Raw genomic sequence first — 72,089 nt, 5'->3', positions numbered from 1 at the left:
AGGTAACCTAGATCTCTTACCACCCCATAGGAATTTAGATAAGATTCCCTGCATTTTAACAAAATAAGCCTTTGGGATTGGGATCGGCAATGCTTGCAGATAGTAAAGAACAGTGGGTAGCAGTATTGTTTTAATCAGCGTTCTTCGTCCGAACCATGAAATAAATGGAATATCCCAAGAACCCAACAGATCCTCTAGACGTTTTGGCAGTGGCTGGAAGTTGTCCCGAAATAGGTTCGAGAAGTCCGGGGTCAAAGTTATCCCTAAGAATACTATAGATTCCTTAGTCCACTGAAAAGGGTTTTTTTTTTTGTAAAGAGGCCACAGTTTTCGCCCTCAGGGTCACATTTAGAACTGTGGATTTAGATAAGTTCACAGAAAAATTGGATAGTGAGTGGTAAGTCTGAAGAGTAGACATAATTGCTGGAAAGGCACGGATTGGGTTGATGATAAGTAGGAGTACATCATCAGCAAAGGCAGCTGATTGGTGGATAACTGACCCCATCTGGTAGTAGATTGGATGGCTGACAGTGCCTGCAGTTCCTTCACATTGACTCCCATCCAATCCCCTGCTGAAACCAGAGTTGGCACCTGCAGCCCATGGGCATCTGTCTTTCACCTCACTTCCTTGCAAATCAGCCAAGCAGTCTGAGCCCCAAGTCATGCAGCAGTCTCTTATGCTTTTTGATGACTCTGCTGTCGTTTGGATCGAGTCACTGTCAGCCAATTCACTTAAGGTTACGGTTATCGCCATCTCAGCAGAACTGTAAGTTCAGAGATCACATTGTAATGCTTAGACTGGAGAGGCAGAACAGGGGGACTGTTTCTGCAGGAAAGTATTGGGGAGCACAGTGGACACAGTATTGGGGGTGAGCAGGATGGGGTGTTGAGAAAGTGGGAGGATGATGGAAAAGTAGGAAAATAAGACGTATGTTTGTTAAACTCTGCAGAGAGGAGGCGCGGCTGAAAGAAGTCACCATGGTGGTCTGGTCTAATAGGAGAAGAAGAGGAAAGATTTGTCAGGGTTTCCGTGGACCATCCACCTAGCTATGCCTTAGAAGGGGAAGAGATTGAGTGCACTGATGCCCAACCACTTATGTTTCAGGATGTGGACATGAGAAGACCACCGCAGAGAGTCTCTGATGATGATGAAAAACAGGTGCCAACTGCTGCGGCTTTCTGCTGTGTGCAGACCGGCAAGGAGGGCAGGGGTGAAGAATGGGTGGAAGATGATGTGGAGGATGATGAAGTCCTAGACCCCACATGGAATCAAGGTCAGGCGAGTGACATGTGCAGTTCGGAGGAAGAGGTGGTGGTCACACAGCGCCAGCCGCACAGCAAAAGAGGGAGCAGGGTGCAAAAACAGAGTGGCTGTCCCCTAGCCAGTATGCCTGCTACTGCCCACCACACCCAGGGACTGAGCACACCAAAGCTAGCTCCAAGGAGTTCCCTGGCGTGGCAGTTCTTCAGACAATGTGCTGATGACAAGATGCGAGTGGTTTGCACTCTGTGCAATCAGAACCTGAAGCGAGGCATAAATGTTCTAAACCTGAGCACCACCTTCATGACCAGGCATATAAATGCAAAGCACGAGCTGCAGTGGAGTACACACCTGAAAAAAACAAAACAAAATATTTCAGGCTCCCCTTGCTCCCTATTCTGCTACAGTTTCGGCCTCTTCCTCTCCCTCTGGAGTAACAGTGGCACCTGCCACCCCGCAAACAGAGGATGTGGCAGCAACAACACCACCTCCACCACCGTCACCCAGCATGTCCACACTGTACCATGGAAGCGTTCAACTGTCCATTCCCCAAATACTGGAGAGAAAGCGGAAGTACCCCCCCTACCTACCCGCAATCCCTGGCCCTGAATGCCAGCATTTCAAAATTCCTGGCCTTTGAAATGCTGTCATTCCGTCTGGTGGCGACAGAGACTTTTAAAAGCCTTATGGCGGTGGCTGTCCCACAGTACATGGTTTCCAGCCGCCACTACTTTTCCAGGCGAGCCATCCCTGCACTGCACAACCATGTGGCAGACAAAATCAGGTGTGCACTGCACAACGCCATCTGTGGCAAGGTCCACATAACTACCGATACGTGGACCAGTAAGCACAGTCAGGGACATTTTATCTCCCTAACTGCACACTGGGTAAATGCAGTGGCGGCTGGCCTGAGGCGGATAGCAGTTTGGCGCATGTCCTACCACCACCGAGAATTGCAGGACTTTTCTTATTGCCTCCTCCTACTCCGCTTCCTCCTCTGCTGCCTCCTAATCTGGTCAGTGTAACAGCTTCACCACCAACTTCAGCACAGCCAGGGGGAAACGACAGCAGGCTGTTTTGGAACTCATCTGTTTGGTGGAAAAACCCCACACTGCGCAGGAGCTGTGGACGGACATGGAACAACAGACCGATAAGTGGTTGGTGCCACTGACCCGCAAGCCTGGCCTGGTGGTGTGTGATAATGGGCGAAATCTCATAGCAGCTGTGGGGCTAGTCGGTTTGATGCACATCCCTTGCCTGGCGTATGTGCTGAATTTGGTGGTGCAGAGGTTCCTGAAAAATTACCACGGTATGTCAGAGCTGCTGCAGAAAGTGTGGGACATCTGTGCGCACTTTTGGCGTTTTCACCCTGCTGCTGCTCGCCTCTCTGCGCTGCAGCGTAACTTTGGTCTTCCTGCTCACCACCTCATATGCGATGTACCCACAAGGTGCAACTCCACCTTGCACATGCTGGAGAGACTGTTCGAGTAGCAACAGGCGATAGTGGAGTTTCAGCTGCAGCATGCACGGGTGAGTTGTTCTGCGGAACAGCACCACTTCACCACCAACGAGTGGGCCTCTATGCGGGATGTGTGTGCTATGTTGCGCAGTTTCGAGTACTCCACCAACATGGCCAGTGCCGATGACACAGTCCTGAGCGTTACTATCCCACTTCTATGTCTCCTTGAAAAAACACTTTGGGTGATGATGGAAGGGGATGTGGCACAGGAGGAAGAGGAGGAGGAAGAGGGATCATTTCCACGGTTATCAGGCCAGTCATTCACAAGTGGCTCGGAGGGTGGGTTCCTGCACCAACAGATGCCAGGTACACAACTGTCTAGCCAGGGCACAGTTCTGCAGGATGAGGAGGAGGAACCGTGTTCACAGCAGGGTGGCACCAAAAGCAGCTTATGGGCATCAATGGGGAGTTGCTGAGGGGATACAGAGGACACAAACAATACACCTCCCACAGAGGACAGCTTGTCGTTTCCTCTGGGCAGCCTGGCACACATGAGCTGCAGTGCCTGCACAACGACCGCCGAGTTGGCCACATTCTAAATTGTGCTGATTACTGGGTGGCAACCTCGCTGGATCCCCGCTACAAGGACAACGTGCTATCCTTAATTCCGTCACTGGAGCGTGATCGGAAGATGTGCGAGTACAAGCGCACGCTGGTAGATGCACTGCTGATGGCATTCACACCTGACAGTGGGGACTCAGTGGAAGCACAAGGCGAAGGCAGAGGAGGAGGAGGAAGAAGTCGCCAACGCAGCTGGGGCACCACCAGCACCTCAGAAGGGAGGGTTAGCATGGCCGAAATGTAGAAAAGCTTTGTCAACACGCCACAAGAACCAGCACCACCAGCTGATACAGAATGTCTTAGCAGGAGGCAGCATTTCAGCAGCATGGTGGAACAGTACGTGTGCACATGCCTACATGTACTGACTTATGGGTCTACCCCATTCAACTTCTGGGTCTCCAAATTGGGCACATGGCCTGAGCTTGCCCTTTATTCCTTAGAGGTGCTGGCCTGCCCTGTGGCCAGTGTATTGTCCGAATGTGTGTTTAGCGCAGCAGGGGGGGGGAGAGTAATCATAGACAAGTAAAGTCGCCTGTCCACAGCCAACATGGACAAGCTCACGTTCATTAAAATGAACCAGGCATGGATCCCACAAGACTTGTCCTACTTTGTGCTGAGTAGACAAGTATACTGACCGCACCCAGCCATTGTTATACTCCAGCGCACTTTCTTTTTGCATTCTCTTTTCTATTTTCCAATGTTTTGTGGTCTTCCCAAATTTATAAAAAAATAAATAAAAAATAAAGGCTTCCACCTACACAGCCACATCCACCACCTCCTCAACCTCCTACTCTACTTTGACCTCCACCTCCTAGTTCAAGATTATTATTTTTTATTTTTTTCTATTCTATGTTATTTTAAGTCATTTCCCTATCCACATTTGTTTGCAGGGCCCATTTTGTTTCTTTTTACAGCCCTTTTAGTGCACCAAAGTTCAGGTCCCCATTGACTTCAATGGGGTTTGGGTTTGAGTTTGGGTCAAGCTCGGGTCCCGAACCCGAACTTTGTCCCCAAGTTTGGCCTAACCCGAACATCCACAGGTCCGCTCATCCCTACTAGTAACACCTTGTTAAAATGATATGTGCTTTGGCTCCCAAGCAGTAGACTGCACCATGAGTTATTTTACACCAGGGATGCCCAAACTGCAGCCCTCCAGCTGTTGAAAAGCTACAACTTCCAGTATGCCTGGACAGTCTACAGCTATTAGGGCATTCTGGGAACTGTAGTTTTAAAACAGCTGGAGGGCCACAGGTTGAGCATCCTTGTCTTACACTAAACAGAATCAAGGGATGATTTGGGGGAGTAGTAGGAGTAAAGGGAGTGTTTATTAATAGAGTTGAGCGAACACCTGGATGTTCGGGTTCGAAAAGTTCGGCCGAACTTCCCGGAAATGTTCGGGTTCGGGATCCGAACCCGAACCGAACTTCGTCCCGAACCCGAACCCCATTGAAGTCAATGGGGACCCGAACTTTTGGGCACTAAAAAGGCTGTAAAACAGCCCAGGAAAGAGCTAGAGGGCTGCAAAAGGCAGCAACATGTAGGTAAATCCCCTGCAAACAAATGTGGATAGGGAAATGAATTAAAATAAAATTTAAAAAAATAAAAATGACCCAATATCAATTGGACAGAGGTCCCATAGCAGAGAATCTGGCTTCACGTCAGCAGAGAATCAGTCTCTTCATGCCATAGCAAAGAATCTGGCTTCATGTCAGCACAGAATCAGTCTCTTCATGCCATAGCAGAGAATCTGGCTTCATGTCAGCACAGAATCTGTCTTCATGTCATAGCAGAGAATCAGGCTTCACGTCACCCACCACTGGAACAGGCCACTGTCACACATTTAGGCCCCGGCACCCAGACAAAGGAGAGCGGTCCCGTAACAGAGAATCTGGCCTTATGTCAGCGCAGAATCTGTCTTCATGTTATAGCAGAGAATCAAGCTTCACGTCACCCACCACTGGAACAGGCCACTGTCACACATTTAGGCCCAGGCACCCAGGCAGAGGAGAGAGGTCGCGTAACAGAGAATCTGGCCTTATGTCAGCACAGTATCTGTCTTCATGTCATAGCAGAGAATCAGGCTTCACGTCACCCACCACTGGAACAGGCCACTGTCACACATTTAGGCCCAGGCACCCAGGCAGAGGAGAGAGGTCGCGTAACAGAGAATCTGGCCTGATGTCAGCACAGAATCTGTCTTCATGTCATAGCAGAGAATCAATTAATAGAGTAATTGCAGCACACAGTTTTGCTTGTTGCTTATCAAATTTCAAATTTTATTCAATTTTTTGTCATCATATGACCAAATTCCAGTGCACGTTAGACAGCTCAATTATATAGTTTAGATAATGACCAGACGTTTCGGCCTGTCAAGGCCTTCTTCAGTGGTCTCAAATCTAAAAAAATAATATATATTCGTTATAAGTCACATGAAATACGTATTGGGATTTCTGGTCTTGACGAAAAGAATTATACATGAAATATTTGCTATATACATATATTGAACATAGGGGAGAAAGTATATATGGTGAATATATTCTAAAAGCAAATAGACAGCTTGTAATAATCCAAGAGCGAACCTACTGATATCAGAAATACAGTATAAGTGGATATAAACCATAACAGTTTCTGTCGGGTGTTTGCCCAATATAAGACACATAGACAACTGTGACCGTATTTGTGGGATAAGTGATCCACCTAATTGGTCATGTGGTCTATGATCTAAATGTGCACATGGTCACTGCCTTGTGTAGTCCATAGGGCAAACCCCCTGAGCAAGAGATCATAGTATAGCAGAGTGCAGACCTCATTATTAAAGCAGAGTGTAAATAACAAAGTGCAAGTAACAGACATAGTCTGGATGGCCTACATTACCCCCAACAATGGTCCAGACAAACTTCATCTTTATCATAATAATATTCAACATAAGCTGGAGTAGTTACCTTGCCGTGCTGTCCTTCAGGTGTGTGCGCCGGATGCACCTGGAGGACGCTGGCTATGTGCTTTTTATATCGGTGGTGGGCGCCATTATCATGTACGTCACATGGGACGTCTAAGTCACCTGATGCTGGTGGAACGCACGTGCGTTCCACCTGCGTCTCTGTTGTGCCGGCCGGCCGCTCAGTCTGTGCTGTTGCGCATGCGTGCATCGCGTGACGCAGGCGGAACTAACCTGCGTTCCACCTTGCGTGTCACCGGCTCAGGCCGTGCTTTAACAGCATTAACAAGAGGGCTTACTGAAATGAATAGATATTATGGCATTTCCGATAATACATATGGGTAGGCACTCTGTAGCTGTTGATGGGGATAAATGGGTACTGGATAATCAATAGTAATACATCACAATGATTTGCATGCTGATAATCAATAAGAAATAATCTATAATATCCCTATAATAATAAGTAATGGATTGATGAATGATGGATGGGGTGAGAAAGGGGGGGGGGGGAGGGGAAAAGGGAAAAGGAAGTGGAGGGGAAGGAAAAAGGAAGGAAAAAAGGGGGGGGAAAGGGGGGGAAAAGGGGGGCAGGTGGGGTGGGGGTGGGGGTTTATCTCACCCTTGCAAGTCGTGATTTCAACGGGTCTGTAGAGGAAAAATGAAGATATTGTTAATTGCATATAAAAAATTTTTTACAAAGCTGTACAGTTACATCAGATATTGATAGAGAAGTCGCATTCCCGGTTGAGGCCGTGTGGTGAGAGGGTTCCGAGTGTGTGGATCCAGTACGCCTCTCTTTGTTTTAGATGCGTGATCCGGTTGCCGCCACGTCTTGGATGATCGATTTGTTCCAATACTTGGAAACGTAATTGGGATACCTGGTGTTTTTTATTATCGTTAAAATGATGTGGGACGGGTAGCATTGTGTGTCCAAGTCTAATGGTGGATTTGTGCTTACTTACACGATCACGCACGTGTTGGGTTGTCTCTCCCACGTACGCCAAACCGCATGGGCACTTCAATACATATATCACAAAACTGGATTCACATGTGAAGAAACCCTTAATCTGGTATAGTCGACCAGTTCTTGGATGGGTGACATGTTCACCTCTAATTACACTTGAGCATTGCGCACAATGTAAACAAGGAAATGTTACTAGTCTTTGGCTTTTCAAAAAAGTTTGTTTAGGTAGCTTGGTAAGACTCCCTATATCGGCCCTAACCAATTTATCTCTGATGTTGTGGGGTCTCTTGTAGCAGGTGAGTGGGGGTTCATTGAATTCCGAGATGTTAGGGTATGCTTTAGTGAGTAATGGCCAATGTTTCCTTAATGCCTGGTGGATTTTGGGGGCCAGGGGATGGTATGTAGTTACGCAAGCTAATCTTTTATGTTCTTTTTTGCATAATTGTGCTCCTTCGGTAATGTTATTCAATGTGGAATCTAAGAGAGTCTGTGGATAACCTCTAATTTGGAATTTTTCCTTCATTTCTTCAAGTCTAACTGTTTTTACATCATTTTAACGAAAAAAACCACCAGGTATCCCAATTACGTTTCCAAGTATTGGAACAAATCGATCATCCAAGACGTGGCGGCAACCGGATCACGCATCTAAAACAAAGAGAGGCGTACTGGATCCACACACTCGGAACCCTCTCACCACACGGCCTCAACCGGGAATGCGACTTCTCTATCAATATCTGATGTAACTGTACAGCTTTGTAAAAAAAAATTTATATGCAATTAACAATATCTTCATTTTTCCTCTACAGACCCGTTGAAATCACGACTTGCAAGGGTGAGATAAACCCCCACCCCCACCCCACCTGCCCCCCTTTTCCCCCCCTTCCTTTTTCCTTCCCCTCCACTTCCTTTTCCCTTTTCCCCTTCCCCCCCCCCCTTTCTCACCCCATCCATCATTCATCAATCCATTACTTATTATTATAGGGATATTATAGATTATTTCTTATTGATTATCAGCATGCAAATCATTGTGATGTATTACTATTGATTATCCAGTACCCATTTATCCCCATCAACAGCTACAGAGTGCCTACCCATATGTATTATCGGAAATGCCATAATATCTATTCATTTCAGTAAGCCCTCTTGTTAATGCTGTTAAAGCACGGCCTGAGCCGGTGACACGCAAGGTGGAACGCAGGTTAGTTCCGCCTGCGTCACGCGATGCACGCATGCGCAACAGCACAGACTGAGCGGCCGGCCGGCACAACAGAGACGCAGGTGGAACGCACGTGCGTTCCACCAGCATCAGGTGACTTAGACGTCCCATGTGACGTACATGATAATGGCGCCCACCACCGATATAAAAAGCACATAGCCAGCGTCCTCCAGGTGCATCCGGCGCACACACCTGAAGGACAGCACGGCAAGGTAACTACTCCAGCTTATGTTGAATATTATTATGATAAAGATGAAGTTTGTCTGGACCATTGTTGGGGGTAATGTAGGCCATCCAGACTATGTCTGTTACTTGCACTTTGTTATTTACACTCTGCTTTAATAATGAGGTCTGCACTCTGCTATACTATGATCTCTTGCTCAGGGGGTTTGCCCTATGACTACACAAGGCAGTGACCATGTGCACATTTAGATCATAGACCACATGACCAATTAGGTGGATCACTTATCCCACAAATACGGTCACAGTTGTCTATGTGTCTTATATTGGGCAAACACCCGACAGAAACTGTTATGGTTTATATCCACTTATACTGTATTTCTGATATCAGTAGGTTCGCTCTTGGATTATTACAAGCTGTCTATTTGCTTTTAGAATATATTCACCATATATACTTTCTCCCCTATGTTCAATATATGTATATAGCAAATATTTCATGTATAATTCTTTTCGTCAAGACCAGAAATCCCAATACGTATTTCATGTGACTTATAACGAATATATATTATTTTTTTAGATTTGAGACCACTGAAGAAGGCCTTGACAGGCCGAAACGTCTGGTCATTATCTAAACTATATAATTGAGCTGTCTAACGTGCACTGGAATTTGGTCATATGATGACAAAAAATTGAATAAAATTTGAAATTTGATAAGCAACAAGCAAAACTGTGTGCTGCAATTACTCTATTAATTGTACGTGACTGAACAAGTCCTTGCAGGCACCAGCTAACCCAACAAACGGAGTGCGGTACTCCAAAACTAACACTATAGCAGAGAATCAGGCTTCACGTCACCCACCACTGGAACAGGCCACTGTCACACATTTAGGCCCAGGCACCCAGGCAGAGGAGAGAGGTCCCGTAACAGAGAATCTGGCCTGATGTCAGCACAGAATCTGTCTTCATGTCATAGCAGAGAATCAGGCTTCACGTCACCCACCACTGGAACAGGCCACTGTCACACATTTAGGCCCCGGCACCCAGGTAGAGGAGAGAGGTCGCGTAACAGAAAATCTGGCCTTATGTCAGCGCAGAATCTGTCTTCATGTCATAGCAGAGAATCAGGCTTCACGTCACCCACCACTGGAACAGGCCACTGTCACACATTTAGGCCCAGGCGCCCAGGCAGAGGAGAGAGGTCGCGTAACAGAGAATCTGGCCTTATGTCAGCACAGAATCTGTCTTCATGTCATAGCAGAGAATCAGGCTTCACGTCACCCACCACTGGAGCAGGCCACTGTCACACATTTAGGCCCAGGCACCCAGGCAGAGGAGAGAGGTCGTGTAACAGAGAATCTGGCTTCATGTCAGCACAGAATAAGTCTTCATGTCATAGCAGAGAATCAGGCTTCACGTCACCCACCACTGGAACAGGCCACTGTCACACATTTTGGCCCCGGCACCCAGACAGAGGAGAGGTTCATTCAACTTTGGGTTGCCCCGCAATATAATGGTAAAATTAAATTAAAAATAGTATTGAATGAGGAAGTGTCCTGGAGTAGAATAATATATTGTTAAGGGGAGGTACCCAGATAGCAAATAATTGTGCTGCAATTTTGAAAATGACTTGCTAAGCTATTGCAGACTTGCCAAGCTTCACAAGTATGTTGCAAACTTGTAGCAAGTCTGCTTTGCAAGTCTCCAGATTAACTTGCTTTTGCAAACTTGCTGCAAGTTCTCGTTAAGTTATTATGCTCTTGTTAGAGACTTGCCAAGCAAATTTGCTGCAAGTTGAAAAAGTGTCAACTAGAACTTGTGCTGCAAGTTCTCTGCAAGTGTACAACTTGCCAGATAATGTGTGCAGCAAGTTAACAAGACTTACAATTTAACCCTGCCACAAGTTTGTGCCAAGTTATCCTTGCTATCTGGGTAGTTAATATCTAATCTGCACAAGGGATGGACAGGTCCTGTGGGATCCATGCCTGGTTCATTTTTATGAACGTCAGCTTGTCCACATTGGTTGTAGACAGGCGGCTGCGTTTGTCTGTAATGACGCCCCCTGCCGTGCTGAATACACGTTCAGACAAAACGCTGGCCGCCGGGCAGGCCAGCACCTCCAAGGCATAAAAGGCTAGCTCTGGCCACGTGGACAATTTGGAGACCCAGAAGTTGAATGGGGCCGAACCATCAGTCAGTACGTGGAGGGGTGTGCACAGGTACTGTTCCACCATGTTAGTGAAATGTTGCCTCCTGCTAACACGTTCCGTATCAGGTGGTGGTGCAGTGAGCTGTGGCGTGGTGACAAAACTTTTCCACATCTCTGCCATGCTAACCCTGCCCTCAGAGGAGCTGGCCGTGACACAGCTGCGTTGGCGACCTCTTGCTCCTCCTCTGCCTTCGCCTTGGGCTTCCACTGGTTCCCCTGTGACATTTGGGAATGCTCTCAGTAGCGCGTCTACCAACGTGCGCTTGTACTCGCGCATCTTCCTATCACGCTCCAGTGTAGGAAGTAAGGTGGGCACATTGTCTTTGTACCGGGGATCCAGCAGGGTGGCAACCCAGTAGTCCGCACACGTTAAAATGTGGGCAACTCTGCTGTCGTTGCGCAGGCACTGCAGCATGTAGTCGCTCATGTGTGCCAGGCTGCCCAGAGGTAAGGACAAGCTGTCCTCTGTGGGAGGCGTATCGTCATCCTCCTGTGTTTCCACCCAGCCACGCACCAGTGATGGGCCCGAGCTGCTTTGGGTGCCACCCCGCTGTGAACATGCTTCATCCTCATCCTCCTCCACCTCCTCCTCATCCTCGTCCTCCTCGTCCTCCAGTAGTGGGCCCTGTCTGGCCACATTTGTACCTGGCCTCTGGTGTTGCAAAAAACCTTCCTCTGAGTCACTTCGAAGAGACTGGCCTGAAAGTGCTAAAAATGACCCCTCTTCCTCCTCTTCCTCCTGGGCCACCTCCTCTTCCATCATCGCCCTAAGTGTTTTCTCAAGGAGACATAGAAGTGGTATTGTAACGCTGATAACGGCGTCATCGCCACTGGCCATGTTGGTGGAGTACTCGAAACAACGCAACAGGGCACACAGGTCTCGCATGGAGGCCCAGTCATTGGTGGTGAAGTGTGTCTGATCCACAGTGCGACTGACCCGTGCGTACTGCAGCTGAAACTCCACTATGGCCTGCTGCTGCTCGCACAGTCTGTCCAGCATATGCAAGGTGGAGTTCCACCTGGTGGGTACGTCGCATACGAGGCGGTGAGCGGTAAGGCCGAAGTTACGCTGTAGCGCAGACAGGCGAGCAGCGGCAGGGTGTGAACGCCGGAAGCGCGAACAGACGGCCCGCACTTTATGCAGCAGCTCTGACATGTCGGGGTAGTTGCGAATGAACTTCTGCACCACCAAATTCAGCACATGCGCCAGGCAAGGAATGTGCGTCAAACCGGCTAGTCCCAGAGCTGCAACAAGATTTCGCCCATTATCGCACACCACCAGGCCGGGCTTGAGGCTCACCGGCAGCAACCACTCGTCGGTCTGTTGTTCTATACCCCGCCACAACTCCTGTGCGGTGTGGGGCCTGTCCCCCAAACATATGAGTTTCAGAATGGCCTGCTGACGTTTACCCCGGGCTGAGCTGAAGTTGGTGGTGAAGGTGTGTGGCTGACTGGATGAGCAGGTGGAAAAAGAGGAGGAGGAAGCTGAGTAGGAGGAGGAGGAGACAGGAGGCAAAGAATGTTGCCCTGCAATCCTTGGCAGCGGAAGGACGTGCGCCAAACAGCTCTCCGCCTGGGGCCCAGCCGCCACTACATTTACCCAGTGTGCAGTTAGGGAGATATAGCGTCCCTGGCCGTGCTTACTGGTCCACGTATCTGTGGTTAGGTGGACCTTGCCACAGATGGCGTTGCGCAGTGCACACTTGATTTTATCGGACACTTGTTTGTGCAGGGAAGGCACGGCTCTCTTGGAGAAGTAGTGGCGGCTGGGAACAACATACTGTGGGACAGCAAGCGACATGAGCTGTTTGAAGCTGTGTGTGTCCACCAGCCTAAATGACAGCATTTTATAGGCCAGTAGTTTAGAAATGCTGGCATTCAGGGCCAAGGATCGAGGGTGGCTAGGTGGGAATTTACGCTTTCTCTCAAATGTTTGTGAGATGGAGAGCTGAACGCTGCCGTGTGACATGGTTGAGATGCTTGGTGACGCAGGTGGTGGTGTTGGTGGTACATCCCATGTTTGCTGGGCGGCAGGTGCCAACGTTCCTCCAGAGGCAGAGGAAGAGGCCGAGGCGGCGGCAGCAGCAGCAGAAGAGGCCGAGGCGGCGGCAGCAGCAGAAGAGGCCGAGGCGGCAGCAGCAGAAGAGGCAGCAGGAGGAGCCTGAGTGACTTCCTTGTTTTTGAGGTGTTTACTCCACTGCAGTTCATGCTTTGCATGCAGGTGCCTGGTCATGCAGGTTGTGCTAAGGTTCAGAACGTTAATGCCTCGCTTCAGGCTCTGATGGCACAGCGTGCAAACCACTCGGGTCTTGTCGTCAGCACATTGTTTGAAGAAGTGCCATGCCAGGGAACTCCTTGAAGCTGCCTTTGGGGTGCTCGGTCCCAGATGGCGGCGGTCAGTAGCAGGCGGAGTCTCTTGGTGGCGGGTGTTCTGATTTTGCCCACTGCTCCCTCTTTTGCTACGCTGTTGGCTCGGTCTCACCACTGCCTCTTCCTCCGAACTCTGAAAGTCAGTGGTGTAGTACAGTCGATATGAACCACATGAAGTTTCACCAAATATCCAGTCTGCAGGTTTGCAATAGGGTCATACCAATATACAGGAGCTGCAGCAATGATCACTTGTTAAATATAGTTCTATATATTCATAAGCTGTTAGCAGAGAGTCAGGACATGCTAAATAAACCTCTTCAAATGTGCTATTAGATAACTGAGGAAAGTTTTAACAGACAGAGTCTTTACAGTGGACTCTTCCAGAAAGCCCCCTGTGTATTCTGCTACTTGGTTTGGTCTCCTCAGTGCAGACATTTACTGTGAAGGAGGTAGGATCTCTGTCTAAGTTCTCTAAAGCTAAAGTTCATTTATCTATTGTAAAAAGTTATAATATATACCCATAATAGTTCTGTAGAATGTAAAGAGGTGACTGTATGTTTTTTAGCAGCCTTTAAACCCTGCAGCACATGCTAGGCTGAGTAGATGATGTACAGTTAGAGAGCCATGTGTTCTTCCTAAAATGGCTGCAAAACATGCTGTATTCCAGGTCACCCTGCTGCAATATCTTTGTAAATGATTTTCTCTTGTTCATTTTTCTGTATGCTTTGTTATATCCTGTAACATGTATGTGGGAATGTAATATAATGACTGCCTGTTATGATATAGGTGGGCTGGTGACCTGGCTGTATACCACATAGTGGCAGTGTTTCCCTGTTGTATTACAGGTATGTTGCTGTTATCTTCATATACTTGTTCAATGTAAAATCCACTATACGATCACTGTTTTATAATATATTTAGAGTGCAGACCTTTACTGTGAAGGAGGTGGGCTGGTGACCTGGCTGTATACCACATAGTGGCAGTGTTTCCCTGTTGTATTACAGGCTCCAGCCAAGTGCACTCCACCTCAATAAAGCTTTAAACCACAGAAGACCTGAGTGTCGTCCCTTAGAGTCCACTTAGAGTTTATGCCTGGAGGAGCTGGTGACCGAGTGAGTGTGAAAGCTGGAGGTGTCGCAGATGGTGCAAGGAAAAGAAGATTACATTTGGTGCCGTGACTCGGATGTCATCATTCTGCTCAAAGTGACCAGTGAAGATACCTAAAGTCACCAGTGTGCGAGTTCTGAGGTGATTGTGCCACGGCGGAGCTGCTAGGCGGCAGATTGACCTTATTAGCGGTTTATATCCTCTCAGAAATAGAAGATGAGTGGACGAGCCAGAGCCCGTGGAAGAGCACGTGCCAGGGGGCAGCCCAGCCAAGGACAGCCTGGACAGGAGCAAGAGGCTCAAGAACCTAGACGCATTGAAAGACCCCAGCAGCCACCAGCCGAGCCTTTGCTTGTGGGAAGAGGGCGCCAGAGAGGCCCGCCAGTAGTGGAGAGACCTCCGACTGATGTTCTGCAGCTTTCAGCTGGATTTCAGGACATATCCCTCGGAGAACGGGGTGGCCGCAGGCGTGACTTCCATGACCTTGGAGTGAACACCCGGCAGACCATTGAATAGAAATGTGAGACCTGTTTTTTTTTTTGCACTGTGTGACAGATTAAGGTTTAATCACAGAATCAGACTTCTATCTGCACGGTAGCGTGTGTCTTAGGTTTTTCTGAATGACACTATCAGTACCTTCAATGTAAGATATCCTTTTTGGGATAGATTTCAAGTAGGCCTCAAATACCAGAAACTAGTTATTTTGAGAATGGCAAATTTGGGAATAGTTTTTCAACCCAGAAAAAAAAATGTGCTTTTACGGTCGCTACAAATAACTTGACCAGCTAAAACAGTACAGATTTGCTTGAATAGAAATGTGAGACCTGTTTTTTTTTTGCACTGTGTGACAGGTTAAGGTTTAATCACAGAATCAGACTTCTATCTGCACGGTAGCGTGTGTCTTAGGTTTTTCTGAATGACACTATCAGTACCTTCAATGTAAGATATCCTTTTTGGGATAGATTTCAAGTAGGCCTCAAATACCAGAAACTAGTTATTTTGAGAATGGCAAATTTGGGAATAGTTTTTCAACCCAGAAAAAAAAAAGTGCTTTTACGGTCGCTACAAATAACTTGACCAGCTAAAACAGTACAGATTTGCTTGAATAGAAATGTGAGACCTGTTTTTTTTTTGCACTGTGTGACAGGTTAAGGTTTAATCACAGAATCAGACTTCTATCTGCACGGTAGCGTGTGTCTTAGGTTTTTCTGAATGACACTATCAGTACCTTCAATGTAAGATATCCTTTTTGGGATAGATTTCAAGTAGGCCTCAAATACCAGAAACTAGTTATTTTGAGAATGGCAAATTTGGGAATAGTTTTTCAACCCAGAAAAAAAAAAGGCCTTTTACGGTCGCTACAAATAACTTGACCAGCTAAAACAGTACAGATTTGCTTGAATAGAAATGTGAGACCTGTTTTTTTTTTGCACTGTGTGACAGGTTAAGGTTTAATCACAGAATCAGACTTCTATCTGCACGGTAGCATGTGTCTTAGGTTTTTCTGAATGACACTATCAGTACCTTCAATGTAAGATATCCTTTTTGGGATAGATTTCAAGTAGGCCTCAAATACCAGAAACTAGTTATTTGGAGAATGGCAAATTTGGGAATAGTTTTTCAACCCAGAAAAAAAAATGTGCTTTTACGGTCGCTACAAATAACTTGACCAGCTAAAACAGTACAGATTTGCTTGAATAGAAATGTGAGACCTGTTTTTTTTTTTGCACTGTGTGACAGGTTAAGGTTTAATCACAGAATCAGACTTCTATCTGCACGGTAGCGTGTGTCTTAGGTTTTTCTGAATGACACTATCAGTACCTTCAATGTAAGATATCCTTTTTGGGATAGATTTCAAGTAGGCCTCAAATACCAGAAACTAGTTATTTTGAGAATGGCAAATTTGGGAATAGTTTTTCAACCCAGAAAAAAAAAAGTGCTTTTACGGTCGCTACAAATAACTTGACCAGCTAAAACAGTACAGATTTGCTTGAATAGAAATGTGAGACCTGTTTTTTTTTTGCACTGTGTGACAGGTTAAGGTTTAATCACAGAATCAGACTTCTATCTGCACGGTAGCATGTGTCTTAGGTTTTTCTGAATGACACTATCAGTACCTTCAATGTAAGATATCCTTTTTGGGATAGATTTCAAGTAGGCCTCAAATACCAGAAACTAGTTATTTTGAGAATGGCAAATTTGGGAATAGTTTTTCAACCCAGAAAAAAAAAAGTGCTTTTACGGTCGCTACAAATAACTTGACCAGCTAAAACAGTACAGATTTGCTTGAATAGAAATGTGAGACCTGTTTTTTTTTTGCACTGTGTGACAGGTTAAGGTTTAATCACAGAATCAGACTTCTATCTGCACGGTAGCGTGTGTCTTAGGTTTTTCTGAATGACACTATCAGTACCTTCAATGTAAGATATCCTTTTTGGGATAGATTTCAAGTAGGCCTCAAATACCAGAAACTAGTTATTTTGAGAATGGCAAATTTGGGAATAGTTTTTCAACCCAGAAAAAAAAATGTGCTTTTACGGTCGCTACAAATAACTTGACCAGCTAAAACAGTACAGATTTGCTTGAATAGAAATGTGAGACCTGTTTTTTTTTTTGCACTGTGTGACAGGTTAAGGTTTAATCACAGAATCAGACTTCTATCTGCACGGTAGCGTGTGTCTTAGGTTTTTCTGAATGACACTATCAGTACCTTCAATGTAAGATATCCTTTTTGGGATAGATTTCAAGTAGGCCTCAAATACCAAAAACTAGTTATTTTGAGAATGGCAAATTTGGGAATAGTTTTTCAACCCAGAAAAAAAATGTGCTTTTACGGTCGCTACAAATAACTTGACCAGCTAAAACAGTACAGATTTGCTTGAATAGAAATGTGAGACCTGTTTTTTTTTTGCACTGTGTGACAGGTTAAGGTTTAATCACAGAATCAGACTTCTATCTGCACGGTAGCGTGTGTCTTAGGTTTTTCTGAATGACACTATCAGTACCTTCAATGTAAGATATCCTTTTTGGGATAGATTTCAAGTAGGCCTCAAATACCAAAAACTAGTTATTTTGAGAATGGCAAATTTGGGAATAGTTTTTCAACCCAGAAAAAAAAATGTGCTTTTACGGTCGCTACAAATAACTTGACCAGCTAAAACAGTACAGATTTGCTTGAATAGAAATGTGAGACCTGTTTTTTTTTTGCACTGTGTGACAGGTTAAGGTTTAATCACAGAATCAGACTTCTATCTGCACGGTAGCGTGTGTCTTAGGTTTTTCTGAATGACACTATCAGTACCTTCAATGTAAGATATCCTTTTTGGGATAGATTTCAAGTAGGCCTCAAATACCAGAAACTAGTTATTTTGAGAATGGCAAATTTGGGAATAGTTTTTCAACCCAGAAAAAAAAAATGTGCTTTTACGGTCGCTACAAATAACTTGACCAGCTAAAACAGTACAGATTTGCTTGAATAGAAATGTGAGACCTGTTTTTTTTTTGCACTGTGTGACAGGTTAAGGTTTAATCACAGAATCAGACTTCTATCTGCACGGTAGCGTGTGTCTTAGGTTTTTCTGAATGACACTATCAGTACCTTCAATGTAAGATATCCTTTTTGGGATAGATTTCAAGTAGGCCTCAAATACCAAAAACTAGTTATTTTGAGAATGGCAAATTTGGGAATAGTTTTTCAACCCAGAAAAAAAAATGTGCTTTTACGGTCGCTACAAATAACTTGACCAGCTAAAACAGTACAGATTTGCTTGAATAGAAATGTGAGACCTGGTTTTTTTTTGCACTGTGTGACAGGTTAAGGTTTAATCACAGAATCAGACTTCTATCTGCACGGTAGCGTGTGTCTTAGGTTTTTCTGAATGACACTATCAGTACCTTCAATGTAAGATATCCTTTTTGGGATAGATTTCAAGTAGGCCTCAAATACCAGAAACTAGTTATTTTGAGAATGGCAAATTTGGGAATAGTTTTTCAACCCAGAAAAAAAAAATGCGCTTTTACGGTCGCTACAAATAACTTGACCAGCTAAAACAGTACAGATTTGCTTGAATAGAAATGTGAGACCTGTTTTTTTTTTGCACTGTGTGACAGGTTAAGGTTTAATCACAGAATCAGACTTCTATCTGCACGGTAGCGTGTGTCTTAGGTTTTTCTGAATGACACTATCAGTACCTTCAATGTAAGATATCCTTTTTGGGATAGATTTCAAGTAGGCCTCAAATACCAGAAACTAGTTATTTTGAGAATGGCAAATTTGGGAATATTTTTTCAACCCAGAAAAAAAAAATGTGCTTTTACGGTCGCTACAAATAACTTGACCAGCTAAAACAGTACAGATTTGCTTGAATAGAAATGTGAGACCTGGTTTTTTTTTGCACTGTGTGACAGGTTAAGGTTTAATCACAGAATCAGACTTCTATCTGCACGGTAGCGTGTGTCTTAGGTTTTTCTGAATGACACTATCAGTACCTTCAATGTAAGATATCCTTTTTGGGATAGATTTCAAGTAGGCCTCAAATACCAAAAACTAGTTATTTTGAGAATGGCAAATTTGGGAATAGTTTTTAAACCCTGAAAAAAAAATTTGCTTTTACGGTCGCTACAAATAACTTGACCAGCTAAAACAGTACAGATTTGCTTGAATAGAAATGTGAGACCTGTTTTTTTTTTGCACTGTGTGACAGGTTAAGGTTTAATCACAAAATCAGACTTCTATCTGCACGGCAGCGTGTGTCTTAGGTTTTTCTGAATGACACTATCAGTACCTTCAATGTAAGATATCCTTTTTGGGATAGATTTCAAGTAGGCCTCAAATACCAGAAACTAGTTATTTTGAGAATGGCAAATTTGGGAATAGTTTTTCAACCCAGAAAAAAAAAGTGCTTTTACGGTCGCTACAAATAACTTGACCAGCTAAAACAGTACAGATTTGCTTGAATAGAAATGTGAGACCTGTTTTTTTTTTGCACTGTGTGACAGGTTAAGGTTTAATCACAGAATCAGACTTCTATCTGCACGGTAGCGTGTGTCTTAGGTTTTTCTGAATGACACTATCAGTACCTTCAATGTAAGATATCCTTTTTGGGATAGATTTCAAGTAGGCCTCAAATACCAGAAACTAGTTATTTTGAGAATGGCAAATTTGGGAATAGTTTTTCAACCCAGAAAAAAAAAAGTGCTTTTACGGTCGCTACAAATAACTTGACCAGCTAAAACAGTACAGATTTGCTTGAATAGAAATGTGAGACCTGTTTTTTTTTTGCACTGTGTGACAGGTTAAGGTTTAATCACAGAATCAGACTTCTATCTGCACGGTAGCGTGTGTCTTAGGTTTTTCTGAATGACACTATCAGTACCTTCAATGTAAGATATCCTTTTTGGGATAGATTTCAAGTAGGCCTCAAATACCAGAAACTAGTTATTTTGAGAATGGCAAATTTGGGAATAGTTTTTCAACCCAGAAAAAAAAATGTGCTTTTACGGTCGCTACAAATAACTTGACCAGCTAAAACAGTACAGATTTGCTTGAATAGAAATGTGAGACCTGTTTTTTTTTTTGCACTGTGTGACAGGTTAAGGTTTAATCACAGAATCAGACTTCTATCTGCACGGTAGCGTGTGTCTTAGGTTTTTCTGAATGACACTATCAGTACCTTCAATGTAAGATATCCTTTTTGGGATAGATTTCAAGTAGGCCTCAAATACCAAAAACTAGTTATTTTGAGAATGGCAAATTTGGGAATAGTTTTTCAACCCAGAAAAAAAAATGTGCTTTTACGGTCGCTACAAATAACTTGACCAGCTAAAACATTACAGATTTGCTTGAATAGAAATGTGAGACCTGTTTTTTTTTTTGCACTGTGTGACAGGTTAAGGTTTAATCACAGAATCAGACTTCTATCTGCACGGTAGCGTGTGTCTTAGGTTTTTCTGAATGACACTATCAGTACCTTCAATGTAAGATATCCTTTTTGGGATAGATTTCAAGTAGGCCTCAAATACCAGAAACTAGTTATTTTGAGAATGGCAAATTTGGGAATAGTTTTTCAACCCAGAAAAAAAAAATGTCCTTTTACGGTCGCTACAAATAACTTGACCAGCTAAAACAGTACAGATTTGCTTGAATAGAAATGTGAGACCTGTTTTTTTTTTTGCACTGTGTGACAGGTTAAGGTTTAATCACAGAATCAGACTTCTATCTGCACGGTAGCGTGTGTCTTAGGTTTTTCTGAATGACACTATCAGTACCTTCAATGTAAGATATCCTTTTTGGGATAGATTTCAAGTAGGCCTCAAATACCAAAAACTAGTTATTTTGAGAATGGCAAATTTGGGAATAGTTTTTCAACCCAGAAAAAAAAATGTGCTTTTACGGTCGCTACAAATAACTTGACCAGCTAAAACAGTACAGATTTGCTTGAATAGAAATGTGAGACCTGTTTTTTTTTTGCACTGTGTGACAGGTTAAGGTTTAATCACAGAATCAGACTTCTATCTGCACGGTAGCGTGTGTCTTAGGTTTTTCTGAATGACACTATCAGTACCTTCAATGTAAGATATCCTTTTTGGGATAGATTTCAAGTAGGCCTCAAATACCAGAAACTAGTTATTTTGAGAATGGCAAATTTGGGAATAGTTTTTCAACCCAGAAAAAAAAAATGTGCTTTTACGGTCGCTACAAATAACTTGACCAGCTAAAACAGTACAGATTTGCTTGAATAGAAATGTGAGACCTGTTTTTTTTTTGCACTGTGTGACAGGTTAAGGTTTAATCACAGAATCAGACTTCTATCTGCACGGTAGCGTGTGTCTTAGGTTTTTCTGAATGACACTATCAGTACCTTCAATGTAAGATATCCTTTTTGGGATAGATTTCAAGTAGGCCTCAAATACCAGAAACTAGTTATTTTGAGAATGGCAAATTTGGGAATAGTTTTTCAACCCAGAAAAAAAAAATGTGCTTTTACGGTCGCTACAAATAACTTGACCAGCTAAAACAGTACAGATTTGCTTGAATAGAAATGTGAGACCTGTTTTTTTTTTGCACTGTGTGACAGGTTAAGGTTTAATCACAGAATCAGACTTCTATCTGCACGGTAGCGTGTGTCTTAGGTTTTTCTGAATGACACTATCAGTACCTTCAATGTAAGATATCCTTTTTGGGATAGATTTCAAGTAGGCCTCAAATACCAAAAACTAGTTATTTTGAGAATGGCAAATTTGGGAATAGTTTTTCAACCCAGAAAAAAAAATTTGCTTTTACGGTCGCTACAAATAACTTGACCAGCTAAAACAGTACAGATTTGCTTGAATAGAAATGTGAGACCTGTTTTTTTTTTGCACTGTGTGACAGGTTAAGGTTTAATCACAAAATCAGACTTCTATCTGCACGGCAGCGTGTGTCTTAGGTTTTTCTGAATGACACTATCAGTACCTTCAATGTAAGATATCCTTTTTGGGATAGATTTCAAGTAGGCCTCAAATACCAGAAACTAGTTATTTTGAGAATGGCAAATTTGGGAATAGTTTTTCAACCCAGAAAAAAAAAAGTGCTTTTACGGTCGCTACAAATAGCTTGACCAGCTAAAACAGTACAGATTTGCTTGAATAGAAATGTGAGACCTGTTTTTTTTTTGCACTGTGTGACAGGTTAAGGTTTAATCACAGAATCAGACTTCTATCTGCACGGTAGCATGTGTCTTAGGTTTTTCTGAATGACACTATCAGTACCTTCAATGTAAGATATCCTTTTTGGGATAGATTTCAAGTAGGCCTCAAATACCAGAAACTAGTTATTTTGAGAATGGCAAATTTGGGAATAGTTTTTCAACCCAGAAAAAAAAAATGTGCTTTTACGGTCGCTACAAATAACTTGACCAGCTAAAACAGTACAGATTTGCTTGAATAGAAATGTGAGACCTGTTTTTTTTTTGCACTGTGTGACAGGTTAAGGTTTAATCACAGAATCAGACTTCTATCTGCACGGTAGCGTGTGTCTTAGGTTTTTCTGAATGACACTATCAGTACCTTCAATGTAAGATATCCTTTTTGGGATAGATTTCAAGTAGGCCTCAAATACCAGAAATTAGTTATTTTGAGAATGGCAAATTTGGGAATAGTTTTTCAACCCAGAAAAAAAAAATGCGCTTTTACGGTCGCTACAAATAACTTGACCAGCTAAAACAGTACAGATTTGCTTGAATAGAAATGTGAGACCTGTTTTTTTTTTGCACTGTGTGACAGGTTAAGGTTTAATCTCAGAATCAGACTTCTATCTGCACGGTAGCGTGTGTCTTAGGTTTTTCTGAATGACACTATCAGTACCTTCAATGTAAGATATCCTTTTTGGGATAGATTTCAAGTAGGCCTCAAATACCAGAAACTAGTTATTTTGAGAATGGCAAATTTGGGAATAGTTTTTCAACCCAGAAAAAAAAAATGTGCTTTTACGGTCGCTACAAATAACTTGACCAGCTAAAACAGTACAGATTTGCTTGAATAGAAATGTGAGACCTGGTTTTTTTTTGCACTGTGTGACAGGTTAAGGTTTAATCACAGAATCAGACTTCTATCTGCACGGTAGCGTGTGTCTTAGGTTTTTCTGAATGACACTATCAGTACCTTCAATGTAAGATATCCTTTTTGGGATAGATTTCAAGTAGGCCTCAAATACCAAAAACTAGTTATTTTGAGAATGGCAAATTTGGGAATAGTTTTTCAACCCAGAAAAAAAAATTTGCTTTTACGGTCGCTACAAATAACTTGACCAGCTAAAACAGTACAGATTTGCTTGAATAGAAATGTGAGACCTGTTTTTTTTTTGCACTGTGTGACAGGTTAAGGTTTAATCACAAAATCAGACTTCTATCTGCACGGCAGCGTGTGTCTTAGGTTTTTCTGAATGACACTATCAGTACCTTCAATGTAAGATATCCTTTTTGGGATAGATTTCAAGTAGGCCTCAAATACCAGAAACTAGTTATTTTGAGAATGGCAAATTTGGGAATAGTTTTTCAACCCAGAAAAAAAAAGTGCTTTTACGGTCGCTACAAATAACTTGACCAGCTAAAACAGTACAGATTTGCTTGAATAGAAATGTGAGACCTGTTTTTTTTTTGCACTGTGTGACAGGTTAAGGTTTAATCACAGAATCAGACTTCTATCTGCACGGTAGCGTGTGTCTTAGGTTTTTCTGAATGACACTATCAGTACCTTCAATGTAAGATATCCTTTTTGGGATAGATTTCAAGTAGGCCTCAAATACCAGAAACTAGTTATTTTGAGAATGGCAAATTTGGGAATAGTTTTTCAACCCAGAAAAAAAAAAGTGCTTTTACGGTCGCTACAAATAACTTGACCAGCTAAAACAGTACAGATTTGCTTGAATAGAAATGTGAGACCTGTTTTTTTTTTGCACTGTGTGACAGGTTAAGGTTTAATCACAGAATCAGACTTCTATCTGCACGGTAGCGTGTGTCTTAGGTTTTTCTGAATGACACTATCAGTACCTTCAATGTAAGATATCCTTTTTGGGATAGATTTCAAGTAGGCCTCAAATACCAGAAACTAGTTATTTTGAGAATGGCAAATTTGGGAATAGTTTTTCAACCCAGAAAAAAAAATGTGCTTTTACGGTCGCTACAAATAACTTGACCAGCTAAAACAGTACAGATTTGCTTGAATAGAAATGTGAGACCTGTTTTTTTTTTTGCACTGTGTGACAGGTTAAGGTTTAATCACAGAATCAGACTTCTATCTGCACGGTAGCGTGTGTCTTAGGTTTTTCTGAATGACACTATCAGTACCTTCAATGTAAGATATCCTTTTTGGGATAGATTTCAAGTAGGCCTCAAATACCAAAAACTAGTTATTTTGAGAATGGCAAATTTGGGAATAGTTTTTCAACCCAGAAAAAAAAATGTGCTTTTACGGTCGCTACAAATAACTTGACCAGCTAAAACAGTACAGATTTGCTTGAATAGAAATGTGAGACCTGTTTTTTTTTTTGCACTGTGTGACAGGTTAAGGTTTAATCACAGAATCAGACTTCTATCTGCACGGTAGCGTGTGTCTTAGGTTTTTCTGAATGACACTATCAGTACCTTCAATGTAAGATATCCTTTTTGGGATAGATTTCAAGTAGGCCTCAAATACCAGAAACTAGTTATTTTGAGAATGGCAAATTTGGGAATAGTTTTTCAACCCAGAAAAAAAAAATGTCCTTTTACGGTCGCTACAAATAACTTGACCAGCTAAAACAGTACAGATTTGCTTGAATAGAAATGTGAGACCTGTTTTTTTTTTGCACTGTGTGACAGGTTAAGGTTTAATCACAGAATCAGACTTCTATCTGCACGGTAGCGTGTGTCTTAGGTTTTTCTGAATGACACTATCAGTACCTTCAATGTAAGATATCCTTTTTGGGATAGATTTCAAGTAGGCCTCAAATACCAAAAACTAGTTATTTTGAGAATGGCAAATTTGGGAATAGTTTTTCAACCCAGAAAAAAAAATGCGCTTTTACGGTCGCTACAAATAACTTGACCAGCTAAAACAGTACAGATTTGCTTGAATAGAAATGTGAGACCTGTTTTTTTTTTGCACTGTGTGACAGGTTAAGGTTTAATCTCAGAATCAGACTTCTATCTGCACGGTAGCGTGTGTCTTAGGTTTTTCTGAATGACACTATCAGTACCTTCAATGTAAGATATCCTTTTTGGGATAGATTTCAAGTAGGCCTCAAATACCAGAAACTAGTTATTTTGAGAATGGCAAATTTGGGAATAGTTTTTCAACCCAGAAAAAAAAAATGCGCTTTTACGGTCGCTACAAATAACTTGACCAGCTAAAACAGTACAGATTTGCTTGAATAGAAATGTGAGACCTGTTTTTTTTTTGCACTGTGTGACAGGTTAAGGTTTAATCACAGAATCAGACTTCTATCTGCACGGTAGCGTGTGTCTTAGGTTTTTCTGAATGACACTATCAGTACCTTCAATGTAAGATATCCTTTTTGGGATAGATTTCAAGTAGGCCTCAAATACCAGAAACTAGTTATTTTGAGAATGGCAAATTTGGGAATAGTTTTTCAACCCAGAAAAAAAAATGTGCTTTTACGGTCGCTACAAATAACTTGACCAGCTAAAACAGTACAGATTTGCTTGAATAGAAATGTGAGACCTGTTTTTTTTTTGCACTGTGTGACAGGTTAAGGTTTAATCACAGAATCAGACTTCTATCTGCACGGTAGCGTGTGTCTTAGGTTTTTCTGAATGACACTATCAGTACCTTCAATGTAAGATATCCTTTTTGGGATAGATTTCAAGTAGGCCTCAAATACCAAAAACTAGTTATTTTGAGAATGGCAAATTTGGGAATAGTTTTTCAACCCAGAAAAAAAAATTTGCTTTTACGGTCGCTACAAATAACTTGACCAGCTAAAACAGTACAGATTTGCTTGAATAGAAATGTGAGACCTGTTTTTTTTTTGCACTGTGTGACAGGTTAAGGTTTAATCACAAAATCAGACTTCTATCTGCACGGCAGCGTGTGTCTTAGGTTTTTCTGAATGACACTATCAGTACCTTCAATGTAAGATATCCTTTTTGGGATAGATTTCAAGTAGGCCTCAAATACCAGAAACTAGTTATTTTGAGAATGGCAAATTTGGGAATAGTTTTTCAACCCAGAAAAAAAAAAGTGCTTTTACGGTCGCTACAAATAGCTTGACCAGCTAAAACAGTACAGATTTGCTTGAATAGAAATGTGAGACCTGTTTTTTTTTTGCACTGTGTGACAGGTTAAGGTTTAATCACAGAATCAGACTTCTATCTGCACGGTAGCATGTGTCTTAGGTTTTTCTGAATGACACTATCAGTACCTTCAATGTAAGATATCCTTTTTGGGATAGATTTCAAGTAGGCCTCAAATACCAGAAACTAGTTATTTGGAGAATGGCAAATTTGGGAATAGTTTTTCAACCCAGAAAAAAAAATGTGCTTTTACGGTCGCTACAAATAACTTGACCAGCTAAAACAGTACAGATTTGCTTGAATAGAAATGTGAGACCTGTTTTTTTTTTGCACTGTGTGACAGGTTAAGGTTTAATCACAGAATCAGACTTTTATCTGCACGGTAGCGTGTGTCTTAGGTTTTTCTGAATGACACTATCAGTACCTTCAATGTAAGATATCCTTTTTGGGATAGATTTCAAGTAGGCCTCAAATACCAGAAACTAGTTATTTTGAGAATGGCAAATTTGGGAATAGTTTTTCAACCCAGAAAAAAAAAAGGCCTTTTACGGTCGCTACAAATAACTTGACCAGCTAAAACAGTACAGATTTGCTTGAATAGAAATGTGAGACCTGTTTTTTTTTTGCACTGTGTGACAGGTTAAGGTTTAATCACAGAATCAGACTTCTATCTGCACGGTAGCATGTGTCTTAGGTTTTTCTGAATGACACTATCAGTACCTTCAATGTAAGATATCCTTTTTGGGATAGATTTCAAGTAGGCCTCAAATACCAGAAACTAGTTATTTTGAGAATGGCAAATTTGGGAATAGTTTTTCAACCCAGAAAAAAAAAAGGCCTTTTACGGTCGCTACAAATAACTTGACCAGCTAAAACAGTACAGATTTGCTTGAATAGAAATGTGAGACCTGTTTTTTTTTTGCACTGTGTGACAGGTTAAGGTTTAATCACAGAATCAGACTTCTATCTGCACGGTAGCATGTGTCTTAGGTTTTTCTGAATGACACTATCAGTACCTTCAATGTAAGATATCCTTTTTGGGATAGATTTCAAGTAGGCCTCAAATACCAGAAACTAGTTATTTGGAGAATGGCAAATTTGGGAATAGTTTTTCAACCCAGAAAAAAAAATGTGCTTTTACGGTCGCTACAAATAACTTGACCAGCTAAAACAGTACAGATTTGCTTGAATAGAAATGTGAGACCTGTTTTTTTTTTGCACTGTGTGACAGGTTAAGGTTTAATCACAGAATCAGACTTTTATCTGCACGGTAGCGTGTGTCTTAGGTTTTTCTGAATGACACTATCAGTACCTTCAATGTAAGATATCCTTTTTGGGATAGATTTCAAGTAGGCCTCAAATACCAGAAACTAGTTATTTTGAGAATGGCAAATTTGGGAATAGTTTTTCAACCCAGAAAAAAAAATGTGCTTTTACGGTCGCTACAAATAACTTGACCAGCTAAAACAGTACAGATTTGCTTGAATAGAAATGTGAGACCTGTTTTTTTTTTGCACTGTGTGACAGGTTAAGGTTTAATCACAGAATCAGACTTCTATCTGCACGGTAGCATGTGTCTTAGGTTTTTCTGAATGACACTATCAGTACCTTCAATGTAAGATATCCTTTTTGGGATAGATTTCAAGTAGGCCTCAAATACCAGAAACTAGTTATTTTGAGAATGGCAAATTTGGGAATAGTTTTTCAACCCAGAAAAAAAAAAGTGCTTTTACGGTCGCTACAAATAACTTGACCAGCTAAAACAGTACAGATTTGCTTGAATAGAAATGTGAGACCTGTTTTTTTTTTGCACTGTGTGACAGGTTAAGGTTTAATCACAGAATCAGACTTCTATCTGCACGGTAGCGTGTGTCTTAGGTTTTTCTGAATGACACTATCAGTACCTTCAATGTAAGATATCCTTTTTGGGATAGATTTCAAGTAGGCCTCAAATACCAAAAACTAGTTATTTTGAGAATGGCAAATTTGGGAATAGTTTTTCAACCCAGAAAAAAAAATGTGCTTTTACGGTCGCTACAAATAACTTGACCAGCTAAAACAGTACAGATTTGCTTGAATAGAAATGTGAGACCTGTTTTTTTTTTGCACTGTGTGACAGGTTAAGGTTTAATCACAGAATCAGACTTCTATCTGCACGGTAGCGTGTGTCTTAGGTTTTTCTGAATGACACTATCAGTACCTTCAATGTAAGATATCCTTTTTGGGATAGATTTCAAGTAGGCCTCAAATACCAGAAACTAGTTATTTTGAGAATGGCAAATTTGGGAATAGTTTTTCAACCCAGAAAAAAAAATGTGCTTTTACGGTCGCTACAAATAACTTGACCAGCTAAAACAGTACAGATTTGCTTGAATAGAAATGTGAGACCTGTTTTTTTTTTGCACTGTGTGACAGGTTAAGGTTTAATCACAGAATCAGACTTCTATCTGCACGGTAGCGTGTGTCTTAGGTTTTTCTGAATGACACTATCAGTACCTTCAATGTAAGATATCCTTTTTGGGATAGATTTCAAGTAGGCCTCAAATACCAGAAACTAGTTATTTTGAGAATGGCAAATTTGGGAATAGTTTTTCAACCCAGAAAAAAAAAATGTGCTTTTACGGTCGCTACAAATAACTTGACCAGCTAAAACAGTACAGATTTGCTTGAATAGAAATGTGAGACCTGTTTTTTTTTTGCACTGTGTGACAGGTTAAGGTTTAATCACAGAATCAGACTTCTATCTGCACGGTAGCGTGTGTCTTAGGTTTTTCTGAATGACACTATCAGTACCTTCAATGTAAGATATCCTTTTTGGGATAGATTTCAAGTAGGCCTCAAATACCAGAAACTAGTTATTTTGAGAATGGCAAATTTGGGAATAGTTTTTCAACCCAGAAAAAAAAAAATGTGCTTTTACGGTCGCTACAAATAACTTGACCAGCTAAAACAGTACAGATTTGCTTGAATAGAAATGTGAGACCTGTTTTTTTTTTGCACTGTGTGACAGGTTAAGGTTTAATCACAGAATCAGACTTCTATCTGCATGGTAGCGTGTGTCTTAGGTTTTTCTGAATGACACTATCAGTACCTTCAATGTAAGATATCCTTTTTGGGATAGATTTCAAGTAGGCCTCAAATACCAAAAACTAGTTATTTTGAGAATGGCAAATTTGGGAATAGTTTTTCAACCCAGAAAAAAAAATGTGCTTTTACGGTCGCTACAAATAACTTGACCAGCTAAAACAGTACAGATTTGCTTGAATAGAAATGTGAGACCTGGTTTTTTTTTGCACTGTGTGACAGGTTAAGGTTTAATCACAGAATCAGACTTCTATCTGCACGGTAGCGTGTGTCTTAGGTTTTTCTGAATGACACTATCAGTACCTTCAATGTAAGATATCCTTTTTGGGATAGATTTCAAGTAGGCCTCAAATACCAGAAACTAGTTATTTTGAGAATGGCAAATTTGGGAATAGTTTTTCAACCCAGAAAAAAAAAATGTGCTTTTACGGTCGCTACAAATAACTTGACCAGCTAAAACAGTACAGATTTGCTTGAATAGAAATGTGAGACCTGTTTTTTTTTTGCACTGTGTGACAGGTTAAGGTTTAATCACAGAATCAGACTTCTATCTGCACGGTAGCGTGTGTCTTAGGTTTTTCTGAATGACACTATCAGTACCTTCAATGTAAGATATCCTTTTTGGGATAGATTTCAAGTAGGCCTCAAATACCAGAAACTAGTTATTTTGAGAATGGCAAATTTGGGAATAGTTTTTCAACCCAGAAAAAAAAAATGTGCTTTTACGGTCGCTACAAATAACTTGACCAGCTAAAACAGTACAGATTTGCTTGAATAGAAATGTGAGACCTGTTTTTTTTTTGCACTGTGTGACAGGTTAAGGTTTAATCACAGAATCAGACTTCTATCTGCACGGTAGCGTGTGTCTTAGGTTTTTCTGAATGACACTATCAGTACCTTCAATGTAAGATATCCTTTTTGGGATAGATTTCAAGTAGGCCTCAAATACCAAAAACTAGTTATTTTGAGAATGGCAAATTTGGGAATAGTTTTTCAACCCAGAAAAAAAAATTTGCTTTTACGGTCGCTACAAATAACTTGACCAGCTAAAACAGTACAGATTTGCTTGAATAGAAATGTGAGACCTGTTTTTTTTTTGCACTGTGTGACAGGTTAAGGTTTAATCACAAAATCAGACTTCTATCTGCACGGCAGCGTGTGTCTTAGGTTTTTCTGAATGACACTATCAGTACCTTCAATGTAAGATATCCTTTTTGGGATAGATTTCAAGTAGGCCTCAAATACCAGAAACTAGTTATTTTGAGAATGGCAAATTTGGGAATAGTTTTTCAACCCAGAAAAAAAAAAGTGCTTTTACGGTCGCTACAAATAACTTGACCAGCTAAAACAGTACAGATTTGCTTGAATAGAAATGTGAGACCTGTTTTTTTTTTGCACTGTGTGACAGGTTAAGGTTTAATCACAGAATCAGACTTCTATCTGCACGGTAGCGTGTGTCTTAGGTTTTTCTGAATGACACTATCAGTACCTTCAATGTAAGATATCCTTTTTGGGATAGATTTCAAGTAGGCCTCAAATACCAGAAACTAGTTATTTTGAGAATGGCAAATTTGGGAATAGTTTTTCAACCCAGAAAAAAAAAAGTGCTTTTACGGTCGCTACAAATAACTTGACCAGCTAAAACAGTACAGATTTGCTTGAATAGAAATGTGAGACCTGTTTTTTTTTTGCACTGTGTGACAGGTTAAGGTTTAATCACAGAATCAGACTTCTATCTGCACGGTAGCGTGTGTCTTAGGTTTTTCTGAATGACACTATCAGTACCTTCAATGTAAGATATCCTTTTTGGGATAGATTTCAAGTAGGCCTCAAATACCAGAAACTAGTTCTTTTGAGAATGGCAAATTTGGGAATAGTTTTTCAACCCAGAAAAAAAAATGTGCTTTTACGGTCGCTACAAATAACTTGACCAGCTAAAACAGTACAGATTTGCTTGAATAGAAATGTGAGACCTGTTTTTTTTTTTGCACTGTGTGACAGGTTAAGGTTTAATCACAGAATCAGACTTCTATCTGCACGGTAGCGTGTGTCTTAGGTTTTTCTGAATGACACTATCAGTACCTTCAATGTAAGATATCCTTTTTGGGATAGATTTCAAGTAGGCCTCAAATACCAAAAACTAGTTATTTTGAGAATGGCAAATTTGGGAATAGTTTTTCAACCCAGAAAAAAAAATGTGCTTTTACGGTCGCTACAAATAACTTGACCAGCTAAAACAGTACAGATTTGCTTGAATAGAAATGTGAGACCTGTTTTTTTTTTTGCACTGTGTGACAGGTTAAGGTTTAATCACAGAATCAGACTTCTATCTGCACGGTAGCGTGTGTCTTAGGTTTTTCTGAATGACACTATCAGTACCTTCAATGTAAGATATCCTTTTTGGGATAGATTTCAAGTAGGCCTCAAATACCAGAAACTAGTTATTTTGAGAATGGCAAATTTGGGAATAGTTTTTCAACCCAGAAAAAAAAAATGTCCTTTTACGGTCGCTACAAATAACTTGACCAGCTAAAACAGTACAGATTTGCTTGAATAGAAATGTGAGACCTGTTTTTTTTTTGCACTGTGTGACAGGTTAAGGTTTAATCACAGAATCAGACTTCTATCTGCACGGTAGCGTGTGTCTTAGGTTTTTCTGAATGACACTATCAGTACCTTCAATGTAAGATATCCTTTTTGGGATAGATTTCAAGTAGGCCTCAAATACCAAAAACTAGTTATTTTGAGAATGGCAAATTTGGGAATAGTTTTTCAACCCAGAAAAAAAAATGTGCTTTTACGGTCGCTACAAATAACTTGACCAGCTAAAACAGTACAGATTTGCTTGAATAGAAATGTGAGACCTGTTTTTTTTTTGCACTGTGTGACAGGTTAAGGTTTAATCTCAGAATCAGACTTCTATCTGCACGGTAGCGTGTGTCTTAGGTTTTTCTGAATGACACTATCAGTACCTTCAATGTAAGATATCCTTTTTGGGATAGATTTCAAGTAGGCCTCAAATACCAGAAACTAGTTATTTTGAGAATGGCAAATTTGGGAATAGTTTTTCAACCCAGAAAAAAAAAATGTGCTTTTACGGTCGCTACAAATAACTTGACCAGCTAAAACAGTACAGATTTGCTTGAATAGAAATGTGAGACCTGTTTTTTTTTTGCACTGTGTGACAGGTTAAGGTTTAATCACAGAATTAGACTTCTATCTGCACGGTAGCGTGTGTCTTAGGTTTTTCTGAATGACACTATCAGTACCTTCAATGTAAGATATCCTTTTTGGGATAGATTTCAAGTAGGCCTCAAATACCAAAAACTAGTTATTTTGAGAATGGCAAATTTGGGAATAGTTTTTCAACCCAGAAAAAAAAATGTGCTTTTACGGTCGCTACAAATAACTTGACCAGCTAAAACAGTACAGATTTGCTTGAATAGAAATGTGAGACCTGGTTTTTTTTTGCACTGTGTGACAGGTTAAGGTTTAATCACAGAATCAGACTTCTATCTGCACGGTAGCGTGTGTCTTAGGTTTTTCTGAATGACACTATCAGTACCTTCAATGTAAGATATCCTTTTTGGGATAGATTTCAAGTAGGCCTCAAATACCAGAAACTAGTTATTTTGAGAATGGCAAATTTGGGAATAGTTTTTCAACCCAGAAAAAAAAAATGTGCTTTTACGGTCGCTACAAATAACTTGACCAGCTAAAACAGTACAGATTTGCTTGAATAGAAATGTGAGACCTGTTTTTTTTTTGCACTGTGTGACAGGTTAAGGTTTAATCACAGAATCAGACTTCTATCTGCACGGTAGCGTGTGTCTTAGGTTTTTCTGAATGACACTATCAGTACCTTCAATGTAAGATATCCTTTTTGGGATAGATTTCAAGTAGGCCTCAAATACCAGAAACTAGTTATTTTGAGAATGGCAAATTTGGGAATAGTTTTTCAACCCAGAAAAAAAAAATGTGCTTTTACGGTCGCTACAAATAACTTGACCAGCTAAAACAGTACAGATTTGCTTGAATAGAAATGTGAGACCTGTTTTTTTTTTGCACTGTGTGACAGGTTAAGGTTTAATCTCAGAATCAGACTTCTATCTGCACGGTAGCGTGTGTCTTAGGTTTTTCTGAATGACACTATCAGTACCTTCAATGTAAGATATCCTTTTTGGGATAGATTTCAAGTAGGCCTCAAATACCAAAAACTAGTTATTTTGAGAATGGCAAATTTGGGAATAGTTTTTCAACCCAGAAAAAAAAATTTGCTTTTACGGTCGCTACAAATAACTTGACCAGCTAAAACAGTACAGATTTGCTTGAATAGAAATGTGAGACCTGTTTTTTTTTTGCACTGTGTGACAGGTTAAGGTTTAATCACAAAATCAGACTTCTATCTGCACGGCAGCGTGTGTCTTAGGTTTTTCTGAATGACACTATCAGTACCTTCAATGTAAGATATCCTTTTTGGGATAGATTTCAAGTAGGCCTCAAATACCAGAAACTAGTTATTTTGAGAATGGCAAATTTGGGAATAGTTTTTCAACCCAGAAAAAAAAATGTGCTTTTACGGTCGCTACAAATAACTTGACCAGCTAAAACAGTACAGATTTGCTTGAATAGAAATGTGAGACCTGTTTTTTTTTTGCACTGTGTGACAGGTTAAGGTTTAATCACAGAATCAGACTTCTATCTGCACGGTAGCGTGTGTCTTAGGTTTTTCTGAATGACACTATCAGTACCTTCAATGTAAGATATCCTTTTTGGGATAGATTTCAAGTAGGCCTCAAATACCAGAAACTAGTTATTTTGAGAATGGCAAATTTGGGAATAGTTTTTCAACCCAGAAAAAAAAATGTGCTTTTACGGTCGCTACAAATAACTTGACCAGCTAAAACAGTACAGATTTGCTTGAATAGAAATGTGAGACCTGTTTTTTTTTTTGCACTGTGTGACAGGTTAAGGTTTAATCACAGAATCAGACTTCTATCTGCACGGTAGCGTGTGTCTTAGGTTTTTCTGAATGACACTATCAGTACCTTCAATGTAAGATATCCTTTTTGGGATAGATTTCAAGTAGGCCTCAAATACCAGAAACTAGTTATTTTGAGAGTGGCAAATTTGGGAATAGTTTTTCAACCCAGAAAAAAAAAAGTGCTTTTACGGTCGCTACAAATAACTTGACCAGCTAAAACAGTACAGATTTGCTTGAATAGAAATGTGAGACCTGGTTTTTTTTTGCACTGTGTGACAGGTTAAGGTTTAATCACAGAATCAGACTTCTATCTGCACGGTAGCGTGTGTCTTAGGTTTTTCTGAATGACACTATCAGTACCTTCAATGTAAGATATCCTTTTTGGGATAGATTTCAAGTAGGCCTCAAATACCAGAAACTAGTTATTTTGAGAATGGCAAATTTGGGAATAGTTTTTCAACCCAGAAAAAAAAATGTGCTTTTACGGTCGCTACAAATAACTTGACCAGCTAAAACAGTACAGATTTGCTTGAATAGAAATGTGAGACCTGTTTTTTTTTTTGCATTGTGTGACAGGTTAAGGTTTAATCACAGAATCAGACTTCTATCTGCACGGTAGCGTGTGTCTTAGGTTTTTCTGAATGACACTATCAGTACCTTCAATGTAAGATATCCTTTTTGGGATAGATTTCAAGTAGGCCTCAAATACCAGAAACTAGTTATTTGGAGAATGACAAATTTAGGAATAGTTTTTCAACCCAGAAAAAAAAATGTGCTTTTACGGTCGCTACAAATAACTTGACCAGCTAAAACAGTACAGATTTGCTTGAATAGAAATGTGAGACCTGTTTTTTTTTTGCACTGTGTGACAGGTTAAGGTTTAATCACAGAATCAGACTTCTATCTGCACGGTAGCGTGTGTCTTAGGTTTTTCTGAATGACACTATCAGTACCTTCAATGTAAGATATCCTTTTTGGGATAGATTTCAAGTAGGCCTCAAATACCAGAAACTAGTTATTTTGAGAATGGCAAATTTGGGAATAGTTTTTCAACCCAGAAAAAAAAATGTGCTTTTACGGTCGCTACAAATAACTTGACCAGCTAAAACAGTACAGATTTGCTTGAATAGAAATGTGAGACCTGTTTTTTTTTTGCACTGTGTGACAGGTTAAGGTTTAATCACAGAATCAGACTTCTATCTGCACGGTAGCGTGTGTCTTAGGTTTTTCTGAATGACACTATCAGTACCTTCAATGTAAGATATCCTTTTTGGGATAGATTTCAAGTAGGCCTCAAATACCAGAAACTAGTTATTTTGAGAATGGCAAATTTGGGAATAGTTTTTCAACCCAGAAAAAAAAATGCGCTTTTACGGTCGCTACAAATAACTTGACCAGCTAAAACAGTACAGATTTGCTTGAATAGAAATGTGAGACCTGTTTTTTTTTTGCACTGTGTGACAGGTTAAGGTTTAATCTCAGAATCAGACTTCTATCTGCACGGTAGCGTGTGTCTTAGGTTTTTCTGAATGACACTATCAGTACCTTCAATGTAAGATATCCTTTTTGGGATAGATTTCAAGTAGGCCTCAAATACCAGAAACTAGTTATTTTGAGAGTGGCAAATTTGGGAATAGTTTTTCAACCCAGAAAAAAAAAAGTGCTTTTACGGTCGCTACAAATAACTTGACCAGCTAAAACAGTACAGATTTGCTTGAATAGAAATGTGAGACCTGGTTTTTTTTTGCACTGTGTGACAGGTTAAGGTTTAATCACAGAATCAGACTTCTATCTGCACGGTAGCGTGTGTCTTAGGTTTTTCTGAATGACACTATCAGTACCTTCAATGTAAGATATCCTTTTTGGGATAGATTTCAAGTAGGCCTCAAATACCAGAAACTAGTTATTTTGAGAATGGCAAATTTGGGAATAGTTTTTCAACCCAGAAAAAAAAATGTGCTTTTACGGTCGCTACAAATAACTTGACCAGCTAAAACAGTACAGATTTGCTTGAATAGAAATGTGAGACCTGTTTTTTTTTTTGCACTGTGTGACAGGTTAAGGTTTAATCACAGAATCAGACTTCTATCTGCACGGTAGCGTGTGTCTTAGGTTTTTCTGAATGACACTATCAGTACCTTCAATGTAAGATATCCTTTTTGGGATAGATTTCAAGTAGGCCTCAAATACCAGAAACTAGTTATTTGGAGAATGACAAATTTAGGAATAGTTTTTCAACCCAGAAAAAAAAATGTGCTTTTACGGTCGCTACAAATAACTTGACCAGCTAAAACAGTACAGATTTGCTTGAATAGAAATGTGAGACCTGTTTTTTTTTTGCACTGTGTGACAGGTTAAGGTTTAATCACAGAATCAGACTTCTATCTGCACGGTAGCGTGTGTCTTAGGTTTTTCTGAATGACACTATCAGTACCTTCAATGTAAGATATCCTTTTTGGGATAGATTTCAAGTAGGCCTCAAATACCAGAAACTAGTTATTTTGAGAATGGCAAATTTGGGAATAGTTTTTCAACCCAGAAAAAAAAATTTGCTTTTACGGTCACTACAAATAACTTGACCAGCTAAAACAGTACAGAGTTGCTTGAATAGAAATGTGAGACCTGTTTTTTTTTGCACTGTGTGACAGGTATAGGTTTAATCACAGAATCAGACTTCTATCTGCACGGTAGCGTGTGTCTTAGGTTTTTCTGAATGACACTATCAGCACCTTCAATGTAAGATATCCTTTTTGGGATAGATTTCAAGTAGGCCTCATATACCAGAAACTAGTTATTTTGAGAATGGCAAATTTGGGAATAGTTTTTCAACCCAGAACAAAAAGTGTGCTTTTACGGTCACTACAAATAACTTGACCAGCTAAAACAGTACAGATTTGGTTGAATAGAAATGTCAGGTCTATTTTTTAGGCGCTGGGTGACAGGCTCAACTTGCCCCGGATGTAGTATATGGCCAAAAAATAACCACACTGTTGATGGTTAAATACACTTGGGTGACACAGGCTCAGCCTGCACCAGATGTAGTATATGGCCAAAAAATAATCAGACTGTTGATGGTTAAATGCACTTCGGTGACACAGGCTCAGCCTGCAGCTGATGTAGTATATGGCCAAAAAATAACCAGACTGTTGATGGTTAAATGCACTTCGGTGACACAGGCTCAGCCTGCAGCTGATGTAGGATATAGCACAAAATAACCACACTATTGATGGTTAAATACACTTGGTGATAGCTTGTGCTGGCGCACCACAAGTCACAAAATGGCCGCCGATCACCCCAGAAAAAAAGTGATCTAAAAACGCTCTGGGCAGCCTCAAAAAAGTGAGCAAGTCAATATTAGCACTTCAATGATCCACAGCTGCAGATCGATCACAGAATGAAGTCTTTTGGAGGAGTTAATCACTGCCTAATCTCGCCCTAACGTCGCAGCTGCAACCTCTCCCTATGCTTCAATCAGCAGAGTGACGTGCAGCGCAACGTGACCCAAGCTTATATAGAGGCTGGGTCACTTGCTGCACTGGCCAATCACAGCCATGCCAATAGTAGGCAAGGCTGTGATGGCCTCTTGGGGCAAGTAGTATGATGCTTGTTGATTGGCTGCTTTGCAGCCTTTCAAAAAGCGCCAAGAAAGCGCCGAACACCGAACCCGAACACAGACTTTTACGAAAATGTTCGGGTTCGGGTCCGTGTCACGGACACCCCAAAATTTGGTACGAACCCGAACTATACAGTTCGGGTTCGCTCATCCCTATTTATTAACAATCAACCGAAGTGAAATGTAAAACTAGAAAAGAGGCGAGAGGTGACTGAATAGATGTATAGAATATTTGGGGAAATTTCTCATTCAATTTACACCACGTTCTGAGGCAATCGTTATTAAGTCTAACACTGGTTTTGATAAGAAAGAAGAAAGTTCCAAAAAACACTGCCTGGTCCTATATCACGGACTCATTGACAAAAAAAACAAAACAAAAAAACACCAGATAGAAAAGTAGGATTGACACAAAACTCAGCATGCAGTTATGTCTCAGGCAGATATGTAAATGATTATACGTGTGGTCTGATTAGATGATGGCTCTTGTCACAAGAGGGCATAAAAGTACTTCCCCTGATATCTTCTGGCTAGCAGTTCTTGATATTATATATAGAGTATATGGTATATGGCTCCCAGCTGTATGTCTCTTGGGAATCCTTCAGGTGATACTATTTCAGGGGAGATTTGTATCAGTATAAAATCAGGCAGAAAACGAATAGTGAAATATCGTATTTAACCAGTAGTGCCTACTTGGGAAGAATTTGTGGCTTGTATGAATGCTGGGATTATTTTGGAAAACGGGGTCTATAAAAACTGTAGAATGAAGGTGAAATGTTAGTCTATCTAGGGACCACGGATAGATAACCCTGCATTCACATCAGTTTACAGTCGTCGTACACATTTAACTGTTGATACCAGGGCCTAGGAATACACTGCCTTGTGATAGCTGAACGTATCTAGTTATTATTCGGGACGCTTCCAGAATAATAATTATCAAAGTGAAAGGGGAGGAGGGGGGTCTGCCTTTTCAGAAATATTGCCTTTCCAATCTTGCCAACTACTATGTCTTATCTATGTCTTTCTGTCCTCAATTTTCTGTCAATACTTTGCATTATTGTATGCAGCTTTTGTCCCAGAGAGGGGAGTGGGTGGGAACACAGGAAAGTGGGGTGTTTTTATTAAATTTATGATTGTTTGTTTACATTATTTAAAAAAGTACTTCCCACTGCCCTAAAAAAAGGCTCTCAGAGGCTACATTTAGGTAGTGTACCTCTTGGTGAGAGATCACCAACTGCTATACATGCATCTACGATGCACTCAATGACATTTTGCCCGGTTGAAAGACTTTGAGAGAGGATGCATCATTTGACTTAGAGAGAAACAGGATGGTTGTTCCGACAAACTGCACACCATTTAGACCGTTCTGACCTAGTTGCTAAAAGGTATTGGGAGCAGTAGTGACACATGGTGAACAGGCTCAGGACAGCCGAGCAGGGCCGTCTTTAACGCGGGGCAAAAAGGGAAGCTGACATGGGCCCAGTTGCTCCTGGGGGGCAAAGGCAGCTGCCTCTTGAGCCCCGCTGGCCACTGCCCACAAATTTAATGACATCGAGTGATGTGCCTAGGAGGGGGGGGGGGGGGGGGGGGGGGGGGCGGTCCACCCCGGGTGTCAGGCTGTGAGCTACACAGGGGGGGTGCTGCTATGCCTGCCTGCGTGCGGGCACTCCAGGCAGTGAACTGTGAGAGCTGTGGTTCTCTTAGGAGAAAGGACCTTAGATGACATCATCACCATGTGACCAGTGACCTAGCAATATTACTGGTCACATGGCTATGAGGTAATCAAAGATCCTTTCTTTCTACCAGGAGAGTTGCTGCAGGAGAAGTTTGCCATAATCGTGGAGCTTTTTTTGTGAAGATTACATCAGGAAAAGGTGACAGGGGCTGTTATGCTAATATGCTGTAAGCTATTGTATAGTGGGGTACTGTATAGTGTAGGGTGCTATACTGTTCTACTGTGTACTGTGGGGTGCTGTATATGGTGGGGTGCTGTATATTGTGGGGTGCTCTACTGCTCTACTGTATAGTGTGAGGTGCTGTATAGTGTGGGGTGCTATACTGCTCTACTGTATACTCTGGGGTGCTGTATATTTTGGAGTGCTCTACTGTATACTGTGGGTGCTGTATAGTGTGGGGGGCTGTATACTGTATAGTGTGGGGTGCTGTTTAGTGTGGGGTTCTATACTGCTCTACTGTATACTATGGGGTGCTGTATACTGTGGAGTGTTGTATATTGTGGGGTGCTATACTGCTCTACTGTACACTGTGGGGTGCTGTATAGTGTGGGGTGCTGTATAGTGTGGGGTGCTGTTTAGTGTGGGGTGCTGTTTAGTGTGGGGTGCTGTATAGTGTGGGATGCTATACTATACTGTATACTATGGGGTGCTGTATACTGTGGGGTGCTATACTGCTCTACTGTATAGTGTGGGGTGCTGTATAGTGTGGAATGCTGTATACTGTGGGGTGCTATACTGATCTACTGTATACTGTGGGGCGCTGTATAGTGTGGGGTGCTGTATACTGTATAGTGTGGGGTGCTGTATACTGTGTGGTGCTGTATACTGTAGTGTGCTGTATAGTGTGGGGTGCTGTATACTGTGAGGTGCTATACTGTATGCTATAGGATGCTATACTGCATACTGTGAGGTGTTATACTATATATTGCATACTGTGGGGTACTATTTACTGTGGGGCGTTGTATACTGTGGGTGCTATACTATGTATTGCATACTGTGGGGTACTGTATACTATAGGGTGCTTTACTGCATATTGTGGGTTGCTGTATACTATAGGGTACTATACTGCACACTGTGGGGTGCTGTATACTATAGGATTCTATACTGTATACTGTGGGTTGCTTTATTCTATAGGGTGCTATACTGCACACTGTGGGGTGCTGTATACTATAGGGTACTATACTGCATACTGTGGGGTGGTGTATACTATAGGGGGCTATACTGCATACTGTTGGTTGCTGTATACCAAAGGGTGCTATACTGCATACTGTGGGGTGCTAGGGTGCACTGTAATGCTAGGTTGAGTCGAGCCCCGGTCTCCTTCCTGAACTGCAGAACGGTGCCCTCTTCCAGCCCTGAGCACTGATCCTGAGCCGCTGGAGTCTTCAGAACTGTAGGTATTTACAGTCATTCACTGTACTCTACCAGATGTGTGGATTTTTTTTGTGTGTGTTGTGGTGAAGGGTGTGACTGCATGCAAGGTTGTGGGAAGGTGGGATCCAGGGGGCCCAAATAAATTCTCGCCCAGGGTTCAATCAATATTAAAGGGGTTCTCCGGGCTAACCCTAAATTTGGGGTATAATTCTAACCTGTGGAGGGAAGAATGTAGGTCTGGTACCTTCCACAGTGCACCCCTTTCCAAGATTCGCCAACCCAGTCACGTGACTGCACCTGTCAGGCTTTCTGGTCTTCCGTTAAGTCTCCGTCTTCTTCTTCTTCTCTTCCTTTCTTGAGCAGGAGACAAATCGTCATGAATGACATCACTGCCTCCTGCAAAAGAAAGTTCCAACCGGCCATCTTCACTCACCGCACATGCACACTAGCATTCAGGCTTTTATGTGAAGCTTGTACTGACTCCTGCACAGCGCGATGTAAGAGCTGGGCAGGAATGACAGCATAGTGATCAGCCACAGTGGCTGATTGCTATGCTGTGGATCTCACTGGGGGAACTGACTGGAACTGTGGATGGCACATTTGGGCAATGAGGATGGCACATGGGGGCACTGAATTTCACTGGGACACTGTGGATGGAACATTGGGCACTGCAGATGGCACATGGGGCACTTTGGATGGCAATTGGGGCAATGGGAGCACTATTGATGGCACATGGGGTCACTGGATGTCACTGGGGCACTGTGGATGGCACGTGGGGCACACTGGATGGCACGTGCGGCACACTGGATGGCACGTGGGGCACACTGGAAGCCACGTGGGGCACACTGGACGGCACGTGGGGCACACTGGATGGCACCTGGGGCACTGTGGATGGCACATGGGGGCACTGTGGATGGCACATGGGGGCACTGTGGATAGCACATGGGGGCACTGTGGATGGCACATGGGGGCACTGTGGATGGCACATGGGGGCACTGGGTGGCACATGGGAAACTGTGGATGGCACATGGGGCACACTGGATGGCACGTGGGGCACGATGGATGGCACGTGGGGCACACTGGATGGCACGTGGGGAACTGTGGATGGCACATGGGGCACTGTGGATGGCACATGGGGGCACTGGATGGCACATGGGGGCACTGGATGGCACATGGGGCACACTGGATGGCACAGGGGGCACACTGGATGGCACATGTGGCACATGGGGCATGCTGGATGGCACATGGGGAACTGTGGATGGCACATGGTGCGGTGTGGCTGGCACATGGGGGCACTGGATGGCATATGGGGAACTGTGGATGGCACAGGGGGCACTGGATGTCACTCGGGGCATTGTGGATGGCATATGGGGCACGGTGGATTTCACTGTTATGGAGCACTCTAGATGTCACTGTTATAGGTCACTCTAGATGTCATTGTTATGGGGGCGCTGTGGAGGTCCCTGTTATGGAAGCGCTGTAGAGGTCACTGTTATGGGGGCGCTGTGAATGTCACTGGTATGGGGGCACTGTGGATGTCACTGGTATGGGGGCACTGTGGATGTCACTGGTATAGGGGCACTGTGGATGTCACTGTTGTGGGGGCACTGTGGATGTCACTGCTGTGGGGGCGCTGTGGATGTCACTGTTGTGGGGGCGCTGTGGATGTCACTGTTGTGGGGGCGCTGTGGATGTCACTGTTATGGGGGCGCTGTGGATGTCACTGTTATGGGGGCGCTGTGGATGTCACTGTTATGGGGGCGCTGTGTATGTCACTGTTATGGGGGCGCTGTGGATGTCACTGTTATGAATGCACTGTGTCCAGCCTGTGACTCATCACTGTGCAGTGCAGCCAGGCTTGTGTGTCAATAAAGTTATGTATTCAACAAAACAAGAAGGGGAGAAAGTAAACAGATCTGCCAGGATAATGTGATGTCTTCCAGGGGGAAAAGAAAGCTCAACCAATATCCCCATAAGAAATGAGGAAAACACTCATATAAAATATATGTAGTTTTATTAAGACATAAAGTAAACATACAATGACATAAGGGACGCCCCGTGTATCGGAGCCATAGAACCCCCACCCTCACATATACCGTACTGACAGGGGAACGTGCCAGAAACACAAGGTGCTAAACCACACTGTAGTGGGTGAGATGTGAAATCACCCAAAATCACATGTAGATAAATGCATACCTCAGATATACAGGGAATAACCTGATCACACATACCATGGTTGCCCACCACAGTGAGTGGCAGCCGTGGCCTGCCTATGTAGTAGAGCAGAACACCAGGTCACAGTGGATGATGAAATCATAACAGAGCAACAATGGCATGTGCAAGAAGTAACAACCAAATAAAAGCACTGAGCATGAACTATGGAATGCATAAGTTACCCATAATGTGTGGAAGCACCAGGTGTCTGACCAGAGCTGCACCTCGACGCGCGTTTCACCAGGAAAGGGCTTCGTCAGAAGGTAAGGAATAAACACAGGTGTCCATCTTAAATAGTGAGGTCCACATCCGGCATTATCGTTGCGCATGCGCCCAGTGAATGAGGATATGACATCATAGGAGCGCGCTACCGGTCGCCTAGAAACCATGCGCATTACGCCCAATGCGCCGCGCTACCTAGCCAGGAGGAGGGAGTCACTCTAAAACATGGCGCAGCCACACCCCCTCCAGCCCGATCGGACGGCCACGGAGTGCGCGTCACCCAGCTCCCATGGAGACCAGCTACACGAGCGCCCCCATGATGACGCACCACAGCGCACCAGTGCGATGCGCAAATGCCTGGTGGAGACAATACATGGAGAACACAAATAGGGCAAATATCATAATATTGTCTGGGCAATGGAACAAATACAAATAAATAATACTATTCTGTATTGACATACCACAAGTACAATTATCAGATCCAATACAATACATATTGAAACAACCTACAGAATAAAATAGTTACCAAAAAATCATACAAGCGATATTGACAAAAAAGAGAGAATCTTTCTCAATACACTTCACATGATGCATTACTAAAAATAATGATATTACCCAGTGATTAAAAGTGCTGAATAGATAAAAAAACATATTAAATACACCTGTGACAGTAAATCAACATATCATGATAAAATAATAATAAAAATATTTGTAGTGAATAATACAAAATTCATATAATAAAGTGCTACGATACTGACACGTATTACACATGTCAATCAGCTAACACAGTGGTAGAATCATATTGATAATATACAAGATATTGTGCTAGAAAAATATGAAAATATGTGAAAAAGTGCAATGTGCAATTATACAGTGAAGCAACCACTCTTGGTGGTTATACATACAACATATATAGAACCTACCAATATAAAGTGCTAAGTGCATAATCAATTACGAATGTAATCATAACAAGTGCATCATAAGGTCAGCAGAATATTGTATAGAGCGATAGACACCACACATACTGTATATGTTAGCAGTTTTTCTTCCCTAGGCCTGGTTCTCCTATGTCTCCAGTTGAATCACACAATATCGCAGCATAGTTAGATGTACTATAAAAAGACAGATAACAAACAATAAATATACTACATAAGGACAACTAATAGATAAAAAACACGATTTACAAAAAAGACTTGAAGCTAACTGTCTCATTTAAACCTCTTGGGATCTCACTTTTGAGTAATACTATCCATTTTGTTTCTAGCTGCAGGAGGCGCTTCTTAATATCACCTCCTCTACGGCCCATTTGGACCCTATCTATGCCTCTAATTTGTAGATATCGAGTATCACAATTGTGTTTGTCCCTAAAATGTAGGGCTATAGGTTGTAGTTTGGTCAACTCCTCAATCTCCGTGGTGCTTGCTTGGCGGATCTTGCTAGCATGCTCAACGGTCCTTACACGTAACTCCCTGGTGGTCATCCCAACATACAGGAGATTACAGGGGCATGTGATCAAATATATCACAGATGTAGTTCTACACGTGATATAATGTACAATTTGATAGTCACGTAGATCCTCAGAGTCCATAAATGCGGAGGTCCTGACCATGTATCTGCACGCCTGGCAGTTATTACATGGAAAGGAGCCCCATTTAGGACCCTTACTCCCAAAGATATAGGATGGAGATGGGGATACATAATGGCTATTGGTAAGCATATCACCCAAGTTCTTTGAGTGTCGCCATGTAATCTGCAGATAGTCCAGAAGTGCTGCCCACAGCTCATTATCTGAGAGCAGTATGGGCCAGTAATTGGTGAGTATTTCACGTATTTTGTGCCATTGTGTATTAAAAGGCGTGATGAACCGACCTTTTTTTTATTATTGCTTACCAGAAGGGAATCCCTATTTGTAGACTTGGCACGTGCATAGCCCCTCCTTATATCCCGTTGGTTGTATACTCTGTTTTGAAATCTCCTGGACTGGGCCTCGAAATGCTGGTCGCTTGAGCAGACATGACGAAGGAGCAGAAATTGTCCCACCGGGATCGCCCTAACCGTCTGTGGGTAATAAGAAGATTTGGCATAAAGAAGGGTATTAGTGGAGGTCGGCTTCCTGTAGAGATCCGTGGAGATCCGCCCGTCCCCTTCCTTACTGATCAAAATGTCAAGGAACTCAATCCTAGCCTGGCTGTAAAGTAAGGCCGGACGGAGCGGTACGCTTCTGGGGAGGCCGGCATGAGGGGTTTGGGTAGCGAGGGCTAGGGTAGGTCAGGGGTTAACTGTGAGGCGTGCAGGGGGGGGGGAGCCAGGAAGGGGCGGGGAGCGGCAGGCTTAAGTAGTGGTGAGGCGGGTTAGCGCCCGCCATTTTGAGGAGTTGAGAGCCGTCATCTGCAGCATCGCATACTGCCATGGCAGAAACAGTGGAAGCGATGCTGCGGCGTTTAAGAGAGGCGGCGGACACCAGGGGCCCCGACTGGCTGGCGCAGCAGGTGACTGCCTTGTTAGGGGGGGGGCGGAGGGGGGTACATCTAGACCCAATCCGATTGCTACACGGCCGCGGCGGGTACGGCCGCCGGCGCGCCTTAGCCCCGATTTACCCCCCCGGGTCTGGCGCCGTGTCAGGAGCCCCACAAGGGACCCTCCACGCCGGGGGCCTTCCAGCGCTCCTGCGGCCTCCCGGCGTGGGAGGAATCCATATGTCCGGCGGGACCCTGTGGAGGCTGTGGGGCCTTCCCCTCAGCCCATTGCTGCAGCGTCAGGGGAGTCAGGACCAGGTTCTGCAGGATCCCCTCCTGTCCCCAGGAGGCGGAGACCTGCTCAGCGTGGGAACGGTGGCGGCAGCAGAGGCGGCAGCGGGGCTGCGCGGTCGGCCAGGGCGGCCCGGCGCAGGCCCTTACAGGATGAGCCCGTTTCATTGGCGTACGAGGCTGCACCTGGCGGTGCCAGGGATGGGCGCAGGCCTTGCCAGGATTTACTTCTTTCAGAGGAGGAGGACGAGGTTGCTCTGGATGGGCCCCCTCCCCAGAGCAGGCCTCTTGGGCGGGAAGACCGGCGCGAGGCTGCGTATGTAGAGGACAGGGATGTGCGCAGGCCTTTTTCTGAGGGCGGACAGCTTGCTGCTGGTCCTGACAGCGTGGAGGACAGAGGGCTTCCCAGAGTCATCCCTAACGCGCCCAGCAGTGATCTGGCTGGGGTGCTGCCGGCGAACAGTGCCAGTGACCATCCAAGACCGTCGCGGATCCAGGAGTCGTCCGTCAGGAATCCGGATCTTCGGCTGCCGGGTTCACAGCACCCGGGCAGCTAGGTGAGACATCATTGGGAACATTGATATCTTTATTTAATGGGGCGCCCAATTCGGGTGGGAGCAATAGTGCTATTATCGGTGGTTTGGGGCGCTTGCTGTGTGGTTTAGCTGGGGTTAGTCAGGATAGGGGGGGAATTGGGGCCACCCCCTTAACAGCGTGGGGGTTGGGGACAGGAAATAGCAATATACCGGCGACCGCTAGCACAAGTATGGCGGAGTCAGTGTCAGTGCAGACGCAGGCGGGAGGTGACGAGGATAGGCCCAGGTTAGATGATGCGGCAAAAGGGGAAGTGTATGTGTGCTTTGAGGGTCCCCTGGGAGCGCATTTGAAGGCTGAGGTGCGTGAAAAAATTTGGAAGGGAGAGTATATAGAAATTTTCTCGCTGCTTCCATTGGAACGCTTCAATCTTGACGTGGTAAAGAAGGATGGAGTAAGGAAGGAAGATGATGATAAGCGTCGTTTTCGCCTTATCCCTAGGTCATTTAGTAATTGGCTGCAGGCCTTTGCTATTCTGGCAAGTGTAATTGGGGAGAAGAGTCCGGAATGCTGTTCCCCTTTATTTTGTTATCTGGATGCTATTGGGGAAGCCTATAGGGTGTATGGGGGATCAGGGTGGTTACGATACGACGAACAGTTTCGTCAGAGAAAGGCGGTCCGCCCTAATATGAGATGGGACCATAAAGACATTGCGTTATGGATGAGAGTGACAGAGCCAGGTAGGAGTGGTCAGTCCTTTCGGAGTGAGTCAGGGGTTGGGGTCCAGCAAGGTACAGGGTTTCTGCTTCCTTTTCAATGAGGGAAATTGCAAATTCGGGCAAAAATGCAAATTTAGGCATGAATGTTCCGTGTGTGGCGGGGGCCATGGGGCTAGCAGATGTTTTAGAGGGGGCAGAAAAAGGGGAGGGGATAGTTTTGCAAAAGGGGCTGACTCCAGTACGAGTGGAAAGGATGGTGGATCATCTAAATAGATATCCGAACCGGGAATTAGCGGAATTTTTGTGTTTGGGATTTCAGTTTGGTTTTCATATTCCTTCTCACCCGTTACCAGTAACGGAGAAGCGAAAGAATTTGCGCTCAGCATTGGAGTTCCCGGACATAGTGGCAGAGAAGTTAGCTAAAGAGGTTTCTCTGGGAAGGATGGATGGTCCGTTTGTTACACCACCCATCAGTAATTTGCGTGTCTCCCCTTTGGGTTTGATCCCTAAGAAGGAGCCACATAAATTTAGGCTTATCCACCATTTATCATTCCCTAAGGGTGCGTCGGTCAATGAGGGCATTGACCCGGAACTTTGTTCCGTGGTTTATGCTTCCTTTGACGCGGCTGTTGAATGGGTAAGGAAGTTGGGTCCGGGTACCCTGTTGGCAAAATGTGACATTGAAGCGGCATTCCGATTGTTGCCGGATAGTTTGTATTTACTGGGTTGTTTTTGGAATGGCGGTTATTTTGTGGACAGGTGTTTGCCAATGGGCTGTTCAATATCGTGTGCATATTTTGAGCGTTTCAGTTCTTTTCTGGAGTGGGTAGTTGTTCAGGAATCAGGTTGTCACTCTATCATTCACTACTTGGATGATTTCTTGTGCTTGGGATCGGGAGGATCTAGAGTTTGTTTGTTGCTGTTATCTACATTGCAGTCTGTTTTTGAATGTTTCGGAGTCCCTTTGGCGGTGGATAAGACGGTGGGGCCAGCTACTGAACTAAGTTTTTTGGGTATTGTCATCAATACGCAGCGGATGGAGTGTAGGCTACCGGCAGACAAAGTGTCAGATTTGAGAGCAGGGGTGGCGGCTGCATTGGGGGCAAAAAAGATTTGCCTGAGGGACCTGCAGTCATTGTTGGGCAAATTAAATTTTGCATGCAGGATCCTCCCGATGGGCCATATTTTTAGTAGAAGGTTGGCTTCTGCGACGGGGGGTGTTGTGTCTCCGCACCATTTTATTAGGCTAGGCAGGGAGTTAAAAGGGGATTTGAAGGTTTGGGATTCTTTTTTACAGCAGTTTAACGGCAGAGCATTAGTTATGGGCGGGGTTGTTGATGCCTTTGATTTAGAATTGTTTACGGATGCTGCAGGTGGAGTTGGTTTTGGGGCGTACTGTGAGGGACAGTGGTGTGCGGGGAAGTGGCAGGAGTCTTGGTGTCACGGATGGTGTACAGGAAACAAGACAATGCAATACAATTAATGACTCACTGGATCCACAACTAAGGAACAAAAGGGAGACCCCTACATGAGACCTGCCACTCTCCCTAATTGCTCAGCCTATGCGAACACTCCAAAGGTGGATGGGCGCATATCCACGTACCTCGGCTATCTAATACCTGAAGACCCTACAATAGTGAGGGGACACGACCACCGGCTCCCTACACAAGACACGGAGGGAGTCAGGGTCACCTGAAAATCCAGCAGACAGAAAATCACAAATAAAGGAACAGCACTTATCTTGCAGAGGACTGAGGAATAGAAACAGCATGCACACACACTCCAGGAAGTTGTATAAGCCGCACACTACTGCATTATGGGGAGGAACTTAAAGGGAAGCAATCAGTCCAACTGCATGACAGCTGAGATAGACTAACGAGATGAGGAACTTAACCAAAACAAAGAAACTCAAGGAGGAGGATCTGGAAAGCTCCTGTCAGAGCTTCTCCGCTGTCTGGTTGTGACACTTGGGTGCTGAAGGGGTGGGTTAAAAACGTGGCATTGTTGGAACTCTTTCCCATTGTGTTGGCAGTCACGCTCTGGGGGGAGAAGTTTCAGCACAAGAAGGTTAGGTTCCATTGCGACAACCTGGGCGTTGTGCAAGCCATCAATAGTGTAATGGCTTCTTCCCCCCCGGTTATTTGCCTGTTACAGCAGTTGGTCCTTCGGTGCTTGTCCCTTAATGCTTGGGTGTTTGCGGTGCATGTGCCTGGTTCTTCTAATTGTATAGCTGACGCACTTTCTCGTTTGCAGTGGGAGCGGTTTCGCCAGTTGGCCCCGGAGGCGAGTCAGGTCGGGTTGGTGTGTCCGGAGTCGTTGTGGGAGATCCTGGAGGTACCGTAGCGGTTCTATTGCAGGCGTCATTAAGTGAAGGCACTTGGAGAATGTATGATAAGGCTTGGAGTATGTGGCAGCGGTGGTGTAAGGACCTGGGGGTCGAGGTGCTGGGCGGGGAAATTCCGTTGTTGCTTTTCATTGGCCATGTGAAGTAACAGGGTTGGTCGGTGGTGAAGATCAATGGTTGCATGGCAGGCCTGGCCTTTGGATTCAAATTGCGGAATTCCCCGGACATTACTAAGTCCTTTTTGGTCCGGCAAGTCTTAAAGGGGTACAGAAGGTTTCAACGCGTCAAAGATTCTCGTCTTCCTGTGTCTTTTTCGTTGTTGTTGCAGTTAGGGGAGCAGGTGTCTGAAGTGTGTCATTCGGTTTGGGAGGCGAGATTGTTCAGATTAGCCTTTGCGCTGGCATTTTCGGGGCTTTTCGTTTAGGGGAGTTAGTGTGTGCGAGTGTGCGGCGGGAGGGGGGTCTGAGAAGTGAGGATGTAAGTTTATATGACGACAGGGTGGTGATTTATCTGAGGTTTTCCAAGATGGATCGGGAGGGGAGGGGTAATTTAGTTTCATTGTTTGAGGTGGCGGGATGTTTGTTGTGTCCGGTACGGTGTTTGCGAGATTTCCAAGGAGGGTCCGGGGTCGCGGCTGGCCCGCTTCTCAGACACAAGGATGCCTCCTTTTTATCGCGATTTCAATTTATAGCAGTATTCAAGAAATGTTTACGTAACCTGGGAATGGACTCTGGCAATTTTACGGGTCATTCCTTCAGAATTGGTGCTGCCACGGAGGCTGCTCGGTTAGGGGTGCGGGATGAAGTGATCAAACGTATTGGAAGGTGGGAGTCGGAGCGTTTTTGACTGTATGTGCGTTTAGGGGCTGTTTAGGGCTGTGTCTAACCATTGTTTTGTCTTGTTCTTTTTCAGGTGACGCCCCGTTGTTAGTATGGATTCTGGGCCATTCATTCGTTTTCTGGGGGGCATTGCGGGCGGATGTACGGCAGAATGGGCGTCAGTTGGGGCTTGATCGGGGGATGGCCATAGTGAGATGGATCGGACGTAGAGGTATGTTGTGGGGTAGTGTTTTGCAGGAGGTTCATCGTCATGTCAGGTTGGATAGGGTCCCAGATGTTTTGGTGTTACATGTCGGGAGAAATGACCTCGGGGTCCGTCCCTGCAGAGAATTGATTAGGGATATTCGTTTTGATTTTTTGCGTTTATGGTCCCTCTTCCCGTCCGTTGTCACAGTATGGTCCGACATTGTACCCAGGAAGGTCTGGAGGGAGGCGAGATCTGTGGACAAGCTGAATAAGGCTAGGATTAAGCTGAATAGGGTGATTGGGCGATTTTGTGCCAAGCATGGTGCAGTGGTGGTGCGGCACCCAGATTTGGAAGCAGGGACAGGAGGTTTCTGGAGACAGGATGGGGTCCACCTAAACGCGGTGGGCATTGATTTGTGGTCACTTGATTTACAGGGAGGTATTGAAAGAGCCCTCCGGGTGTGGCGGAACGCGCGAGCTTAAGGTTTCTGTCAAGCTGCGCGTTGTTGGCGGGGGGAGGTCATAGAAGCTGGGGCTACTGGATGGTAACGGTGAATGAGAGGGCCTCAATGGTGGGGCTGGACTCTCAGAGTTGGGGCACCTGGTTGGCTTGGTATGGCGTCCGTCAGTTGGTGTCCCCGAGCTTGTGGTACTCGGCTGGGGGCAAGATGGAATTGCCGTGGTGGTTTGTGGTCGTTTAAGGTGCAGTTAGGTGGCTTCTAGGACCTCCCTCGTCAGTTATATATTTATATATATATTTATATACAGTATATATATATATGTCATTGTTATATCAATTGTTTATGTTTGTTCATGTTATTTATATTATTTAATAAAAAACGGCTGCTGTGGCCGATTTAATCCAAACAGTGGCTGTGTGTGGTTATTGGAAAGGGAAGTGGGGTGGTTAGATTAGCTAAATGGTTTGGTAGGGGACCCGAGCATAGCCAATAACCCTACTCATGCCATGTCAGCCTGATGTTAAGGGTGTTCTCATTCAGTCGCCCTGCCAAATGAACAGAACATCGTCCATATACCGCGACCACGAGACCACCGAACCATAGTCAGGAAGGTTCTGGACTATTTCCCTCTCCCACAGTCCGAGGAACAGATTTGAGTAAGAGGGCGCACAAGTCGCCCCCATCGCTATTCCCCTGAGCTGTAGGAAGAGGCGATCCTTAAATGTAAAATAATTATGTCTTAAAATGAAGTCCAGAATCTCAATCACAAAATCAATAATCTCTGGGTCCAGATTTGCCATCTGCATAAAATATTGGCAAGCTCTGGTCCGTGGTTGTGGCATATCGACGTATAGAGGGCCTCAACATCACAAGTGACAAACCACGGCCGCCACTCACTGTGTATGTATGTGTGATCAGGTTATTCCCTGTATATCTGTGGTATGCATTTATCTACATGTGATTTCACATCTCACCCACTACAGTGTGGTTTAGCACCTTGTGTTTCTGGCACGTTCCCCTGTCAGTACGGTATATGTGAGGGTGGGGGTTCTATGGCTCCGATACAGGGGTGTCCCATCCAGCCATTGCCTTGTGCCTTATGTCATTGTATGTTTACTTTATGTCTTAATAGAACTACATATATTTTCCTCATTTCTTATGGGGTTATTGGTTCGTTTTTTTTGATTATAGTAATTTATGCTAGACCCTAGTGTATTGTATGCACTTTATCAGGGTTTTTCTTATTGGTTGGTCTAACTAAGGGAAAGAAGATCAGGCATGAAAAACAGGTATTGGGGGCATATGTATGGAAGGTGAGGGGTGTTAGGAGCATAGAAAAAGATGTTTGATTTTGTGACCGGACGACCTCTTTAAAGACGGACCTGCAGCCGAGTCAGACCACACAAGTAGAGAGGATTATTTGATCTACTGACAAGCATGTGCAGCTCTCACTGTTTTGTTGTCCACCATCCAGACACAGGTGGCACCTTCATTACACACCCTTGTCTCTGCCAGGAACATTTCCAGGTGCTTAGCAGAAGGAAATCAGGTGTCCTGGAGCCCATTACATGTCCTGCCATTGACAGCAAATTATTGTCACCTTTGCAGTGATGTCATGAATGAGAAACCTGGACTGCTACGAACTGGAACCATGTTGTCTTCAGCAACAAATCCAAGTTCTGTTTGAGATTGATCGGTGGTTGGGTTCCCATATGGAGGCCTTGTGGTGAATGCTTCTGTCCTGCCTTTGCTTGGAGTGACACACTGCCCCAGCTGCTGGTGTGATAACCAGGGGGGCATTGACTATGACAGTCAGTCACTGCTAGTAGTGATACGAGGGAAACTAACAGCTCAGCAATACATGCAGGTCGCAGGACATCCAGCAGCCACATGTGTTGGCAGGGCTTCGGATATTTTTTAGCAGGATAATGGTCGCCCACATACAGTAATGGTTTCCCAGGAATGTCTCCAGTAAATTGCAACACTTCCTTGACCTTCCTTGTATTAAGGCTGCAATAAATTACTATGTGGAGTGGAAATAAACCATTCACAGTAACACTACTGGCAAAATGTATACTATATAATGCATAGTGCAAATGTGGATAGGCCACCGCATGACTTGGGGATTGTCTTAATCCCTGTGTTATGTTACTCCCCATATTGCTTTACACTATTCATACTATAGCTTTTGTTCTGCTCACAGTGATTCTTTAAATCAGGGTGGGGAACCTTTTTGCTGCCGAAGGCCATTTGGATATTTGTAACAACATTCGGAGGCCATACAAAATCCTCAACTTAAAAATTTGACTGCTGTACTTGGTCAAACATATAACTGACTTAGGGGTAAGTTACAGAATTTGCGCTTCAATTAAAAAAAAAATTGCTGGATTTTTGCAGCACAAAATGGCGCCTGCACTATATATATTACATATAGTACAGGTGCCATTTTGACCACACATAGCAATGTAATTTCTAAGTTCAGAATGTTACATATTTAGTTCTTTATTTGGCATTAATGGCAGTCAAGCTCAACCCAGGGGGTCCAGAGAGGGGTTCACCTAGCTTTCACTCTCCTTGCCACTGTCCCTTTCTCAGCCTCAGATCTGCCCCCCACTTCCATCAACCTCAAATCGGCCTCCTATCAGACCCCCCAGCCTACATCAGCCTCAGATCAGACTCCCCTCAGACCTCCCAGCCTCAGATTAGTCCCCAATCAGACCCTCCCTAGATTCAGATGAGACCCCCATCAGACCCCTCAGCCTCAGATCAGCCCTCCACCCTAAGATCAGACCCCTAGCAACAAATCAGCACAATAATTGAATATAAGAATAAATATAATAATCAAGGCAATATGGTCTTATTTATTAATTGTCAATATAGTCATCTAATTGACATACTATTCATAGGCTTGTTACTTACAGCAGAAGGCAAACATATTGTTCAATTGCCTATTAAAGATTACTATTGATCAGACAATGCTTATGGCAGTCACAGGTCTTTACATGCAGTCTTAATAAACATAGGGACAATGACTTTTCAAAACATCTTTTCTTCCCTTCTCAACCAAAGAGATATGGAATAAATATTTGCTCCTGGTTACAAAGTCCCTAACTGAAACAACTGTTGTTTATATATTAAAGTAATTGGAAGGATACATGCACTCCACCCATCTTGCATAATGGCAGCATTATTTCAGTTATATTTGTATGCGGAATGTTATGTCTTGCCTGGGCATGACATTGCAAAATTGAACTGTCATTTGAATGATTATGTAAAGAATTTAAAATACTATTTGATAAGTATTTCCGAGAATGAGGTTGTGTAAAATTACGCCCCCAGGCAGAAGCTTAGGCGAAATGTGCGTTGGAGTTGGTGTGTCCCGCAGTACTCCTGGTCTGTATGACATTACAGCTATTGCTTTTATGATGGATATATATGGTTTTTCTATTGGGTGGGTTATAGTGAATAGAGTTGAGCGAACACTGCAAACAAATGTGGATAGGGAAATGAATTAAAATTAAAATTAAAAAAATAAAAATGAACCAATATCAATTGGACAGAGGTCCCATAGCAGAGAATCTGGCTTCACGTCAGCAGAGAATCAGTCTCTTCATGCCATAGCAAAGAATCTGGCTTCATGTCAGCAGAGAATCAGTCTCTTCATGCCATAGCAGAGAATCTGGCTTCATGTCAGCGCAAAATCAGTCTTCATGTCATAGCAGAGAATCAGGCTTCACGTCACCCACCACTGGAACAGGCCACTGTCACACATTTAGGCCCCGGCACCCAGACAGAGGAGAGCGGTCCCGTAACAGAGAATCTGGCCTTATGTCAGCGCAGAATCTGTCTTCATGTCATAGCAGAGAATCAGGCATCACGTCACCCACCACTGGAACAGGCCACTGTCACACATTTAGGCCCAGGCACCCAGGCAGAGGAGAGAGGTCCCGTAACGGAGAATCTGGCCTTATGTCAGCGCAGAATCTGTATTCATGTCATAGCAGAGAATCAGGCTTCACGTCACCCACCACTGGAACAGGCCACTGTCACACATTTAGGCCCAGGCACCCAGGCAGAGGAGAAAGGTCCCGTAACAAAGAATCTGGCCTTATGTCAGCGCAGAATCTGTCTTCATGTCATAGCAGAGAATCAGGCTTCACGTCACCCACCACTGGAACAGGCCACTGTCACACATTTAGGCCCCGGCACCCAGACAGAGGAGAGCGGTCCCGTAACAGAGAATCTGGCCTTATGTCAGCGCAGAATCTGTATTCATGTCATAGCAGAGAATCAGGCTTCACGTCACCCACCACTGGAACAGGCCACTGTCACAAATTTAGGCCCCGGCACCCAGACAGAGGAGAGCGGTCCCGTAACAGAGAATCGGGGCCTTATGTCAGCGCAGAATCTGTCTTCATGTCATAGCAGAGAATCAGGCATCACGTCACCCACCACTGGAACAGGCCACTGTCACACATTTAGGCCCAGGCACCCAGGCAGAGGAGAGAGGTCCCGTAACAGAGAATCTGGCCTTATGTCAGCGCAGAATCTGTCTTCATTTCATAGCAGAGAATCAGGCATCACGTCACCCACCACTGGAACAGGCCACTGTCACACATTTAGGCCCAGGCAGAGGAGAGAGGTCCCGTAACAGAGAATCTGGCCTTATGTCAGCGCAGAATCTGTCTTCATGTCATAGCAGAGAATCAGGCTTCACGTCACCCACCACTGGAACAGGCCACTGTCACACATTTAGGCCCCGGCACCCAGACAGAGGAGAGCGGTCCCGTAACAGAGAATCTGGCCTTATGTCAGCGCAGAATCTGTATTCATGTCATAGCAGAGAATCAGGCTTCACGTCAGCCACCACTGGAACAGGCCACTGTCACACATTTAGGCCCAGGCACCCAGGCAGAGGAGAGCGGTCCCGTAACAGAGAATATGGCCTTATGTCAGCGCAGAATCTGTCTTCATGTCATAGCAGAGAATCAAGCATCACGTCACCCACCACTGGAACAGGCCACTGTCACACATTTAGGCCCAGGCACCCAGGCAGAGGAGAGAGGTCCCGTAACAGAGAATCTGGCCTTATGTCAGCGCAGAATCTGTATTCATGTCATAGCAGAGAATCAGGCTTCACGTCACCCACCACTGGAACAGGCCACTGTCACACATTTAGGCCCCGGCACCCAGACAGAGGAGAGCAGTCCCGTAACAGAGAATCTGGCCTTATGTCAGCGCAGAATCTGTCTTCATGTCATAGCAGAGAATCAGGCATCACGTCACCCACCACTGGAACAGGCCACTGTCACACATTTAGGCCCAGGCACCCAGGCAGAGGAGAGAGGTCCCGTAACAGAGAATCTGGCCTTATGTCAGCGCAGAATCTGTCTTCATGTCATAGCAGAGAATCAGGCTTCACGTCACCCACCACTGGAACAGGCCACTGTCACATATTTAGGCCCAGGCACCCAGGCAGAGAAGAGAGGTCCCGTAACAGAGAATCTGGCCTTATGTCAGCGCAGAATCTGTATTCATGTCACAGCAGAGAATCAGGCTTCACGTCACCCACCACTGGAACAGGCCACTGTCACACATTTAGGCCCCGGCACCCAGACAGAGGAGAGGTTCATTCAACTTTGGGTTGCCCCGCAATATAATGGTAAAATGAAATTAAAAATATTATTGAATGAGGAAGTGCCTTGGAGTAGAATAATATATTGTTAAGGGGAGGTAGTTAATATCTAATCTGCACAAGGGATGGACAGGTCCTGTGGGATCCATGCCTGGTTCATTTTTATGAACGTCAGCTTGTCCACATTGGCTGTAGACAGGCGGCTGCGTTTGTCTGTAATGACGGCCCCTGCCGTGCTGAATACACGTTCAGACAAAACGCTGGCCGCCGGGCAGGCCAGCACCTCCAAGGCATAAAAGGCTAGCTCTGGCCACGTGGACAATTTGGAGACCCAGAAGTTGAATGGGGCCGAACCATCAGTCAGTACGTGGAGGGGTGTGCACAGGTACTGTTCCACCATGTTAGTGAAATGTTGCCTCCTGCTAACACGTTCCGTATCAGGTGGTGGTGCAATTAGCTGTGGCGTGTTGACAAAACTTTTCCACATCTCTGCCATGCTAACCCTGCCCTCAGAGGAGCTGGGCGTGACACAGCTGCGTTGGCGACCTCTTGCTCCTCCTCTGCCTTCGCCTTGGGCTTCCACTGGTTCCCCTGTGACATTTGGGAATGCTCTCAGTAGCGCGTCTACCAACGTGCGCTTGTACTCGCGCATCTTCCTATCACGCTCCAGTGTAGGAAGTAAGGTGGGCACATTGTCTTTGTACCGGGGATCCAGCAGGGTGGCAACCCAGTAGTCCGCACACGTTAAAATGTGGGCAACTCTGCTGTCGTTGCGCAGGCACTGCAGCATGTAGTCGCTCATGTGTGGCAGGCTGCCCACAGGTAAGGACAAGCTGTCCTCTTTGGGAGGCGTATCGTCATCGTCCTGAGTTTCCCCCCAGCCACGCACCAGTGATGGGCCCGAGCTGCTTTGGGTGCCACCCCGCTGTGAACATGCTTCATCCTCATCCTCCTCCACCTCCTCCTCATCCTCGTCCTCCTCGTCCTCCAGTAGTGGGCCCTGTCTGGCCACATTTGTACCTGGCCTCTGGTGTTGCAAAAAACCTCCCTCTGAGTCACATCGAAGAGACTGGCCTGAAAGTGCTAAAAATGACCCCTCTTCCTCCTCTTCCTCCTGGGCCACCTCCTCTTCCATCATCGCCCTAAGTGTTTTCTCAAGGAGACATAGAAGTGGTATTGTAACGCTGATAACGGCGTCATCGCCACTGGCCATGTTGGTGGAGTACTCGAAACAACGCAACAGGGCACACAGGTCTCGCATGGAGGCCCAGTCATTGGTGGTGAAGTGTGTCTGATCCGCAGTGCGACTGACCCGTGCGTGCTGCAGCTAAAACTCCACTATGGCCTGCTGCTGCTCGCACAGTCTGTCCAGCATATGCAAGGTGGAGTTCCACCTGGTGGGTACGTCGCATATGAGGCGGTGAGCGGGAAGGCCGAAGTTACGCTGTAGCGCAGACAGGCAAGCAGCGGCAGGGTGTGAACGCCGGAAGCGCGAACAGACGGCCCGCACTTTATGCAGCAGCTCTGACATGTCGGGGTAGTTGCGAATGAACTTCTGCACCACCAAATTCAGCACATGCGCCAGGCAAGGGATGTGCGTCAATCCAGGTAGGCCAAGAGCTGCAACGAGATTTCGCCCATTATCGCACACCACCAGGCCGGGCTTGAGGCTCACCGGCAGCAACCACTCGTCGGTCTGTTGTTCTATACCCCGCCACAACTCCTGTGCGGTGTGGGGCCTGTCCCCCAAACATATGAGTTTCAGAATGGCCTGCTGACGTTTACCCCGTGCTGTGCTGAAGTTGGTGGTGAAGGTGTGTGGCTGACTGGATGAGCAGGTGGAAGAAGAGGAGGAGGAAGCTGAGTAGGAGGAGGAGGAGACAGGAGGCAAAGAATGTTGCCCTGCGATCCTTGGCGGCGGAAGGACGTGCGCCAAACAGCTCTCCGCCTGGGGCCCAGCCGCCACTACATTTACCCAGTGTGCAGTTAGGGAGATATAGCGTCCCTGGCCGTGCTTACTGGTCCACGTATCTGTGGAATGTTACCTGTCTACTAGTTATAACAGGGAGATTAGAAAACAACAGTCACAGGAAACACATAGATTTGTGTTCACTTTTGGTGATCCTATGTGATGGGAAGTACCCTATATATAGTGCGATACCCACTTAGTGTACATAAGGATACACGAACAAAGGATAAACTGAGACTAGACGGGAATAGTAGAAAAAATATATACATATACTTTATTAACAATACATAAAAAATTAATATTTTATTGGGTGATATTTCACATCAGATAAAAAGATGGACTACACCTGAGAGCAGGGGCGTACCTAGAGCATTTGGCACCCGGGGCGAACCAAGCCAATTGTACCTGAAGAAGGGGTTAAACCCCGAAACGCGTTGTACCACTTGCTCAAATAAATATTAACCAATATCACTCCAACTATTGGGTGGTTTTTGCGCCGCGGGACACCTTTTCTTTTATTTTAATAAACATTGGTGGCACAGTGCGCCCCCCCCCCCACCATAATAAACATTGGTGGGCAGTGCCAATGTGGGTTAAAAAAATAAATAAAAATTAACTCACCACCTCCAATTGATCGCGTAGCAGCCAGTCTCCTGTACTTTCTTCAGGACCTGTCAAAGGACCTGTGGTGATGTCACTGAGCTCATCACATGATACATCACATGATCCATCACCATGGTAATGGACCATGTGATAGAGGCTGGAGCTCAGTGACGTCACCACAGGTCCTGAAGAAATTACAAGGAGACCGGCAGCAGCTACGCGATCAATTGGAGGAGGTGAGTTAATTTTTTATTTTTTAACCCTCATTGGCACTGCCCACTGCCCACCAATGTTTATTATACTGGGGGGGGGCCGCACTCAATGTTTATTATACTGGGGGGGGGGGCGCACTCAATGTTTATTATACTGGGGGGGGGGCGCACTCAATGTTTATTATACTGGGGGGGGGCCTCACTCAATGTTTATTATACTGGGGGGGGGGCCGCACTCAATGTTAATGAAGATATCTTCATTGGTGGCGCAGTGGCCACAGCCCCTCCCCCGGCCCTGTCCCTCTTCTTATTGGCCGCGGCGGCAGCAGCACAGGGGGAGGGAGAGACCATCTGGAGCCCTGCCCCTATCACAGCGCCACGCCTGGCCCACTCGCCACATTTTTTATTTTTTTTATCCTCAGTTGCGGCGGGCCCCCAGTGGCGCAGGGCCCCATAGCCATTGCTATGGCTGCTATGGCGATCCGTACGCCACTGCCTGAGAGGACATAACATGATTACAAACATACAATTAAGGGGGGGCGATGAGGTCAATACCCAGCTATACCTCAGCTAAGGTTCACAAGTGCTAGAAAAAGTGCAAGTGCATATCTCAAAGCTTGTAACATATAAATACATATACAGGACCTGTTTCACATACAGAAATGTTCTCTACATATATCACAAATATCCACAAACTATGCTGATATATACGCATGTATCTCCACTGCCAGTGCATCAAATTAGGACATATATGTATATAGTGAACGGACCCAACCCCTCACGAGAAGAGGGACTAGTGCCTTAAATTCAGCAAAGAAAATGTGCACATTGTAAGTGTTAAGGCTGGCCGCAGGCTAGCCTGGATTTGTGGGAGGGGCCGGTACCTGTCTTAAGCAGTCTGGCTCTCCCAGGCAGCACGTCGGCATTCGGACGTCTGCTACTTCCGGGTGTGACGTCATCAGCAAGCGTCCTGCACGGGTCAGATCTCAGAGAAGCCGGGTGTACCTTTCCCTTCAGTCTGCAAGCTGTTCAGGTCGTTTTCCAAGATAACTGGTTTGTTTGGGGAGCGTGGCAACGTGGAGGAGGGTAGGAGGGTGTGTAGAGAGGGGGAAGTGTGCCGGAGGATCGCTTCTCCTCACTGCGTTCAGGCACATGCAATTCAAGTTTTGGCACCAATGGGCAGCATTGTCACATAGTTGGAGCTCATTGCCTGTCTCAGCATAACCTGTATCTAAGTTCATACAGGGGCTGCGAGTCATCTGGGCTCAGCAGGTTAAACTCTGGCAGCTGGGTCCTGGTGCCATTACTGAGTTGATTACTTACAAAGTTGCTGCTTGTGCACATGTTTGACACTCATGACATACACTACATACATACCTTAGACACATAGTTCGCACATCAGGCAGTTTGACGAAAAAAAAAAAAAAAAAAAAAAGGGTACAAGTGGATTGTTAAATAAAGTTAAAAAAAAAAAAAAAAAAAACTTTATCCACCAAGCTTCATCCATACACCTCTAGCACAGGTTCATCCGCCAATACAGCTACACGCTCGCACGACATACACACCCCGTTTCATCTCGTAGACTAGTGTCATACGTCATACGGTCTGTTTTCCACAAATCCTATACTTACATACATCACCTACCACGTCTGTAGGTTCTTTAGCCCGCAGTATTCGTTTTTAATTAATCTGCCACGTCACAGATTCACACAAACTCGGGCTCGCTTCATACGTCAGTGGAAACAACTATCATACTCCCTGTCAGCCTCGCAGGCTTTTCGTTCAATCGTTTCACGCTGCTTACTTACAAAGTTGCTGCTTGTGCACATGTTTGACACTCATCACATACACTACATACATACCTTAGACACATAGTTCGCACATCAGGCAGTTTGATGAAAAAAAAAAAAAAAGGGGTACAAGTGGATTGTTAAATAAAGTTAAAACAAAAAAAAAAAAAAAAAAAGTGGGTTGTTCAAATGAAAAAAAAAAAAAAAAAGGGTACAAGTGGATTGTTAAATAAATAAAAAAAAAAAAAAAAAAACACTTTATCCACCAAGCTTCATCCATACACCTCTAGCATACGTACATCCGCCAATACAGCTACACGCTCGCACGACATACACACCCCGTTTCATCTCGTAGACTAGTGTCATACGTCATACGGTCTGTTTTCCACAAATCCTATACTTACATACATCACCTACCACGTCTGTAGGTTCTTTAGCCCGCGGTATTCGTTTTTAATTAATCTGCCACGTCACAGATTCGCACAAACTCAGGCTCGCTTCATACGTCAGTGGAAACGACTATCATACTCCCTGTCAGCCTCGAAGGCTTTTCGTTCAATCGTTTCACGCTGCTGGGGGGGGGAAGGGGAGGGGCTTAGATTCCGTCATTTTGTTTGTCAGCTTACGGGCAGCAGGTCGTAGGGTTAACAGGTTGTTTTTTTTTTTCGTTTTTTATTGTTGTTGTTTTGTGGTGTTGTTGTGTTGTTTGCAGTGGTCTACGCCATCTGCAACTTCAGCCAGTGCAGGCTCCTGCATGTCTGTGCCACATGTTTTAGGGCACATCCGGTCACGGTCTGCACATTGAAGCCGGCGTGACTGAGCCGGGTGAATGTGGAGGCACTAGACCAGCTGCTGCGGCTTCATCCGGTTCAGCCGTTCCGTACATTCCTGGTGGAAGGGTTTTCACGGGGGTTTCACACTGGGCTCATCACCTTGCCCCAGCAGACTCATGAATGCCCCAACTTGCAGTCGGCTTCTAAACATGCTGGTCTGGTGGATTCACTCTTGGCAGTTGAGCTGGACAAGGGTTTCATAATTGTCCTTTCCAGTCCCCTCCTTTCTGCACTTGGAGGGTGAGCCCGGTGGGGGTGGTGCAGGGAAAATATTCCAATAAATTTGTTTGATTCATGATTTGTCTGCTACACATTCTTCCCACGTTCCTAGTCCCAACTCGTTGATTCCGTCCGAGGAATTTTCCTTGAAGTATACTTCCGTAGACCAGGCTATCCAGGTCATTCTTCAGACAGGCATGGGGGCTTGGCTGTCCAAAGCAGATGTCTCTGATGCGTTCAAACTGCTGCCCATTAGCCCATCTCTCTGGCAGTGGCATGGCATCAAATGGAGAGATGCGTACTATTTCGCCACCAAGTTGACGTTTGGTTCCAAGAGCAGCCCCAGTCTGTTGACAGGTTAGCGCAGGCACTGGAATGGATTTTGTTGGAACAGGGTTGCCAGAATGTCATTCACTACCTGGATGATTTTCTGTTGATCGAAGAACCCTCACAGGCACCTGTTGACTTGCAGGTTCTCTTGCAGGTCTTCAAGGAGTTAAACATTCCAGTGGCCGAACACAAAACAGAAGGGCCTGCGCAGGTTGTCACGTTCTTGGGGATCTCTCTGGATTCACGTGCCATGTCAGCCAGTCTGCCACAAGACAAACTCGACATAATCAAATCAGGTGTCCGTTCCTTGCTCATGTCTCAGGTTTGCACCAAGAGAGAATTGCAGTCTCTGTTGGGCATGTTATACTTTGCCATGAGGATCATTCCTCAGGGTAGATCATTCATTTCAAGATTGCTAGTCTTATTACAACAGACCAGTGATTTGGACGCATCAGTGCATCTTAATGCGAACGCCCGAGCAGATCTGTTCATGTGGGACAGATTTCTCAGTGGGTGGAACGGCATTTCCATGGTTATTCCGAGGGCCACTTCTGATTCTCCACACGTATTTTCAGACGCGGCTGCCTCGGTAGGTTTCGCGGCCATATTTGGCTTACATTGGTTCGCCGGCTCATGGCCCACACACGTGCTACAGGTGCCGGGGTTTTCTAAGATGTCGGCATTGTTCGAGATCTCTCCTATCGTAGCAGCTGCTATAGTCTGGGGGCATAGGTGGTCGGGTCACACGGTGGTTTTCCACACTGACAACATGGCGACCGCAGAGATCATTAACAAGGGCAGATCTAAATCGTTACTCATCAGGTCTTTTATGCGTAGATTGACCTGGATAGCTCTGGGACAGGGGTTTCATTTTCATGCCCTGTTTTTGGACGGGGTCAGCAACGTTGCAGCTGATGCTTTATCTCGTTTTGATTTTCTCGCTTTTTCTTACAGAACCCAGAAGCAGACTCAGTGGGCACCCCGGTACCGGACTGGCGGCTGCTGGTCTTGGATTAGACTCTCTGATTGGGGTCGCCAGTTCACTCATTACCAAGTCTTTGTCGGCCAGTACGTTGCGGTCGTACCGCCGAGCGTGGGTGGTTTTTCAAACTTTAAGTTGGCATATCCTAGAGGTGACACAGGTCAGGTCAAGTATATGGTGGCTTTCGTGTCTTATTGTCATTCGGTATTGGCTTTATCCTACAACACCATTAGGCTATATTTGGCGGTGGTTGGGCATCTTCCACTCGTTTAGGTCCTGACCACAAGTGTTAAGGCTGGCCGCAGGCTAGCCTGGATTTGTGGGAGGGGCCGGTACCTGTCTTAAGCAGTCTGGCTCTCCCAGGCAGCACGTCGGCATTCGGACGTCCCCTGCCCACCCATTCCCATTCTTCATTCAGTCATTCAACCATCACATTCAGGGTTTGCCCCCTTTTTCAGGCATACCGACCTAGTGAGGCCAAGGCACACCTCAGGCCAATTAGGTAGGGGGGTGGTGGTTGGGCATCTTCCACTCGTTTAGGTCCTGACCACAAAGAATATATAAACAGAGTCCCATAAAGATGCATGAACGTGCATGTGCATGCCGCCTCAGGGGCAGATAGAAATAACTACTAATGTCCCAAAGATGGAGCAGTGCAGGGACATGCACATACAAATATACGCACCCTAGAATCAACTGAATGACTATATCAAGAAAATGCAATCAAAGCATCAAAAATTAAAGAAGAGATAGCTGAATCATGCTGCAGAACCATTAGCTAGAAAAGCAAAGAGTAACCTCACACTATAGCATTACATACCCACATAATAAAGACAGTCCAAACTCTTTAGTGTTCACTACTTATATGTAACATTATCTTCTCTATATGTTCACTTATTACACTATGTAATCTGTTACATATTTCACCTAAATATGTAACAGACAAATTCATGATTTTATTTTTACCTGTCTACTAGGTATAGCAGTGGTATATCACACCCAAAAATTGGTGAATTACACACGAATATGTAACAGACAAATTAGTGAAATGTTACCTGTCTACTAGGTAGAGCAGGGGTATATCACACCCAAAAATTGGTGAATTTCACCCGAATATGTAACAGACAAATTAATGTTTTTTTTTTACCTGTCTACTAGATATAGCAGTGGTATATCACACCCAAAAATGAGTGAATTTCACCCGAAAATGTAACAGATAAATTAGTGAAATGTTTTAACCTGTCTACTAGGTACAGCCAGGGTATATCACACCCAAAAAATTGTGAATTTCACCAGAGCATGTAACAGACAAATTAGTGAAATGACATAAAATAAAATAAAATATGTACAAATAAAAAAAAATAAACTTGATTTATGAGGTGGAGTTCCATATGGAGTAGGAGTTTGAGGGGGCGGTGGACGTAGCGGTGTAGGTGGAAGCGGCGGTGGAGGAGGACGATGTAGCCAACACTGGTTTTAGGTTTTAATTTTTTTTTTATATATTTTTTTTTAATTAGGGTACACGCCAAAAAAGTGGGAAATATCCTAAATACAACAATGAGCAATTTTGCTGTAGTATAACAATGGCTGGTTAAGGCCGGTATACATGTCTATTCTGCACAAGGTATGGACAAGTCCTGTGGGATCCATGCCTGGTTCATTTTAATGAACGTGAGCTTGTCCACATTGGCTGTGGACAGGCGGCTGCGCTTGTCTGTGATGACGCCCCCTGCCGTACTAAACACACGTTCAGACAATACACTGGCTGCAGGGCTAGCCAGCACCTCCAAGGTGTAAAGGGCAAGCTCAGGCCATGTGCCCAATTTGGAGACCCAGAAGTGTGCACACATACTGCTCCACCATGTTGCTGAAATGCTGCCTCCTGCTAAGACGTTCCATATCAGCTGGTGGTGCTAGTTGTTGTGGCATGCTGATAAAGCTTTTCCACATTTCGGCCATGCTAACCCTGCTTTCTGAGGTGCAGGCGGTACCCCAGCTGCATTGGCGACCTCTTCCTCCTCCTGTGACTTCGCCTTGTGCTTCCACTGTGCCCCCACTGTCAGGTGGGAATGCCACCAGCAGCGCGTCTACCAGCGTGTGCTTGTACTCGCGCATCTTATGATCACTATCCAGTGACGGAATTAAGGACGGTACTTTCTCCTTGTAATGGGGATCCAACAGCGTGGCAACCCAGTAATCAGCACAAGTTAGAATGTGGGCAACTCGGCGGTCGTTGCTGAGACACTGCAGCATGTAATCGCTCATGTGTGCCAGGCTGCCCAGAGGCAACGAAAAGCTGTCCTCTGTGGGAGGTGTATCATCTGTGTCCTCTGTATCCCCCCAGCCACGCACCAGTGATGGCCATGAGCTGGTTTGGGTGCCACCCTGCTGTGAACACGGTTCCTCCTCCTCCATCTCCTCATCTTCCACCTCGTCATCCTCCAGAACTGTGCCTTGGCTGGACAATTGTGTACCTGGCGTTTGTGGGTGCAGAAACCCACCCTCGGAGCCACTTGTGAATGACTGGCCGTAAACCCTATGAAATGATCCCTCTTCCTCCTCCTCCTCCTCCTGTGCCACATACTCTTCCATCATCGCCAGCAGCGTTTTTTCAAGGAGGCATAGAAGTTGGATAGTAACGCTGAGAACGGCGTTATCGGCACTGGCCATGTTGGTGGAGTACTCAAAACAGCGCAACAAGGAACACAGGTCTCGCATGGCGACTCACCTGTGCGTGCTGCAGCTGAAACTCAACTATCGCCTGCTGCTGCTCGCACAGTCTGGCCAGCATGTGCAAGGTGGAGTTCCACCTTGTAGGCACGTCGTATATGAGGCGGTGAGCGGGAAGGCCGAAGTTATGCTGCAGTGCTGACAGGCGAGCAGCAGCAGGGTGAGAACGCCGAAAGCGCGCACAGACGGCCCGCACTTTATGCAGCAGCTGTGACATATCGGGGCAATTTTTAAGGAACCTCTGCACCACCAAATTCAGCACATGCGCCAGGCAAGGGATGTGCGTCAAACCGGCTAGTCCCAGAGCTGCTACAATATTTTGCCCCTTTATCGCACACCAACAGGCCGGGCTTGAAGCTCACTGGCACCAACCACTCATCGGTCTGTTGTTCAAGGCCCATCCACAGCTCCTGCGCGGTGTGGGGTTTGTCCCCCAAACAGATAAGTTTTAAAACTGCCTGCTGTCGTTTGCCCCTGGCTGTGCTGAAGTTGGTGATGAAGGTGTTACGCTGACCGGATGAGGAACCGGTAGAGGATGAGTAAGCGGAGTAGGAGGAGGAAGCAACAGGAGGCAAACTGAAGCGTCCTGCAATCCTCGGTGGTGGAAGGACATGCGCCAAACTGCTATCCGTCTCAGTCCCAGCCGCCACTCCATTTACCCAGTGTGCTGTTAGGGAGATCTAACGTCCCTGACCGTGTTTACTGGTCCACGTATCCGTAGTAAGGTGGACCTTGCCACAGATGGCGTTGTGCAGTGCACACCTGATTTTGTCCCCCATTTGGTTGTGCAGGGAAGGGATGGCACGCCTGGAAAAGTAGTGGCGGCTGGGCACGACATACTGTGGAAGACGGAATGAAAGCATTTCAAAGGACAGTAATTTTGAAATGCTGGCATTCAGGGCCAGGGATCGCAGGCAGGTAGGGGGGTACTTCCTCTTCCACTCCAGTGTTTGGGAGATGGAGAGCTGAACGCTTCCGTGGGACATTGTGTAGATGCTTGGTGACCCAGGTGGTGGTGTTGCTGGCAGATCCTCTGTTTACGGGGTGGCAGGGGGCACTATCACTCCAGAGGTGGATGAAGAGGCCGAGACTGCAGCAGAAGAGGAAGCAGGAGGAGCCAGAGACCTTTCTTGGTTTTTGAGGTGTCTACTCCACTGCAGCTCGTGCTTTGCACTTAAATGCCTGGTCATGCAGGTTGTGCTCCATTTGAGAACATTTATGCCTCGCTTCAGGCTCTGATTGCACAGCGTGCAAACCACTCGTGTCTTGTCGTCAGCACATTGTCTGAAGAACTGCCACGCCAGGGAACTCCTTGGAGCTGGCTTTAGCGTGCTCGGTCCCTTGCTGCGGTGGGCAGTAACAGGCGTACTGTCTAGGGGACAGTCGCTCTGCTATTGCACCTTGCTCCCTCTTCTGCTGTGCTGGTGGCTCTGTGCGACCACCGCCTTTTCCTCCAAACTACACAGGTCACTCGCATTACCTTGATTCCATGTGGGGTCGAGGACCTCATCGTCCTCCACATCATCTTCCACCCAGTCTTCACCCTTGCCCTCCTTTTCGGTCTGCACACTTTCGAAAGCAACAGCAGTTGGTACCTGTGTTTTGTCATCATCTGAGACGTGCTGCGGTGGTCCTCCCATGTACTCATCTTGAAAGATAAGTGGTTGGGCATCAGTGTACTCAATCTCTTCCACTTCTGGGGCAGGGCTAGGTGGATGGCCCTGGAAAACCCGGCTAGCAGAGTCATCAAAAAGCAGAAGAGACTGCTGCATGACTTGGGGCTCAGACTGCTTGGCTGATTTGCAAGGGGGTGAGGTGAAAGACTGATGGACATCGGCTGCAGGTGCCAACTCTGATCTTTCAGCAGGAGACTGGGTGAGAGACAATGTAAGGGAACTGGAGACACTGTCAGCAACCCAATCTACTATCGCCTGTACTTGTTCTGGCCTCACCATTCGTAGAGCTGCATTAGGCCCGACCAAATACTGCTGAAGGTTCTGTCGCCTACTCGCAGCTGAGGAAGGTGTTTCACTTGTGCGTGTAGCTGGCACAGATAGACCACGTCCTCTCCCTGCAACAGGAGCTCCACCAGCAGCACCACGACCGGGGCCACGTCCCTTATTTGACGCTCTCCTCATATTTTTCAAATTTAGGATCTTGCACTAAATAGGTGTTTTTTTAATAGCAGAATAGAACAACAGTATCTAAAGGGTGTATCTCACAATGACAGATGCAGTAAAGGCTGCAAAATATATATTTTTTGCCCTAAATAGGTTGGGGGGTTTTAATAGCGGAATAGAACAACCGTATCTAAAGGGTGTATCTCACAATGACAGATGCAGCAAAGGCTGCAAAATTAAGTTTTTTGCCCAAAATACATTAGGTGTTTTTTTAATAGCAGAATAGCACAGCAGTGTCTAAAGTGTGTATCTGTAACAGTACAGCCTGGATCACAGCGGCTCCCTGTGACGATACGCTGACTTGCGCTCCAGCGTGGAACGCACCGGCCGTCTGCGATGATACGCTGGCTTACGGTCCAGCGTGGAACGCAGCGACCGCCTGTGTTGTTACGCTGGCTTGCGCTCCAGCGTGGAACGCAGTGGCTGCTGGGCCCTACTGTGACTCCGCCCACTTACCGTCCGGCCCTTAAATAGAAGACAGGTGCTAAGCAGGGTGTTCCACTAATGGAGTGCGCACCCTGCTAGCTCCACTGCATCTGAGGACTCTGTCCACATATCCAGACCTGGATCCCTAACAACAGCGTGAAGGACTGTCTACCTTCTTATCACTGGCTTCCCCACTGCTGGCTTCCTAGCCAGGACCAACTAACCGCAAGTATATGCCTGTTACCTGCTCTGATTAATGTCCTGGAACTCTGAGTGGGGTGGTTCCTGACTGGTGTGAGACGATACTCCCAAACCAACTCTGAACCTACTGCATACTATATACTAAACTGTGGACATGCTCTGAACCTACTGCATACTATATACTAAACTGTGGACATGCTCTGAACCTACTGCATACTATATACTAAACTGTGGACATGCTATACTAACTCTGAACCTACTGCATACTATATACTAAACTGTGGACATGTTCTGAACCTACTGCATACTATATACTAAACTGTGGACATGTTCTGAACCTACTGCATACTATATACTAAACTGTGGACATGTTCTGAACCTACTGCATACTATATACTAAACTGTGGACATGCTCTGAACCTATGGCATACAATATACTAAACTGAGGACATGCTATATACTAACCCTGAACCTATTGCATACTAGATACTAACTCTGAACTGTGCACAAGCTTATACTAACTTGTGACTCCTGTAATACTGGGAGACCTTCCTCTCCAGCAGTAATACTAAATAGATGGATAGCGGTAAATGATTTTGTTACCCCAAACTCTCCGCCCAAGACTGAGAGAGACGCCTGGGGTACATACTGAGTAACCGCGAATCCCACAGCCAAGAACAAGGGCGGTGGGATAATAGTGCATGTCCATTGCTTCCGCAGTTGAGATCCTAACTGATCAACTAGGTGCGTTACAGTATCTCACACTCACAGATGCAGACAAGGCCGCAAATTAAGTATTTTGCCCAAAATGGGTGTTTTTTGAATAACAGAATATAACAGCAGTATATAACGCTTGAATTTCATACGTACAGATGCAGACAAGGCTGAAAATTATGTATTTTGCCCAAAATGGGTGTTTTTTGAATAACAGAATCTGACAGCAGTATATAACGCTTGAATTTAACACATACAGATGCAGCAAGGGCTGTAAAATTGAGTATTTTTCCCAAAAAGGGTGTTTTTTAAAACCCAGAAAATTATAGCTGTATTTCTAGCTTAAATTGCACACTGACTAATGCAGCAGAGGCCCAAGATGAAGGTTATTGCCAAAAATGGGTGTTTTTTAAAACTCAGAATATTATTGAAGTATTTCAAGCTTGTTTTTAACAATCAGAGATGCAGCAAAGGCTGAAATCAGTGGCGTAGGGATCGCCATAGCAGCTATAGCCATTTTTTTTAAATTATGTGGCGGTGCGATAGGGGGCGGCCTCTCCCCCCAACTAACCCTCCCCCATCATTGGTGGTAGCGGCATTTCTGATCAAATTCCCAGCAGTGTAATGCTGGGGCTCCGATCAGTTACCATGGCAGCCAGGACGCTACTGAAGTCCTGTCTGCCATGGTCAGTTAGTCAGCAGCATACTTACATGCGCTGTGGCCGCCTGGCGCTCCTTCTTCTTGTAACTCGTCACAGGTCTGTGCAGCGCATTACTATAAGCATAAGCAATGCGCCGCATTGGCTGGTGGGAGGGACTGGGGACTGATGGAGAGGCACTGGGGGCTGATGGAGAGGCACTGGGGGCTGATGGAGAGGCACTGGGGGCTGGTGAGAGGCACTGGGGGCTGATGGAAAGGCTACTGGGGGCTGCTATAAGGCTACTGGAGGCTGCTATAAGGCTACTGGGGGCTGCTATGAGGCTACTGGGGACTGCTATAAGGCTACTGGGGGCTGCTATAAGGCTACTGGGGGCTGCTATGAGACTACTGGGGGCTGCTATAAGGCTACTGGGGGCTGCTATAAGGCTACTGGGGGCTGCTATGAGACTACTGGGGGCTGCTATAAGGCTACTGGGGGCTGCTATGAGACTACTGGAGGCTGCTATAAGGCTACTGGGGGCTGCTATGAGACTACTGGGGGCTGCTATAAGGCTATTGGGGGCTGCTATGAGACTACTGGGGGCTGCTATGAGGCATGGGGCTCTTATCTGAGGTCTGATTAGGGGTCATTCATATTGGGGTCTGAGCTGAGGTGTGATCTGAGGTCTTATTGGGGTCTTATTAACATTGGGGATCTTATTAGGGCTGTCAGCTGAGGTATGATTAACATTGGGGGTCTGATTGGTGGTCTGACCTGAGGTGTAATGAATTTTTTTTTTTTCCGGAGCAGCTTGGAGAAAAAAGGCCTCACAGTCTCCCACACTCCTTCTGCCCGGCTAAGTGAGCCAGCACCCCTGAGGCCGAGCCAGCCAGCACCCCTGAGGCCAAGCCAGCCAGCACCCCTGAGGCCAAGCCAGCCAGCACCCCTGAGGCCAAGCCAGCCAGCACCCCTGAGGCCAAGCCAGCCAGCACCCCTGAGTCTTCAGAACTGTAAGTAAATTATATATAGGGGGAGCTTATAATATGAAAGAGACAAATTATGTCTGAACAGACATATAGCGCAAATTCCAGTTTTTGTTTATGTTTTATGTTGCACTGAATTTTCTGCAAAATATATATACACGTGTATTAGCACTAGATATATACCCCTTACTCTCCCTAATACCCAAACTACATATCCCTACCTTCTGTCTAATACACATACACACCCCACGATATGTACTTTGACCTTCTTGTGTTACAGACCCCAGTAGAATGTAACTTCTTCTTTAATACACAGACATTTAGATTCATACATTTCCTACACTGGCACAAATGCATTGCCAGTGACCAACTGTCTGTTCTCAGTCCTACGCGTAACCGTTGCAAGTGCATGAGGAGCTGTGGACAGTGGCGTAACTACCGGGGAAGCGACTGCTTCGTGGCCCGGGCTGACAGGGGGCCCGGCACCCGACAGC

This window comes from Bufo bufo, chromosome 2 (assembly GCF_905171765.1).
Source record: "Bufo bufo chromosome 2, aBufBuf1.1, whole genome shotgun sequence".
NCBI classification, from domain to species: domain Eukaryota; kingdom Metazoa; phylum Chordata; class Amphibia; order Anura; family Bufonidae; genus Bufo; species Bufo bufo.
The sequence above is the reverse complement of the archived record's forward strand: the minus strand, read 5'-3'. Positions refer to the sequence as shown.